General features: G+C 43.4%; 1 protein-coding gene across 1 annotated transcript; it reads right to left on the reverse strand.

Moving 5' to 3' along the window:
- Positions 1-6665: 6665 nt before the first annotated feature.
- On the reverse strand, positions 6666-52994 carry LOC101844715 (prolow-density lipoprotein receptor-related protein 1). Its single transcript, XM_013110699.3, has 33 exons — positions 52682-52994; positions 49465-49578; positions 47543-47662; positions 46671-46910; positions 45749-45862; positions 43565-43684; positions 41446-41571; positions 40803-41006; positions 40310-40478; positions 39842-40010; positions 38764-38989; positions 37551-37676; positions 36085-36309; positions 31076-31387; positions 29604-29816; positions 27529-27711; positions 26787-27002; positions 24581-24813; positions 22356-22485; positions 21998-22182; positions 21175-21361; positions 20072-20290; positions 19511-19691; positions 18102-18303; positions 17849-18013; positions 17332-17532; positions 15065-15614; positions 14087-14212; positions 12061-12171; positions 9544-9780; positions 8698-9175; positions 7132-7231; positions 6666-6744 (listed from the first exon to the last, which is right to left on the reverse strand). Exons 1-33 carry the CDS (start codon positions 52755-52757, stop codon positions 6715-6717), a joined length of 6288 nt encoding a protein of 2095 aa, XP_012966153.2. The 5' UTR covers positions 52758-52994; the 3' UTR covers positions 6666-6714.
- Positions 52995-60948: the final 7954 nt, after the last annotated feature.

The following is a 60948-nucleotide window of genomic DNA, read 5'->3' on the forward strand; positions in this document are numbered from 1 at the left end:
CGTCTTTGTCCGCCTAAGTCACTAAAAGGAGCCAAGGGGCCCCACTTAAATCCCAGATTGCTTTGTTTTCAGGCTCAGGTTGTTTTCAGCGTGAGCCAAGTCTGTTGTTGATCTAAAAAAAAAAACGAGAAGTGCCAGTTTCGGGATGAGGGTAGAAGTCCACCTCTCCTCTCGCCCAGGTACGTCATCTGCCAGGTAGGCAGCCATGTGCCACGAGGGAGCTCAGATCCCCAGAAGCTCTGGCTTGCTAAGCAATGGAGTTAAGAGTACCATCGACTGAACTGAATCTGTTATTTAAAGTTCATAAGCGGGAACCAAACATTCAGCTGGAAAGCAACAATCCAAGGAGCTGAAGCTTGCGGGGGACCAAGAAGGTAGGAATTCACAACCCCTGCCACTCAGTAGTGAAACCACCTTGTTGTTGCAGACCCCTAGGTTAACACGCAGGCATATCACTTTAGAGTCATTGCCAAATGCAGATTCCTGTGCTGCAGACCCCAGCTTTAGTCATAAGTAGATCCCAGAAGACCCCAGTGCAGTGACTCTCAACCTGCATGCCCTTTGGGAATCGCATCTCAGATAGCCTGAAATATCAGATACTTACAATTCATGACAGTGTCAAAATTATAGTTAAGAGGATACAATTTTATGGTTAGGGGTCACCACAACATGAAGAATTGTGTTAAAGGGTCCTGGCAATAGGGAGCCTGAGAACCCTGCTGCTTGGTATATGGTCCTGGAGGCTCTCCAAGAGGCAAAGCTCCATCTGGGATGTTGCCTCATTGAACTGCCCCTGGAGGCAGGATGCCACTCATCAACAGACCTCTGAGCACCTGCTACAGAGATGCTTCAGAAAAGGGAAGCTCACTGTGTGTGTTAGTTAGGGTCTCTGTTGCTATGGTGAAACACCATGACCAAAAGCAACTTGGGGAGGAAAAGGTCTACTTGGCTTACACTTCCACATCCAAGCCCATCAGTGAAGGAAGTCAGCACAGGAACTCAAACAGGGCAGGAATCTGGAGGCAGGGGCTGAGGCAGGAGCTGATCCAGAGGCTCCTGTGAAGGGGTGCAGCTTACTGGCTTGCTCCTCATGGCTTCTTCAGCCCGCTTTTTTTTTTTTTTTTTTGGTTTTTACGAAACAGGGTTTCTCTGTTTTGGAGGCTGTCGGTCCAGCCTGGGCTCGAACTCAGAGAGATCCACCTGCCTCTGCCTCCCGAGTTCTGGGATTAAAGGCGTGTGCCACCAACGCCCGGCTTCAGCCCGCTTTCTTATAGGATCCAGGACCACCAGCCCAGGGATGGCCCCACCCAGGATGGGCTGGGCCCTCTCCCATCAATCACTAATTAAGACAAAGCTCTACAGACAGATCTCATGGAGGCATTTCCTCAACTGAAGTTCCCTCCTTTCAGATAACTCTAGCTTCTGTCAAGTTGACATACAGCTAGCCAGCACACTGTGAGGGCAGAGCTAGAATAGAAAGTGTAGCCTGGATGTATTCAGCTTCACTTCAGCAGTTGGAGGCTTCAGAGTCCAGAGGTATCTAACAACCTGGAGGCCCTGGTTCCTTGAAAGTACTGAATTTTACCGGCATCTTGACATCCAAGTACTGCTGGTATGCCCTAATATTGAACAAAGGTGGTCTCGTCGGCCTTCTTCTTTTCCTCTCTCCTGTTATTCTTCCTGATCTATATATATATAGATCAGGCAGAAAAGGCAAAACACCTTTTCTGTGATGGTTAACATTTGATCACTGAAAGCTAAAACTATACCCCCAATCAGCAGAAACGGGTCCAAACTTCCCTTTCAAAAGCACTTTTTTTTGTCATCATAAAAATGTTCAGGACAGTATGAAAAGAGATTTCCTTCAGGGAGCTGGGATCTTTTCTTGTCCCAGTGGTCATTCTCTGCCACAGAAGCACACACTGAAACTGGGCTTTGAACAAAATGTTGGAGGAGCTGGTCTTTGGAGGCTGGCTGTGAATGAGCATGCTTCCTGACCAAGTGAGCTGATGCTGACCAATCAGACACTGCCCTGAAGTTAGCTCACTGGTGTAGGATGGCACTGCCACCTTGCACCAGACACCTATGATATGTCCTCTCTCGGTCAACACATAAAGTATGTGCCACAATTTAATGTCTACAGTCTTCCCATGCTGCTCAAGTTTGCCTAGAGGCCCCTGGAGCCTAGAAGAGATTATCTCACACAGCACTGGCTCTGTCTGTTCTCAGGTCAGGCTTTCCTTGGGATGCAAACCTCACAAGGAGAGAGAGGTGTGCATTTTTTTTTCAGAAGCTGTTTCTCTGCTCGGAGGCTGTGGGAAGGGCTGGCGGGCTGCTTCAGAAACCACCCCTTCTTTATTGCACAGTTCCTCCACCCGGCAAGTATTTGAAACACCTGACGTTTTGCAAGCACACTTGTGGACGCTGGAAAACAAAACAATCTGGCTCTGCTGCACTCTAGTGGGAGAGACCACAGAATAGGATGAAGAACAGGGAGTCGGGGTCAAGTGAAGGAGGCGGGGGCTGGGGGGGTGGGGTGGTATTTTAGAAACATCAAGAAGGAGGAAAGGTCACGTCTGAGCAGAAACGTGGAAAGAAGAGAGATGGGAGCATGCCAGGCAGGGGGAATGACGAGCCCACTCCCCATAACGCGGTTTCTTTCTTGAGCCCACTCCCATAACGCGGTTTCTTTCTTCTGTGTGTCTCTTCCCTTCCTTGTATAGCCTCACGGTAAGGGCCGGAAGCTGGCAATTAAGACTAGGTACGTCTTGATGTTTGCTCTTTACTGGGCAAATAATAGGACCATTAGTAGGACACGAAGTCTGAAACAAGTACAATCAGTGTTGTAGAATGCTTTTAGAACGAGCAATTTAACATAAAGAGCTCATGAGGAACATCTTATTCTGCCAATGTACAAATTACCCCATAAACCATCATGCAGGTAACACACTGGAGGCTCAGAGCCCTGGGTCCCCAGGGTGTGATGGTGCATGCCTGCAATCCCAGAATTTGGAAAGTAGAGGCAGGAGGATTAGAGTTCAAGGTCATGCAACACTATGTAGTCAGTTTGAAGCCATTGTGACATTAGTTCCCTGTGTGCACTTAGGACATACACACACACACACACACACACACACACACACACACACACATTCACAAAACAACAACAACAAAAAAACCCTTTTTCCTCTCCTTATACATAGCTTGTGTATATAGAAGATTATATGTACCTATGGCCACTGGTCCCAATTCCCGGGAGGGGGGATGTCACTAAAGATGAGCTCCTTCTCCCTGTGTGGGAAGAATGAAGGGGGCTCAATTATGTATCACTTAAAAAAAAAAAGAGGGTGTTTGTGTTTCTCACCCTATCTTCCCACCTGTGTTCCCCTGTGCCCTCATGGAGCTAAAAGCGGTGAATGAACTCTTTCCCTTGTCCTTCCATAAATAGGAAGGTCATGGAAACAAAGATGAACTCGTTCAAACCAAGGAAAGCACAGAGAAAGCTCAGGATAGGAGACAGTGCTGACTTGGTTCTTCAGTGGGGGATGGGAGGGTGCCTTCAGTGTGGGCTCAGAGCTGTAAGCCAGCACTTGGGAGGCTGACACGTGAGTATTGGGAATACAAGGCCAGTTTGGGGGGCAATGCAAGAACCTGTATCAGACGGTAGAACAAAGAATGAAACAAAATGCTCCATTTTAGCATTTTCCAGACCGTCCCATTTGGAAAGCAACGTGACTATTAGGTGGAGGGAGGGGCTGAGGGAGTAGGAATATTATTTCACAGGTATCAAGTACTTTTGTCATTTGCATGACCAGCATCCCTGCCAACTCCTTCCCCACGCCTCAACAGCCATTTATGCCATGGGGTCCCAAACGGCTTCCTCTTATCACCAGGGCAAGGAAGCTGATTGGCCTAAATAGTAGGTGATCTGAGAGCCACAAACTCAATATTCAGAGTTATCAGTTTCTCTGAATTCCTTAAGCTTTCCAGGAGTTAAAATAGTGTACCTTCCCAGAATCCCCCTTTTCCTGGTTGTTTTCTATAGGAAGTGTTAAGTGCCTAATTTAACTTCTAATTGCTAGCAGACACAAGGAGTCAAGTATGTGGTATGTCTTTGAGCCTAACGCATAGCATTTCTAAAGATCCTTATTTTTCCAGAAGAAAACCCAGAGATTTCACTTCTCTCCTAGGCTTATTGCTCTATCTCCTCATGTCATAAGAAACAGACTTCATAGCCTGTCATCTTAATTTCCATGTTTTAGAAGAGTTTAGGAAACAGACGTTAGTAAAGGAAATGGACGTATTCAGGTTAGGCAAACTATGCTCTTGTACTGGCTAAGTTTTTGTGTCAACTTGATACAAGCTAGAATAATCTGAGAGCAGGGAACTTCAATCTAAAAAATTGCCTCCATAAGATTGGGCTATATTCAGGCCTGTAGGACATTTTTTTAAGTTAGTGATTGATGTGGGAGGGCCCAGTCCATTGTGGGTGGGGCCTGTCCTGCACTGGTGGTTCTGAGTTCTACAAAAAAGCAGGCTGAGCAAGCCATGAAAACAAGCCAGTAAGCAGCACCCTTCATGGCCTCTGCATCAGCTCCTGTCTCCGAGTTTCAGCCCGTTTGAGTTCTTGCCTTGGCTTACTTAAATGGGATGTAATTCAGGATATGTCAAACAAATACTCTCCTTCCCAGGCTGTTTTAGTCATGGTGTTTCATCATAGCAACCCTCACTAAGAAGCTATAATCTTTGCGGTTCTGGTAGCATTAGGTGGAAAGAAACTGATAAATTAACACACAAGACAGGTATTGTCACACTAGGAGAATCTTGTATTTGAAATGAATCATTTCTACCAATAGGTAAGATTGTGAAATTGACAACCCAGTTCAGAAGGTAGGGATAGTCAGTAATTGTTATATACAGTCTTGAGACTCAATTCTACAATCATGTCCATCTGATGAAGTGGACATTAAGCATTAAGAGATACGTTAACATAGATTCAGATGGGGTATACCTAGGCGTACACTCATAGCAAACCATAGCTAGGTCAGTCACGTGATGAGAGGAGGAGGGGTGATACATAACACACTGGGAGCTGACTAAGTGTGGTCAGCAACCTTATTCCCCTGAAAGCAAAGGAAGTGGCAGGAATTTCTAGGGTTTGCATTGGAATCCGGGACTAAGGAGTGACTGACAATGATATTCAAGCCCTGAGCCTACAGAAGTTGATTGACCTAGCCAGAACACAAGTCCTGAGGGTCTGCAAGAAGGTTAAAGATTCGGAGGGGAACAAGGCAGCAACTCCAGTCTATCCAAAGTGATAACAATACAGATTCACATCATCCATACCTGCTTTGGAGCCTGATTTTTTTCATGTCATTTTCACATACGCATGGCCAAGTGAAGGCAGAGACTTAGCAAGGGCAAAATGATCAGTGATACTAGCTTTTAAGAGGTAGAAAAGGAAATTCCTTTTGTGGGTGAAGGGACACTGGGTACTGAAAGGTGGAGATGAGTTTTCTCATGCACAGCTGAACTCCTGCACAATTTAATGATGCCTGTCTTATCTTCCAGATAAAAAGACCCAGCACAGCCTAATCAGGAAGGGAAGCTCCCCTGGTATTTGTTCTTCTGGTCAAGTTGATTGCTACTTGTAAGATTTCGTATCTCGTTGAAGAGCACGGAACATTTTATGCATTTCCCACAGTAACAAGCCTAGGGCTTCTCATAAGGCTTAGTGGCCCACAAAACTCATTCTGTGAGACAAAACTTAAAGTCTGGAAAAGATCCAAACAAAGAAACACTTCTAGATGATGCTGGGTTTGTTACAGTTTAGACTCAGGTTACTGGAGTCGAGTACCATGCTAAGGCACACATAGGCAATAGACAGGACGAACTGATTTGTCCAAGGTTGCTCCTACCAAATTTTAGACCACAATACCATTGTGACCCTGTGTACATCACAGATTCAGTGCTTTTGATTCACCATGAAGCAGTAGTAACCGAGCAAGACCAGCAGATATATTGGCAGGCTAAGCACTTGTGTGGTCCTTGGCAGGCAATAGCTAGTTAAGATGAATCCTGGTGTAGCCTGTGTCCTGTGTTGATGACCATAATATCCACGGATGTTATTTTACATAGCATTAGACATACCAAGTGTATGAGATTCTATATCTACAAAGTATATTTACTTGTTCCATTCATTTCAGAATTGACTGAAGTTATCATAAAGGAAAAAGTTTTTATAAATGAGTACCAACCTACAAGTGAAATTTATCTAGGGTGGTGATGCTGGAGAACAAACACTTGGACATTTGCCACTCTGCAGGAACATGGCTTCTGGGAAGCAAGGAAGATGACTCTCTTTGGTAAACTAGGAAACTGGTTCAGAGGATTAACTACCTCAAAGTAGTGTCAGAGCCAAGATTTACATCTAGGACTTCTGACTGGCACTGGGTCAGGTGACTAGGGGTAGAGAGCACTTGTAGCTGAGTCGTGACCTAAGCTACATGGAAATCAAACTGAGTTCTCACCATGTCTAAGAATCTACAGTTTTTAGAAATCCACTAGCAAAACCAGATGACCATCTCTCATTTAAGAAGGAATCATTTGAAGTAATCAGAATTCACCACAAACTCTTCCAGAAGTTAAGACAGCATACAACGAAATGCATTGGCAATATTTATTGAAAGGTGTCAGCTCTTTTTGTTCATGAGGTCATTCAGCTTGTAAAGAGGTTAAGGATTCCTGTGGGAAATGAGTCGAAGTTAGAGAATGTACATTTATACAAAACAAGAAAATAGCATTGGTGGAACCTAGAAATACTAGTAGACATCACGGGGAAGGAGTACCTAAACTTTGGGGGTAACACTAATCCAATAGCAGCCTACCACACTCCCAATATAATAAGCCCCATCTGTGCTCTCAACTGAAATGTCTAGGTTATTATTTCATGCATGTTTCACTGTAATCTTCAAACCAGGGCTAAAGACCAAAGACTCAGTAAGCAGAAGTTTAGCATAAATAACAGCCGCATTCACCCAACCTGGACTTTTCACAATCACATGTGAAAAGCATGTCTCACCTCTCACCATCTCCTTCCCTTAAAGAGTCTTTCTAGACTCCCTGGCATACCTGCTCATCATAGACTTCATTGACAAAAGTCTCACTATTCATTAGATTTTCTTCCTCTTGGTTATTTTCTTTATCGTAATCCAAATTTCTTGACGGTGTTCTACAAAGAAACAGTATCAAAAGAATAATTTGCGTAGAAAGCAAGGGAGAGATGGCTCAGTGCTTAAGAGCATTTCCTGCTCTTGCAGAGGACCTGAATTTACTTTCCAGCATGCACACGGAGGCTCAAAGCTCTCTAGAACTCCAGTTCCAGGGATCCAACAGCCTCTACTGGCCTCGGAAGGCACTGCACATACAGTGGACATGCATACATTCAGACAAACACACACAATGTAAAAATAAATAGATCTAAAAAGTATATATCATCATTGATCTACTGTTACGGTTAATTACTGAGAAACTGTTTCATTTTAATCATCTCTTCAATAAAGCAAATGATCTAGAGTGGATAATACTTGAGTCAGTTATTATTTGTTACTAGGCAAACATAGGATTTCTTCTCCCCTGAAGGAAGGCCGGTGACCATCAATGAGAAGTAACTTCAAGGACAGACAAGGGGCAGTGGGACACAAGTCAAGCAGGAAAGCATAGCGAGAGGACCAAGAGTGAGCTAGTTATATATTAACCAGTGTTTGCTTACACATGTGCGTTCTCCTGCCTTTTCTTCCATTTGTGAATCGAAGACAGAACAGCGAGGCAGCTTCTAAAGCATTAGGCCCCGTTATAATTCTTCATCTGTAGACTGCTTAATGTTTTTTCTCCGTATGCTCAATCACTTTCTCCAAACACCCCTCCCCACTGTATCTTAAAATATCAGAAGCACGATTTGGTTACTGTGTGTTTCCTTAATGGCTTTCTTGCCCTTGGATGGAACTTGGTGTAAATTCTTTTCATTACTACTGAATTTCACCTCCAGGTATGGGCTAAGTTGTGCCCCATCTATGCTCCAAGTCCACGAAATGGAGATGGAGATGGTGGGCTCTTTCAAGAAACACCGAAGTTAAAGGAGGCTGTTAGAAGGAACCCCACCACATGACTGTGTCTCCCCGAGGAGAAGGGTGCAGACACCCACAGAGGGGGAAGACATCGTGAAGGGGAGAGGGAGACAGCCCACCATCTACCAGCCAAGGAGATAAACAACAAAATGAAGCTAATGCTAACACTTAGATCCTAGACTCCCAGCCTCCTTGAGAATATACATTCATGTTTGTGATCCCAGCCTGGTACACTAGCAAATTTCTAACCTCCTGACAAACACGCCTCTGATTGCTGGTGCTCACCCATTACTTCATAGACAGGGAAATCTCCTCACTTTCATTCCTGTAGCTTTGTCTACAACAGCTGTTAAATCAGAGTTTACCTTTGTAAATGTCTCAGACCTCACACTGAATCACGTACCTCAGGTCTCCCTCAAGGAGATTGACCCATTATTATTTTTCCACACCTTTTCACAGGTGCCTCATCGTCTCAACCCTTCCTCGGAAAATGAATTCCTAGAGTGGGTTTAAGTCTTATAAGCTACCTTTAAAATGTAATTCTCCCATGAAGGCCCTAATGGTCACTCACCTTTTGAATTTACGTTCTCTTCTGAAGTGTAGAAATAGCCCCAGAACTGCCGGAACGGCTGCTAAAGCAATGAGGACACCCAGCACTGCATAGCCAGTGGCAGGACCACGGGCCGCTTCTTGGCAGAACTCTCCACTGTATCCCACCAGGCAGCGGCATCTTCTCAGCGTCCCCTCCATGCTGCAGATCCCTCTCCCGTTGCAAAAGTCTTGGCTACAGGGCATATGCTTTGCCTCCTGTGAATCCTTTGATTGAACAATGTCCTCTCTCCCTTTGGTTTCGGGGATCTTACTCTCCGGTGAAGGCATACGAGTGGTTAGTGTTTTTCTGACAGGATGTCTCATTCCTTCTTGTCCTACATACACACCTATGGTAGACTCAGTAGCCTGGAGAAGTTGGGAAGCTTCTGCTACCAACGTTTTCCGAGCTTCTGGCGTCTTATGTATTGATGTTGAATGGATTTTACCTGGATTCATACCTATAAAGACCAAGACAGATGGAACTGAATGCCCAACCTCCTTCCCTTAGGTTATGGCTACTCAGTCATTCAATTGAAATTGGTGGAATTGAAGGCCTTTCAAACAATGCAAAACTGCCCAGCTTCTTACCCTTTACTCTAAAGCTTCCCATCCTAGCAACCAGAAGGCATGTTAGCTTTCCAGGGGAATCTATAATGATTTATATCCAGTTGTCCACAAACATAGATTTCATGTTGTCCAGTAACAAAAATCAGTGCTAACATGACAACGATATACTGGGTAAGTATTTACGGGGTGGTATTGAATTGGCTATTTCCAAAAGCCATGAGCACTAATGCACAACAGGTTCTGGGTAGGATGTACTCACAGTCCACTTCATCGGATCCATCCAGACAGTCCACATGACCGTTGCAAACTTGCTCCATGGAGATGCACTTCTGACCATCACTACAGCATTGTGATGGTGGGGAGCACTGGACAGCTTCCACACATGTGTGCCCATCAACCAAGCAGTACCCACTGGGACACCTGCAAGTCTTGCCCTCGGGATTCGGTAAACAGATATGACTGCATCCTCCATTGTCTTTTGAGCAGCTGTTGTTACCTGTACAGTCCCCCATTCCCAAACCAAAATTATATTAAGTGAGATTAGGCTCCGGGAGAGTTTTCCACAAGCTTCTTATAAATACATTATCCTCAAAAGACACAGACATTTCCAATAAATTAGATAGCTCTTCCAATTTAGCTCTTCAATTTAACTTTAAACATTTAACAAGGGACCATCTTAGGAAAAGTTGAGGGGACCTCTTCATTATTCAAGACTACATTGTAGACATGCTTCAGTCAAACACATCCAATGGTAGAACCAGAAAGACCTTGGAAACAAAACTATTGTTAGTTGAAAGCATGGAAGCTGGGAGGTTTATTGTCCCTCTTATAGTCTGATTAAGGGAGCCATTTGTCATTTAGGATTATTCTCAAGGCTCAGTCTTAAACTACTAATGAGGTCTTGGCATGTGGGACATTCCAGGCATGGTGGCCACAGAGCTGTATGGGATGCAGATAAACTTACACAAGGGTAGAAAGCTCTCTCCTTCCAGCTCTAAGAACTAAGCAACAGAAAATTTCAGTGACCATCTGTCACTTGGAGGAAGTCTAAACATTATCTCCTCGTTGAACCAAGACTGGCAGCCTCCACATGACTAGCACACTTCCATGGAGGTTTGACTTTCACAAAAAAAACAACGGGGTGGCATTCTCTTAAGACTAATGTGACCATCTTGTCTGACTGTTCCCAAGCTGATGCTTTGAGGCTCAGACATCAAATGTAGATATAACTACATTGTAAGTAGATTGTAAGTAGAATGAAGGCTAGTTCTGCTTCAGGGTATGTGTGTGTGTGTGTGTGTGTGTGTGTGTGTGTGTGTGTGTGTGTGTGTATTTGTGCTCATGTGCATGCATGCCTGCCTACGTGTGTGTGTGTGTGTTACTAAAGATTCAACCCAAAGTCTCGTGTGTAGTAGGCAAGAGCCAAGTTGATCCTCCAGCCCCCCTTTTCTTTAAAGACAGGCTCTCACTAAGTTCCACACATAGCCTTACTCTGTAAGCCAGACAGGCAGGCCTTGAGCTTAGATTGATCCCACCTCAGCCCCCACCAAGCTAGACCCATCTACCAGCACCAACACCAGGAATTTCTTAACTCTCAAGTGGTGTTTTGTTTATTATAATATTAGTAGTGTTTAGTCCACAAGAACAAAGTGATACATTCTGGTTTCTGATTTTTATGGGTTTTCTGTATATGTGAATGGTGTGTGTCTAGTGTCTGTATGTGTTTCTTGTGATTTTTCTTTGGCTATTTTCCTCCCTGTTTGTTTATTTTATCCTATTATGATTTGCTTTTGTTTTAACTTATTTTATTATCACCACTATTTTCTAGATGCCTTTTTATATTCTAACGTGAGAGAAAGAAAGAGTGTGGATTTGGGTGGGTGCAGAAGCAGGGAGGATCTAGGAGGCATTGAAGGAGGCGTAGCCAGTAATCAGGATGTACAGTATGAAAAACTCTACTTCAATTAAAAAATATGAGTGAAGGAGACTTGCTCATTGGTAACATTCAGGCCCTGTGTTCACAAGGTCTGGGTTAGATCCTAAGCACAGCAAATATACAAAGCAACAAAATGAAAAAGGAAATCAAACATAAACTGCTGGAAGCCAGAGTCTGGAAAGTACATGAAATAGCTAAAATAAAATTTAAAAGAATAAAAGTGAAAAGAGAACTCAGGTTTTATAATGTAGATCTTCAGTGTCCCCTATAAAGTCCAACCTTAGCATAACACTTTTTAAAGGTGCTGGAAATAGAAGAAATACGGCTTAGTGGGAGGTATTTAGACACTGGAGGCACACCTCTGAAGAGCATTCTAGGATTCTAGTTTCTTCTACTTCTGCTCAGACAGGAGAACAGATTTTCTCTGCCATCTACACGCTCCTGCTATAAAGCGTTGTTGTGTCATAGATCCCAAAACAAAAAGACAGTCATTAAAGACTAGAACCTGCAAACCACAAGTTAGAATAAAGCCCCCCCTTAGAAGTCAGCTATTTATAGTAATAGCCATTGGAAGTCAGCACACCAGATCTACCAATTCCCAGCCCACATTTGATGCACAATTCATAAGACAATGGGGTCAATGGTGTACCTGACCCAGACTATAGAGAACTGCATATACGCAAGAGCATTGTGCAGACTAGTAAGAATTTTAGAGAGAAATATTTTAACATAATGGGAAAAACAAAGACATTCCAAGGAGATGGTAGGGTGGAGTGTCCGTCCCCTCCGTGGGAGCTCAGTGGACTGCAATGTTGTCACAGTCATTGGAGGTATACTTACCCTGTTGACTAAGTGTACTATAAACTTTTAAGTCTACAATCTTCTGGTCTACTTGGAACCACTGGCTTTCTGAGACTTGAGCTTTGTTGTACCAAACTTTGGTGATCTGGGCTGAAACAAAAGCCAGTGAGTAACTGTTAGAAGAAATAAAATCCATGGCAGAACCATTCCCAGGCAAAGAAATCGGTTCAGTAGAAACACTTTAACTCGTCTGTGTGATACAAAGAAGCAAAAAGAATTTTTCAGAATTGGTGCATATTTTTCTGAGTTTCATTGTAAGAAAAAAATTCTTAGAGGACTTTTAATAATTACAAATTTCCAATTAAAAAAAGTCGCATGTTAGACATGTCCTCCATAGCAAAGTCACAAGTTAGGCATGTGTGGTGACAAACACTTGTAATCCCAGCACTTGGGAGGCTGAGGCAGGAAGACTGAATTTGGGGCCAACCTGGGCTATAGAGTGAGACACTGTTTCAAAAGGCAACACACAAAAATAAATGAACTCAAAGTTTCATGCCAATAAATTATAACTAGAGTATTAGTAAGTATTGAATTAGAAAGGACAAGTGACCCATGAGTGTAGTCTAAGCGATTAGTGAGGACTGTCTCAAAATACACTAGAATGCATCTCTGGAAATGGCTCGCTTGTAGGAGGAGCTATGAGGGATCCTTAAGTGGATGGGAAGCGGCTCATCACACACCTCAGATCCTCTGGGGCAGGATGTGAGAACTTGTTCTGCAGTGGCTGATTGTCATTTGGACATTTAAGGAGACAGGTTTATTTTAAATCTTTTCTCCAGTTTCATCAAGTCCAGATACTCATCAGAAGTTTAGTCACAGGCATCTAGCATAGACACTGTAAGATACTAGGACACTGATATTTTGACACCACTTAATATGCTAGAAATGGCCATATTTGAGTCCCAAATAAAGCTGCATGTGTGTCATGAGAGCAGAAGCAGGAGTAAGTGGGGGAAGGAGGGGGAACCAATGGGACAGGGAATGGGACTTTTAAAAGGTTCCAGGGGCTTGAATAAGAATAACATAACAATAAACATGTTTGAAAATGTGAACCAGAAAAAGTAATTAAAAATGAATATACAAAGAATATTGTAATCCACCTTGTACCTCCTGTGTACTTCATCAACAGAGACAGGTATTGTCATTTGATTGGTAAGATGGAATAGCTAGTGACTGAGAGCAGGCAGGCCACCTAGTTCCAACTCCTGCCCAGTTCTCTGTTGCACTAGGGTTGCCCAAGGGTCCATTTTTGAAGGGTTGGTCTCCTGCTTGTGACTAAGGGGAAGGAAGCTAGGTTATTAACAGGATGCTCTAGATGGAATTTTAGGTCCCTGGCCTTCCTTGTTTTCCCTCTTTGCTTTGCATTCATGGGGGAATTTGTTTATCTGCCACATGACCCATCATGACATACTTCCTCACCAAAGATCCAACAGTAACCGGGACAAGTGCACTGAATCATGGAACTGTGGATTCAAGTCCTTTCTCCTCATCAGTATGTTCTCAGATGTGTTTTTGTCACAGTGACAGATTGGTAACATAGCAGTAAGGAACATCAAATGAAATACAGAAATTTCAGGGCCTGAGCTTAGTCACATAGAGCAGCAGTTCTCAACCCGTAGGGTCACAACCCCTCTGGGGTCACATATTGAATATCCTATATATCAGATGTTTACTTCATGATTCATAACAGTAATAAAATTACAGTTTTGAAGAAGCAATGAACTAATTTTATAATTAGGGGTGATCACAACTTGAGGAACTGTATTAAAGGGTCTCAGTATTAGCATCAGTGGTTGAGAGCCACTGATGTAAAGACTAACCAAATAAAGTAAAGACCCTCCAAGTCATAGATGCACTGTTACACATCCTTCTCTAGGCTAGGGAAGTTGGTCATTCTTCTTAAAAAAAAATACACTGGTAGGGGCAGGTGCTAAGTAGAAGCAGAGACTCCTTGGATTCCAGGAGTAAATTCAGACCTCAGTTCAGTCTATACAAGAAGACATACCATCATCAACTGTTGTCCACAACATCATGTCATGACCACATGCAAAGAGGTGAAGACCCTTAACTCCTTGGTGGTCCACTCTGTATCTTGAACCGTCTAGTTGAATACTTTGTATAAGCCCCTGCCCTAGGAAGAGATGCTTTGTTAATTTCATTTAGTCCCAACAGTTCTACTAAATCCTGGAACTTGTTATGTCATGTCCCAGCTTCAGGATGACACTGTTTGTCATTCAGGCTCTGAATCAGTTCTTCTCATTAACCTCTGTGTAACAGTGATTTATAGTGATTTGTATCTATATAGTGCATACATATGCATATATGTATAGAATGTATATACTATATATAGTGTATGTGGTACATGCATGTGATTCACAGTGATTTGTATCTATATAGTGAATATGTACACTATATATATATATAGTGTGTGTGTGTGTGTTTGTATACATGATGAGTATGTAAGTCATGCGTATACATGTGAATGCAGGCTTGCTTGTGTCACAGCATATTTTTGAGGTCAGCTGACAAAGTCAGGTTTCTTGTTTGAGACAGAGTCTCTTTGTTGTTTGCTACTCCATATATCAGTCTAGATGGCCCATAAGCTCCTATCTCCCATATCACCATAGGACAATTGGGATTACCACCATGTGCTCTGGTGCTCAGCTTTACATGGGTTCTTGGGGTCTAATCACAGGTCCTCATGCTTGCAAGGCAGAAACTTTTCCCACTTAACCATCACCCCATTATTACTCATATTTTTTTGAGTACTCAGTCTTATCGTTCACAAAGGGGCAACTGCATGACTCTATGGGCTCTACTCTGCTACTTAGGAAAAGACTCTACTGTCTCTGCTGTCTTGGCAGCTGTAAATAAAGATATGAAATTTCATTGCTGTTATAGCAGAAGATCACTGACCAGAACTTCATTACCCAGTGCAGAGTCTGTCGGGTTCATATTTAGGGTGCAGTCATTAATTGCTTACCAGTATCAGCCCAGTACACTCGGGTCCCTGAATCGGAAAAGGCCAGGCCCACGGGTACCTGGGATTTCAGCCACAGTGTCCTTCTCCTGCTGCCATCCATAGAGGCACATTCAATGCTGGAGCCATGTCCCCCATCATCCTGTGATCCCAGGTCTGCCAAGCACATGACTGCCATCGGTGGATGGAGGACAATAGAGGTTGGGTGGTAAAGGTTTTCACTGAGCAAGACAATGGGATACTGGCCTTTTGAGGAAGCAACATTGATGTGGGGATTCTCACTGTCAATCCAATATATGTTTCCACTCAGCCAGTCCAGAGCAAAGTCAACCACTGTTCCCTTCCCAGATAGGATTCTCCGCCATGAGAGTATCCCTGGGTCTTTCAGCATCAGCAGCCTGATGTCACTGGTATTCAGCTCTGACAGGTAAAGGGCCTTTTCCTGCACAAGATAATCCACTGATGCCAGCTGGTTGACACTGGTAAAGGGAAGTGTCCTGTGTTCCGGTACAGTTGTTTGTTGTGGTGTAGTCTTAAGATTTTTCAGATAGATCTATGGGGAGAAATTAGGTGGATGACACTGGTGGAGTCTACTTTATTTTTTCTTATATCAGTACCACATTGGTGCTAGAATTCTTTTTTTTTTTGGTGCTAGAATTCTTAAATTAATATTTTCAGACATTTAATCTCCTGAAAACAGAAAGCAGTTAATTTGTTCCTTTCCCAGAGCCTCTAACACTGAGAATTCCTGAAATCCATGTGTCTTAGTTAGGTTACTATTGCTATAATGAATCACCAAGATCAAAAGCAAGCTGGGGAGAAAGGGGTTTACTTGGCTTATGCTTTTGCATCATAGTTCATCATCAAAAGACGTCATGACAGGATCCTGGAGGCAGGAGCTGATGCAGAGGTCATAGATGAGTGCTACTGACTGGCTTGCTCAGCCTGCTTTGTTATATAACCCAAGACCACCAGCTCAGGGATGACAACACCCACAATGGGCTGGAACCTCTCTCATTGATCACCAATTAAGAAAACGCCCTACAGTTGGATCTTATAAAGGCATCTTTCTCAATTGAGACTTCCTCTTTTCAGATAACTCTAGCTTTTGTCAAGTTGACATAAAACTAGCCAGCACATCACGTATTTTGAAGACATAATCACTGTTAAAGGGACTTCTCTTTAAATGGTACTCATTAATTAATGTCCCACTGATACTAAAGCTGTTCTTCAACCCCCAAATTTTTTTTTGTTTTACAATTCCCAAAGTTGACAGGTGCTCTGAGTGAGGACTTGTTTGTTTGTGCTTTTAGTCTCTATACATTTAAGACACTGTGGCAGCTTGAACATAATTTGCCCCCCATAATCTCATAGGAAGTGGCAATATTAGGAAATGTGGATTTGTTGAAGTGGGTGTGGCCTTTTTGGAGCACATGTGTCACTGTGGGGGTGGGCTTTGAGGTTTTCTACACTCAGGATATCTCCCAGTGTCTCAGTCAACTTCCTGTATAGGACTTTCAGCTACTCCTATAGCACCATATCTGCTCGTATGCAGCCATGTTCTCCACCATGTTAATGGACTGAATCTTTGAAACTGTAAAAAAGCCCAGATTAAATGTTTTCCTTAATAAGAGTTGCCGTGGTCATGGTGTCTCTTCACAGCAATAGAAACCTTAACTAAGATAAAAGTGATAAAAATGTGTTTCCTTCCCAGGAACCCAGGAAGTTGATTGGGTGAGAGCTAATCTGAATCCTTACAACTCTCTGGGTAACTAAACAGAGGCAATGTTCTCTCCACTTCCTATCCTCACTGTGTTCCAGTCTTAAAGTAGTGGTTCTCAACCTGAGTGTCCTAACCCCTTTGGATTCCTTTCACAGGGGTTACCTAAGACCATCAGAAAACACAGATACTTAAAATATGATTCATAACAGTAGGAAATTATAGCTATGAAGTAACAGCAAAAATAATTTTATGGTTGGGGTCACCACAACATGAGGAGCTGTATTAAAGGGTCACAGCATTAGGAAAGTTGAGAGTCAATGTCTTAAAGGAATTAAAATGTGCATGATTTTCATTTGTGCATTTCAAGAAACATTATGTTGGTTACCATAGCCCTTTTAAGATCACAGTGTTCTACATTATAGGACACCCAGAACATAGTGAATACTAAACATAAATTTAGTTTTAAGAATTTTAGTTTCTATTTTAAGAATTTTCCAAGGGAACACAGACCAAATGTGGGCACATCAGGCAAACTCTAGAACAGTACCTGAGTGAGAACAGTGGGCAATACTAGGAACACAAACTCAGACTCTTGGAGGGAGACACAGGTGGTTCCATCATCCGCCAGCAGGAGGCCAACTGGGCAATGACAACTTCCCTTGGCTCGTGGGCTCAGAAGGCACAAGTGAGAACATTCCATGTCCAGACAAGGACTAGAAGACCTGGGCTGGAGGACTTCATGCATTATCTGAAAGAAAAGAGCTGGATGCGGCTAAGTGCTAAATTCTCTCAAATAGAAAGCAAATCAATTATCTTCACCTGTCCTTTTCCTGCTCCCTTTTTTTCTCACCCTCTACCTTTTCTTCTGTCTTTCTTTATGTGCAAAGGTTGAACACAGGGCCTCATGTCTGCTTAGCAAGTACCACTCTGCCATGAAGCTATAGCCACAGCTCAGATAATGCTCTTAGTTACTATGGGTGGTGTCACTAACTTGGTGAATGGGTAGCTCATAGACATCTTCTTCCTGGAGCACCAGGGAGATATTTCAAGAGTAATCAACATACCTTGAGTCCAAAGGGCTGTCCAGAACGCTTGATGAGGACAGCCCTGTCCTTGCCTGTCATCTTCTCCATACGCTGTATCGTTCTTGTCTTCAGGTCAGACCAGAAGAGTCCATCTTCAAACACAGTGACTGAAAAGGGGCTCTTGATTTGGGTTAGCTGCATCATCTACAATGGTGAAGGTGAGCTTTCTAGGGTGAGTTTTACACAACACACATGATATTTCAACTGAGCCTAATGTCAAGAGGACACTTACACGAATGTCACTACCATCAAGGTTGGCAGAGCCAATGCAGTGGAATTTCTCATCAGACCAGAATATCTTCCAACTCAATTGGTCAAGGGCTATGCTAGTTGGCCAACCAAGGCCTTCATTGACAAGCGTCTTCCTGCTGCTACCATCCATTCCAGCTTGTTCTATTTGAGGTTCTTCTCCAATTTGGGACCAGTACATCAATCTGTGTGAATAAAAGCCAGTTTTAAGGCAGTATATTGCCTTGGAGAAAACATCTATCAATTCATTTCTTAAAATATTGAACAACTGAATATAAGAAACAGCATCTTAGAATTCAACAACATCATAGCAAAATGTTACATTACAACTTTTAATTAGTTAAGCTTCTTAGGTATAATTGTGAAATATTAGAAGGAAGTTTTTCTTGAAACTCTATGGTGATTATTTAGTTATCATTAATTACAACAAGAAACTAGGCAGTTCAATAATCCTTAGCCTGGAAAGGATGCAGGGATTTTGTCAATCTTTCCTTAACTAGAAGTTGGGCTTAAAAAATGGAAAATAAAAAGGGAAAAAATTAAAAATAGGTTAAAAATACACTACAATAATTCTAAAAATTATTGTGGGTAGATGTCTAGATGAGACCACATTATTGACTGTGGCTGTTAAATGCATCAGAAACTACTGTTAGTGTGGTGGAGTTCATGCTGACAATTCCTGAGGTGTGTTAAAAAGGTAAGAAAGAAGAAAGAGGATATCAAATGTGGGTTACCACTAACCCTAGCTTTCCTATATCTTTTTCTTATGTTTGCTACACATATAGTCATTCTAGTGACAGACTGAGAGCATTAATTTATGTGCCTTTGGGCTGGAGATATGGATCAATGCTAAAAATTCTTGCTTTGAAGTCTGACCACTTAAGTTCAATTCTTGGAAACAATATGATGGGAAGGGAGAACCAACTCCTACGTGTTGTCTTCTGACTTCCACATGTGTGCTGTAGCATCACAACACACACACACACATACCATTTTTGAAAGTACAAAATCACATGCCTTTTCAGAACGAAAGGACTGTAAGTTGAATCAACCAAGCTTAGCGCAAATCTAGATGATCATGAATTAACCATCTTTACTAGTTCCCTTCTCCCCTTATCCGACGTTTAAAAATCACAAGTGTGTTCCAGGAGTCCATTTGTTTGTCTTAGGAACTATTGGTAGACTGTGACTTGAGTTGCACTTGGAACTTTTCCCAAAATTTTGAGACGTTTAATAGCCATGCACCAGGTTGACACAAATCAGCACTAGATCTAAACCACACACATTTTCAATTCATTCATTCTAGATTGAGATAACACAAGCATCAAAGTAGAACTAGGCTGGGATAACCAGCTTAAGGTTCTTGACCAGGTGTTTTGACACCTGACTCACCCATTTAGGGGATCCAAAGCCAAAGAATGGGGTTGAATTACATCATCCAGGACAACTGTGAACTCGGACTTTCCTCTCTCAACAGCAGTTAACTGAATTGCCAAAATTTGGCCAGCTCCCCTATCAGTCCAGTAGAGATTCCTTCCAATCCAGTCAACCACTATACAGTCTGGCTTTATCCCTAAAGAGACCATTCAACAGGTATGCTTATGCTAAATCATAACCTCAGAAGGCTTAAACCAAGAGATTCTAGATCAGCATGCTATAGTCATTCATTTTTCCAAGTGCTCTATGCATATCCAACAGAGAAAACTATCAGTATGTTCCAAAATACTATTGTAGAGGAAGATGATCATTAAAAGCCATGGTTGATGGCTTTCAGCCTGGTAGAACCCATGTCCACTGAGATGACAATGGTGGTGCATTTCTGTTTCTTACTAACCAGCAAGCCTTGGTTCCTTACTATTGAGGAGATAAATCCCAACCCATGTTTACATTAATCGTCCTTCATTGTGGGTTTATACTCTGTACATTTAATAAGAGCTTTCCATGCACACATACCTCTTACCACCACCCCATCCTTCTTGGTGGCCACACTCATCCACCTTATACTTTCTGAATTGGGATCTGCCCAGAAGACCTTCTGATCCACTAAGTCATAGTCCACCGAGTAAATGGCCAGATTCTTGTCTGTAGTTGCCAGAATGTCTTCTTTTAAGCTTCTCAGTCCAAAAAGGAATAGGTTAAACTCAATTGCAGCAAGCAGGATTGGCTCAGCACCTGCCAAGAAGAAATGGCTTTCAATGTGACCATAAAGGAGTTTATACAGCGAAGATCAGCACGGGCTAAAGAGTAAAGGAATATGACTGGGTACAAGGCCTTTGGCTTCTTGTTGCAAAGGCTAGGATGCCAATTAGCTCAAATGGAAGGAGTGCTTCATAACACGATGATTACAATAAAAACCACGACTTAAGGGTATATAGAATACAGTAATTCTTAGCTTAAAGGCAACATCTCTTATTTTCCTATTTAGCAGAAAAATAATGAATTTCATTGTGGCATTTGGATTACACACATCATTGTACCTTGCTCATATCTATGCTTTCCATCCACTTCCATTCCCCCAAAGCTTGTCTACTTCCTTTCTTCAAACAGTCCCCATTCTGCTTTGATGTCACACAGGCACACGCACAGATTCCACATCCGAGAGAAAACGCCTGATATCTTATTTCTTCCCTCTCTTACTCGCTCTTATCCTACCCCCTTTAATCCTCTTTGTCCCCACCCATAGCCCCCCGTTTTCTTTTATGCTATGCATCTATTCATACTGAAATCTAGATTCCACACAGAAGAGGAAAATTGCAATATTTGTCTTCTTGAATTGGACTCAATTTCACTTAACATAATCTCCAGTTCTATTCATTTTCCTGCCAGTGACTTAATTTCATTTTTCTTTATGGCCAAATAAGTTCCCTTGTGTACATACATCACATTTTCTTTAACCACACATTTGTTAATAGGCATTAGGCTGGTTGTGAATGAAATACTGGGGCAGATGGGAAGGAAAGAAATATTGGATAAGTTAGGTTGACCCACAGTCACAGAGTTAAGAGATTCAACACTCATGATACAGGACGTAGAAGACATTCTTAGCTCCAAGTTACCTGTTGCCTTACAAGTGTGCCCATCAGGGCCCAGCAAGTAACCAGGGTGACAGGCACAGATATATGAGCCCTCTGTATTGATACAGGTCTGACTGCAAGGTCGACCAGCTGGCCGCTGGCACTCATTTACATCCTGACAGATTTGACCACTGCTTTGCAGCTCAAAGCCTGGCTCACAAGCACACACCTGGAAGAGATAAGAGGCCATCAACACAGTCTGAAGACAGAAGAGCATTGATAGAACTTTGATCTTCCTATGAAATTCGCATGGTGATACATTCCATTTTGACAACTGAAGCATCTTTGCTTTGAACAGTCACTTCTCTTTGCCTCATCAACCTCCCTGTAAACCCTTATAGCCATCATGGGACCAGAGTAACAATGGCTAGGTTCAGCTCAGGACACCAGAGCCTCTACTGTATTCATAAGAGAAGCACATGAAGCTAACTGAACTGGTCATCTGCCAGTAGCGAGCTGCCTTTCCTAAATATCAGAACGCTTTCTTTTACTAGACTGGGAGACTCGAGTTCATTGCATGCAGCTGAGTAATACTGCCTTAACATAGCCAGTTCTCAACTTAAGAGCATGGCAGATTCCAAATATCCACAGGGAAGCAGCTTTCAGGTTGTTACTTTCCTGACCTGCCCAGATGGTTGCATGTTAGCACCACCGAATATTTCTCCCACAGCTCAAGAAGAGACGGGAAGGGCCACAGGTCTTTGAGATCGAGGTGGCATCAGGAACAACCTGCATGAGTGCACTTCTGGCTTTGCTCAGCACAGATGTGACTGATAGAGAACAAACAGTAACTTCAGCGACTCACTGGCCCAGCCGGGGACTGGTAGCAGGCATGGTAACACCGCCCTGGGCTGCACGCTGGTGAAGAACACTTTCCACCCTCATCAGAACCATCGGCGCAGTCCTCTCGCCCGTCACACACCATGCTGAAGCTGAGGCAGGCGCCAGTGGCACACTGGAACTTGGAATCGGGGCACTTCCGTGGAGAACCTGTTGGGGAGGGGATTGCCTTCCACTAGCGTTTCACAATCCAGCCCTAAGCCTCACCCTGCTGCATGGCTCTTCCTTATACTGCCAAGCTCCAACGAAAAGAGGGTGGACTTCGTGTCCCATAAGGGCTTGAGAGCCCTTGGCTTGCCTCAGTGAGGATGGCCAGCACTTACAGTCAGCCTCGTCACTGCTGTCCCTGCAGTCGCTCAGTCCATCGCAGCGCCAGAAATCAGGCACGCACTCGTCTCCACTTTCACAGGCCCACTGCCTTGGGCCACATGGAAGCACCTTGGGGTCACAGTCCTGAGGAGACAGCGATAATCAGTGCCCCACCCCCCACCCCCAGCTAAGGAAGGGGGTTGCAGATTTAGACAAGACCCCAGCCATGGAGACTTCTCTCAAGTCTCTTCTGTAAGGATGCCGCATGAAACATAAGTGCCCAAAGGGGACACAAATAATGCAGTCTCCTGTAGTAGCCACACATGCAGCCTACCCTTAAGAGTGGCTTGTTTCTCCAGTGAGACTCCCTTCGGAGAAAACTAAATTTTCATTTGTAAGTGGCTATCAGTTGGAGATAGCTTCTAGGTTGCAGAGAGGGGCATGAGTCCACTTCTCCTCTCAGTTCTAGGACTCTGTCTGGTGCAGGCCCATCAGGCCCTGTGCATGATGCCTCAGTCTCTGGGAGTTCGCGTGTGCTTCTGTCCTGCTGTGTTTAGAAGGCCTTGTTTCATTGCTGTTTACAACCTCAACAAGGAGAAAAGCGACTACCTAGGTTTAATCTCATGGCTGGCATGTTCTCCTTGACTTGGGTAATGGTCCGTGGTGTCATCTGGCCTCTGGAGAAGAAACTTGCCATGCCTAGAGAGGACCGGAGTGAGGCTCAGCCTCAGCAGACCATGATCTTAGAGAAAGGATGGCATTTCACCTTTAGGAATGCCAATAAGACCATTGGCGCCGGCCTTGACGCTCAAACACCCACCCAGACTGAGGAAGACAAGAACCTCAAATGCAGTTAAGTCTGGACTTCTGCTCAAGTTCTTGAGCTTAGGCCTACCCTGGACAGCATTCCCTCCTGTGGATGCAGGCGGCATCCAAGCAGAATATAACTATAGGCAGCTTGTCTCACAAGGAGGGGGCCCGCCTGGAAGGTGAGGCAAGAAAATAAACTGTTCTGTGAATAATTGAAAAAATAAGTAAATAAAGGGGAATGACCAGTTTGGATGTCTTCATTTCATCTGGATAACAGAAGCAATGGAATCCAATCTATAAATGATTCTAGAGCTCTTTCTGCCACAGTGATACAGGCTTAGTGAATTAAAATTAACAGCGTTGTAGGGCAGTGGTAGAACTTACCTTCAGTCTCAGTACCCGGAGGCAGAGGCAGGCAGAATTCTGTAAGTCTAGCCTAGTCTACAGAGAGACCTCCAGGACAGCAATGGCTACACAAAGAAACCTGGTCTTGAAAAATGACAACAAAAATAAAAATAAAATTGACAGCATCTTTAGCATCTCCTCTGACTTGGGAGATGCCTTTTTTTGTTTTTAGTTCTTCAAGACAGAATTTCTCTGTATTGCTTTGGAGGCTGTCCTGGAGCTCGCTCTGTAGACCAGGCTGGCCTCGAGCTCACAGAGATCTGCCTGCCTCTGCCTCCCATGTGCTGGGATTAAAGGCATGCGCCACCAACACCCAGCTTGTGCCACCAACACCCAGGTAAGACGCCATCTTTGTACCCTGGAGCCTTTAGACACATTCACAGCTTCTGAGCACTAAGGTCATTTACAAGGAGGTGGTGTCTGGGACAGTCCTTGAACCTCAATAAGCTTCGTGGTGACAATTCAAAGGAGCTAGTGGACAAGCCTGTCCCATCTCAGGCTCACCTTTGGATTTGTTATTCAAGCCATGGTGATCATGTTCTTCTAACCCTTGCAGCCCTCCTACAACACAAGTTCCTCTTAAACGGTTGACTTTCTGCAGTCTCCTGGTCATACTCAGATGCAGCTATGAGTGACTAATCTGCCTCCGTGTTTTCCTGAATTTCCCAACCAAGAGCATGTGTCACTGTGTTTGAGAGCTACAGTCAGCAAGCCATTCTGAATAGAGAATCAAAAATATTTCTGAATAGTGAGTCTTTACCATACACAGAACAGATTGCTTCTTGTCACTGCTCCCTAAACAATCCCGCGTGGAATCTATCTACTCAGCAGAAACACGGCATTAGTTGTTATAAGTAACCTAAAGAGCATGTAATGTGTGGGAGCACATGGGTCCATTATAAGCAAACATTATGCCACACCCTATGAAAGACTTTGCATCCACAGATTCTGGCATCCTGGGAAGACCTTTGGCTACTCAGGGGCAATGGTGGCTCTGTGTATTTCTGAAGGAGGGGTACACTACCTTCTCATCAGTTCCATCTTTGCAGTCTACATCATGGTCACATATCCACTCTGCCAACACACATTCTCCACTCTTCAAGCACCTCATCTCCCCTTCTGGACACCGCAGGGCAACAGGGCAGCCTTCCTCATCTGAGTGGTCCAGGCAGTCTCGGTTCCCATCACAATGCAGAGAAGAAGCTATGCACTGGCCATTCTCACATTGAAATTCGGAGGAGGTGCATTTTTCACGAACTGAGAAAGGTAACACTGGGTAAGAGCTCAGGCAACTCTGAAGAAAGTCGTGACAAGGAAAACACTTTAGACACTCTCCCAAGTTCTCTTGTCATCCTGGGAACCAGCCCCATCAGGCAGGAAATCATCTCCAGGAAAGAGCTATACTAGGAAGGACCTACTATTAATCTAATGCCCCAGTCCTGTCTTGGTCCTAGAACATAAGGACTGAGGGACAGGGATGGCCCTACAGGCAGACCCTGGCATAGACAAGGTGAGGACCTTCTCTGCAAACTTTATTCATTAATAATAAAAGAAAGTCTTTCTTAACATCTAACATGTTCTATAATTCATGTTGTTGGACTCAGTGCCTACAGACAAAAACTGCTTGATTTAGCCCCAGAGAACATATCAGAGATACGTTTCATCTAGAGTTCAAGGATCTTCTAGTATCTCATTCTTTCTGATGGTTTCTTGATCCCAGGTGCAATCACAGCCCTGGACACATGGTCCATTCCATAGCAAACCTGCTGAGGCCCCACCCAGCTCTTCCCACTCCAATTCTAGACCCTGCCCACAAGATGATGCAAGTCCTTGAACTACATCATTAAAAAGAGAAATAAAGACTCTGAAGCCCATAAAAATGAAAGGAGAGTTACAAGAACTACAATATGGTCCAGCAAGTGAAAAGTTCAAATATAAAGTATTCAGGGAAGTAGATCTTTAACTTGACAAAAAACAATTTTGGAAATTAGACCTGTTTTCCCCTAATGGAAATACTCTTGTATTTCCAGTTTGTGTTCAGTGTGTGTGTGTGTGTCTGTATGTGTGTGTATGCATGTGCATGTATATGTGTGTATGCATGTGTGTGTGCATGTGTATGTGTGTATCTGTATGTGTGTGTGACTGTGCGTGTGCAAGTGTATGTGTGTGTGAGTGTGCATATGTCTGTATGCATATGTATGTGTGTGTATCTGTATGTGTGTGTATGCATGTGCATGTATATGTATGTATGCATGTGTGTGTATATGTGTGTATCTGTATGTATGTGTGTGCATGTGTATGTATGTGTGTGCATGTGTATGTGTGTGTGTTTCTATCTGGGATAAACAGGTAACACTATGCCCTTTGTGTCAACTCTCACACTGTTATGCAACAAGCCTAGTGCTATACTTAGAACTATACTTTTCACATTTTCACACTCTGGTGATTTTACTATTTCGATAACCTCAGAGCAATGAAAATTCTGTCATATGTTTCCAGCACAAGAAGAAGCTGTTGCAGGCTTGGTGGCACACACCTTTGATACTGGGCTTGGAGGCAGAAGCATAAGGATCTATGTGAGTGGAAGGCCATCCTGGTCTATACAGCAAGTTCCAGACGAGCCAGAACTACACATTGAGAATCTATCTCAAAAACAAACCATGTCCTCTGCCCCCACACACACACAAGAAAAAGGCTGTGGTGGGTCTAATGAACCACATGATTATATTAGATGTGGTTGTTAATAAATCAATAGCATGTTTAAATAGGGCTACAAAAACAAAGCAGTAATATATTGATTGGACGGTAAAGGTGCTGTGACCAGAGGTTTGAAGGAATCAAGCTTTAGATTTTTTCCCCCAGGAGCAATGGTACAATACTCTCCTGATGGGTATTGCCTAGGTTATCACTCAGAGCCACATTATAGAACATAATTTCCCAAGATAAATCAAATATAAGATGTTTGGAAATGTTCCTGGGGGCCATATATCCTGGGGACGGGGCAGGCATGGTAGCAATTCATTTAGTCCCAGAGCTCTGGAAGCAGAAGGAGGTGGACCTATGTGAATTCCAGGTCAGCCAGGGCTACACAGAAAGACTCGGCACTCCTCTTTACACACACACACACACACACACACACACACGCACACACGCACGCACGCACGCGCACACACACACAGACGCACACGTGCATGCACACATGCACGTCTTGGCAAGCTCATAGAACGTACTGCACCCATGTTCATCTCTTCTGTCCAAGCAGTCCAGCTTCCCATCACATCGCCAGCTCTTAGGGATACACCGGGTCTTGTTGTCACAACGCAGTGAACAGTCTTCAGCAGGCCTCCAGCAGCCCAGTTCATCAGAGCCGTCGGCGCACTGTTGAGCCCCATCACAGTGGTACTTCTCCTCTATGCACCTGCTTCCATCCAGACACTGGAAGACCCCTAGCATGGAAAAGGCCCAAGCCCAAGGCTCGCATTGGTCAGAAGGAAGGTTTAAAATGAGATGACCTCATTTTGTTCCAGTGTCTCTGGGGTCAAGAGAGGATATCTCAACTGATCTACATTCTGATGTCTAGTTGACACAGAAAGCAGCTCACTATAATGTGCTCAGGTCAATTATGTTACTAACCTGAACTAAGTCATTTAAATAAGACATCCCGTGTTTGGCTGCTTTGACGACTTGTTAAATGACTACCAACTCTTGTAAGTGGGCCATTTAGGCCATTCTGTAGACCAGCCTATAAAAGGCAAGTATTGAAACACTTAGCAAATTTAAGGAAGCAACCAGGCAACAAACACAGGTCGATGGATAAAGTGTGTCCTTGGGGAATCAGCATTCCAACAGGTGACAGCATGCAAACATGTCCACAGGAAGTTGGGATGTGGCAATTAAGGACATACTCTGGCAACTCCTATCGTGTGCCTGAAGATGACTCTGGCACAAAGCACCAAAGACAGCGTGACCAACCTGGTTGATGGCAGACCCGGGAGCAGTTCTCTTCATCTGAGCCATCCTGACAGTCAAGCTCACCATCGCAGAGGGACTCCCTGGGAATGCATCCCTTCCCATCCTGGCAGGGGACAGAGGACCGGGTGCAGAGAACAGGAGGAGGAGAAGAGACAGTAGGCACTGTCTCCATAAGCCCAGGGTCTGGAGTAAACCATGTCACTTTAGCAAATCAGTCCAGGAGGGCCCAGCAGTGGGGCAGGTTCCCACTGTCCCCTCCCTTGGAAAGCCACACAAGGACTGAGTATCCACGCAGCTCTAAATTATACTAGCCTGTGGGAGTACCGAATGTAAGTACACTTAGGTAAGTGAGCTACGTAGACCCTTATCTACCGGCTTTGAATTTGGGGAAGTTCATTTCTCCTCCCTGAGCTATCTGATGCTCTGTTTGCATCTGAGAGATGAAAAGCAGAGTGTAACTGTATCACTTCATGTTCTGTCAATCACAGACTGCACCTAGGGTGCTGCATAAGAGCATAACAAAGCCGAAACTTCTTGTTGCGGAGTTACTAAATCAACTGGTGTTAACAAATCTACTGCTTATGTTTGGAGTAGGTGTGCTGTCAGTCTACCTGGGTTTGGATAAGTACATTCAGTAATGGTGACACAATGATGCCACCTTGCAATATATTTCTCAAAATGTGTCCCTAGCCTTAAGTAATGCACGACAGTCCTTCTGGTTCCCTGGCCTGGGACGAGAGCCAGCATAAGCTAGGCACTCATTTGTTGGAAAGCAGAAGTGACAGTGGCACCAGTTACTATTTAGTATTTGTCAACAACTATTGCAGCAACAGACAGATGTGTCGGAGATGGGAACAGGATTAAAGCAGGAAGGTTAACTATGTCTGCACATGGCCACCTTAGGAATATATCCCTAGTTTTGATGCTTTGTAACTTCTAAGATCAGGGTAAAGCAACCAGTGAGTCAGAAAGTTGTATGGGTCACCAAGAAGAGAGAGATGGGACATTGTGCAATTGGATACGGGATGGAAATGGTTCCATCCCTTTGGTTTCTATCTTCCTTCTTATACCCAGTGTTTCTACCAAGGAAGACTCTGAAACCTGGGGTGGGAATTCCTCTTTTCCTGCTTCATAACCTAGGACTGGATGGTTTTTCTTCTGCCAAAGGACTATATACAAACATGATAAAGAAGCCTGCTTTGCTTTGTTTGACACAACTAAACACACCAACCCAAAAACTCAACATCCAAAAGACTCCAAAATTTAAAACTCTCTTAATCTAACATGATCTCTCTGTCTCTGTCTCTCTCTGTCTCTGTCTCTCTCTGTCTCTCTGTCTCTCTGTCTCTCTGTCTCTCTGTCTCTCTGTCTCTCTCTCTCTCTCTCTCTCTCTCTCTCTCTCTCACACACACACACAAAACACCTGACTTCACGTGGCAGGTCACATTCCAAAGGCAGGCACACTAAGACTCTAGTAGTGAATGGCCTCCAGTTTATGTGCATAAAGTATTCATGAATTACACATGAATTTCAGGCTTACACTTGGGTTTCATCTATGGCATATTTCATTATGCATGTGAAAAACACTCCAGGGTCAAAAACAGAGGTAGGTCCAAAACTGGAAATACTTTTGGTCCTAAATATTTTGGGTAGAGGATATTCAGCCTGTATCCACAGCCTTGGAGGTACATCAAAGAGGGTCCCCTGCAACAGTGTCACTGCTATGTGTCTCATAAAGGAATAGGTTGTTTGGTAAATCAGTTTGGGAACAGTTCACAGCTATGTTCATACCAGACTAAGAGTCTTGAATACACTAACATGAAAGATCTTTCCCTAAAGGGCCATAGCAAGTTGACCTCTCTAAGAACAGCTACAACTATTATGGTTTAGCTAACTAGCTAAATCTCTTAGCAACTTTGAAAAATGTGTTCAGTTCTTAAACTCCCTGGATATGAACAAGTTATGGAGGGAGACTGCTGGGATGAAGAGGAGACCAGTACGAATGTAAACAAAAGGATACCCAGGATTCTACCCTAAAAAAACATGGGGGATGGCCCCCACAAAGAAAGACTCGCCTGGCACTTCCTGGTTCTCTGCCAGGATGATCATTTTCTTTATGTGTGGCTCCTTCAGTGTGGAGAAGGGCTCCAGTGTCTTTCTGTTCCACAGTACAAGAGCTGCCTTGTCTGCTGTCACCAGATAAGGCTCGTGGGCTGCCATGACTACGTCACTCCAGGACGCGTTCAGTGAGCATGTTCGGTTTTTTAGTAGACTAAAACTGTGCAGTCCTAGGGAAGAATAAGAATCAAGATTGACCTGTGACCCAAGGCAAGATGGGAAGCATGTGTGCTATATGATATGTCCCAAAGCCAAAGCTTCAAGGAAGCACATTATCCTCCTTGCAAATTTCTGAGGTTGCAGTTTCATAGGTTAAAAGAAATCGATGAATAGCTTAAGTTCCAGGAAAGTGGGGATCTTAGGCCTGGCATGCAGGGCCACCAGCTGTGACCTCACTGTCTCCATGTGTCTTGTGTTGTTAGGTTGGCCCAAAGGCAAGCCTGTGGGGGTATTGTCTTGACTAATAACTAATGTGGCAGGTCCCAGATCACTGTGGGTGGTACCATCCCTGGGCAAGTGGTCCCAGTTACATAAGAAAACAAATTTAGAAAGCCAGGAGAAGCAAGCTAGTAAGCAGCACTCCTTCATGGCTTCTGATGCAGCTCCTGTCTCCTGGTTTCTGCCTTGACTTCCTGCCCTGACTTCCCTGCCTTCGTGATGTAAGCTGGAGGGTTGGGCAAACCTTTTCCTCTCCAAGTTGCTTTTGGTCATGAATTTTTATCATAGCAATAGAAAAGCAGCATGTACTAAAAACATGGCTATCGTCATGTTGCCACTGGGCTCAAAGGTAGCTGTTAGGTTAAGAAGATGAGCAATCACTGTGAAGTCACAGCTTACACCTTTTTTACCAAGCTGTAACCATAGCTCTCGTATGTCCTTCACAGAGGAAGTTTGTTCCTGCTATTTCTACTTGTGGAAGAGAAAACAAATTTGGAACAAACTTTTGGAAAAACTACATAAATGTTTTTGAAACTCTTAAGCCTATTATTTCTGGTGTTCTATTTTTTTTTAATTCCTAAACCAGACTGTTAGATAAGAGATGGATTTGCAGTAAGTGCCTTGCAATAACTGTCAAGTTTTGAGTTAAAGTCTTTGTGGAAGCAGTGCTCAGAATAAATAGGACATCTAGAAGAAAGGTTATGAATATTCTCTATACAAAGCAACAGCACATGCTTGAGGTGGTGAATATACTAATTGCTATAATTTGATCATTGCACATTGTATACAGGTGTCAAAATATCATACTTTACCCTATATATATGTACAGCTATTATGTGTCAGTTAAAAATTTAAAACAAAATTTCCCACCAAAGCCCCAAACACAAATATTGATTTAAGTTTAAAAGAAATGACTTGAAGCATTAAACTAAAAAGAGGCTTTGGTGTATGACCTCAGATCCTACCTATGGTACTGCTGTATAGTACTTACCCGACCCTTTGGTGGTCCAGAGGATACTAGCAGACCCAAGGTCCAAGGCCATCCGAGTGTCTGCTGCCCAGGAGCCTCTCCAGACTTCCTGTCTGTTTTTGCCATCGAGGGTCATGCTTTGCAGGGGCTTCCCGCTCTCCACCCAGTACAACGCCCGTCTGGGCCAATCAAGAAGCAGCTGGAGTATAATGTGGCTTGTAGTGTAGAGAGTGTACGAATCCGTGCTGGGAACTCTGGTCTTCTGAATGGTACCTCGGTCACATGGTAGCCAGAACAGGTTCCCGGTGGATATGTCCACATTTGCTGAGCAGACTGTAGATGGAAGAGAAGGGCTACTTTAGAAAGGGCTTCTCTGTATATTCATATACTGGCTCAGATGGGTCAAGGAGAGGAGGGAGACCAGCCCCTCCTACAGACACTCCTTTGCAACATGAGCCTCAAATACCCCACTCTAGACCCTGCAGCTTTGTCACTTGAGCTCCAGTGGTCCTCACAGTCACCTGGCAAGATCTGCTCCATCTTGAAGGAGATGTCCAAGTGGCCTGCATTTGAACACAGGCCTGTAACTTCAGAGGAACATTCCTTCTTCTCACAGGTCAATATATAAATCAATCATCACACATCAAGGGGCTAGAGCTGAAATTGCTTTAGGAAAATAGACTAGGACAGATGACATCACTTCAGATAGAATGCAAGTTCACCAAGAGAATACACAGTGAATAAAGTCTACAATGAGAAGGTGTAGGTATGATAAGGACCAAGTACATTAAAATCTTGGGTAATGGTGGTTTGAATAAAAAGGGCCCCATAGGTTCACAGGGAGTGGCACTATTAGGAGTTGTGCCCTTGTTGGGGTAAATGTGGTCTTGTTGGAGGAAGTGTGTTCCTGGGGGTGGACTTTGAGGTTTCAGATGCTCAGGCCAAGCCAAGTGTTGTTCTCTCTTCCTGTTACTTGCAGATCAGGATGTAGAACTCTCAGCTTCCTCTCCAGCACCATGTCTGCCTGCATGCCACCATGCTCTCCACCATGATGACAACGGACTAAACCTCCGAACTATAAGCCAGCCCCAATTAAATGCTTTCCTTTATAGGAGTTGCCATAGTCATGATGTCTCTTCACAGCTGATGGCAGAGCTAAACTAGGGATTCGTCTACTGTGGGATGCAGCCTATTATTAAGATTAAGAGCAGTCTCAAGCTAGAAGGTCAGAACGCCTTCCTCAAAACCCTGTTTCTCAGTTTCCTCAAATCCATGACAGGGATACTTCTCTCACGGGGTTGTTACAAGCAGAATTAAAACAGGACATCTCAGAATAGTGTCTGCTATTTTCTGGTTAAGTTACTAAAGAGGGCCACACAAACTCACAATAGCCAGGAAGCCTGCAAGATGGAGGTTCAAGGTAAGTAATTAAATCAATCATATTGATTTACTAACAGTAATACCCAACTAATATATTCTTATTACAATTTACTATTACTGGCTTGAACCTCCTTATTGTGGAACTGCATGTGGTTCTGGATTTGGAATTCTCTCTGGATTTTTTAGATTGGCTGAGAATGGGACATGAGTCTAAAAACAATATTGTTTTTGTTTCCTGTATACCTTATTCATAAAGCCTCAAAGTACTTCTTACAAAAACACTAAGTGCACATTACTAAATGAATACCATTGTGGAATTTTACACCTGCCTCATCATGTAGGTGTTAAGGACATTGAGTTTTTGTGGTAAATTGTTTCACACTTTTTTTTATATAGTCAATCCTTCCTGAATGGTGAAAATACTGTGTAAAGTTTGCTTTCACAAATACTTCTTAAATCCATTTTAACCATGTCATATGGTAGCTTGGAAGCTGGCATTTGTGGGAGTATTTACACCATAAAAACTGTTAGTGCAGCATATCTGAGTGTACTTGTTTTGGGGTTGCTGGTTGGTTGTGTTATGTTCTCTAGACTACAGACAAGTAAATAGTTGACCTTGAATCAAATTTGGTCCACTGCCTTTTTATATAGATAACTTTTCATGGAATATAGCTAGTGTTTCGTACATTGTATAATGCTGTTTCCATGATACGATGGCAACTATCCACCAAATGTGGTGGTTACTATTGGCACTTCATACAAAATTTGCGAACCCTTAATCTTTACTTAAGCAAAGCAAGATGAGTAGAGGTGCTTGCCACCAAGTCCGATAACCTGACTTTGATCCCTGGAACCCATGCAGCGGAAGGAGAGAACTGATTCCTGAAAGCTGTCCTCTGGTCTACTCACACACATATGCATGGACACATGTGTACACATGTGTACACACACACCACAAAATAAAAGAAATGTAAAGAAGCAGAAATGTTACCAGTACTGATTCCACTTACATGTGAAATTAATTAAACTCTAAATATCCAACAAATCCGAGAATGCAAAAATCATTCTAGAACTTACAATGTATTATTGAGGTCACTGAAACCATCCTTATGGCACTGATGAACTAATTCCATTGTATTTTCATTACTTTACCTTTGTTTCACTTGCTTATAGAAACAAAAGTATTAATGGCATTCAACTACACTTCCTCTACAATTTATCAGAGAAAATGTTCAATCTTCGTTTTTTTAAAAAATCATAGATTATGCCCTATTAATCAGTGAGCTTTATTACAAGCATATGTCAAGGAATATGCGTGCATAATTTTTCTCCTATTATGTTCTTGTTTCTGTTTTTTAGTCATCGCTACAAGGTGTCTGAGGTGGAATAAAGAGTGATGACAGGAAGTTTTATTCCTGCCCGGGACTTAGTCTACAGCCATTTGTCACCAGTGCTTCTGGGCCTCTCTGTGACAGGACAGGGCAAGGTGGCAGAGTGCACGCAGTGGGCAGAGTGGCTTACCTCACCATGGCCAGGAAGTTGGCAGGGAGAACACAAGCTGTACCTACCAAGGCTACTTCCCCCAGCCAGGTTCTGGCTTCTCACAGTCCATTCATTTCAGAACTCCTTGCTGGTTTGATCTATTGATGAAGTCAGTATCCTAATGATTAGATCTCAGTAATGCTACCTGGAAGCCAAGTCCTCATCCAACAGATGACTGGGCCGTGGGCAGGGTTCCTTTCTTATCCAAACTGTGATACCCAGAGAGCCAGCTGCTAAACATATCCACTTTGTAGCGCATCTGCAGGGCGTGGTAGTGAGGACTCAATGTTAACTTCCAAGGGGGTAGACGCACACAGGGTGAGGGGGTGGGGTGTCATGGGGAAGCCAGCACACAGGAGCCCTAGTGTGTGATTTATTGTCCTTCCTTTAGGTGGTGGCACTTCGTTACTACGTCACCACCTCTCACGGGAGGAACTTTTCTAAGATTAGATCAGAGTTCTCTTTGTATCCATGAAGTCATTCTGGTCCAAGCTCAGTGCTCTCTTTCCCTTGTCAAGCTCAGTCAATGTAGAGAGAGGACTCAATGTAGAAAGAGAATTTCATCTTTGCCCTTTGCAGATTCAAGGTTAAAACCCTACTTGCCAGGTTCACAGAATGTTCTTTGAACAGTGTCACATTGGTACTTAAAAACATATACTATGAAATCCTCTCATTTTGTCACCAAGAATTTTAACTGGATTTTTTGGGCCTCAGTTTTCAACTTTAGCATAAGAGTAACGTGCCTAAGAGAAAACACTGACCACAGGACACTTAAATGTCCCGATGGGTTTTAGGGAGGCCACGTAATCTATGAACATATCTGGCTAGCAGGAGTGATACTGTCGTCTTTGTTTTGATTTTTAGCCACTGCTGCAGTTTGTTTTGATCTTGAATACCCCACTAAGGTTCATCAAGTGCCTTGATGCCCACCTAACCTGAGGTGCTATTGGGATGCCGTGGAACTTTTACTGGATGAGGACCAATAGGAGATAATCAGGCAATTGGGAATATGTGCCCTTAAAATGTCTATGGGTATTCAGTCCCTTCCTTTTTCTTTCTTTTTCTCTTTGGTCTTGGGGTGAGCACTTTAGGTCCACAATTCACTTGCACCACTGGCATCCTGTATCACCAGAGGTCTAAAAACAATGCGTAAACCTAAACAAAGCTAAAACAAACTTTTTCTCTTAACTTACTTGTGTACCATTTGTTCAGTTAGGATTTTCTCTTTACAAATTGATCACCTTGGGCATTTATTATAGTTATGGAAAGCTATCACTGCTCCACAACAGAGCCATCTCAGACTAAACCAGCAGTCCTTGATATAACTACAACACAGAAGCCAATTAGTAAGACCAGCCTGCGGGGAGAAGGTAGCATTTCCATTAAGTGGGAAGATGCTTGAGATCGGGCATCTCACAGATAGCTCTTAGGTGCTCTCATGGTTAGTTTGTCCTGAATGTTTTCTGACTGGGGTATTAGAAGTTGCTATTCAACAGCCATTCTACTTACCCAGCCCTCTGGGTATCCTGTACATCCCCAAGGAAAGTGCCGGAAGCACTTCTCATTTTGAGCTATAACCTTAGTTCTTGGCAGAGCACACAGATATAGATGTTCAGAAAGCTAATGACTCGCCCTGCAGCTCAAGTCTCAGCCCTTCACAATGGAGATGTTTGCTGCTTTCAGGCAGAATGAGGGGAACTTGCGGGTGAGGTGCAGCATTTAGGAGTGTGGGAAGGAAAAGTATATATTGCCATATTAAGAAAATATCTTGCTTTTTCTCTATGAAATCTGCATTGCAAATGACTTTTAAATTAGAGTATGAAAAATCTGCAATGCAAAACTGAAGAATGAAAGCCCCCCTTTTTCCTATTCTTCACTGACTTAAAGCCAGGAAACAAAAATAAAAAGAAACCCTTATACCTCTGTTTAGCCTCATAGCTGTGGTCATGCCTAAGAACAATGGGTCAATAACAGATTCACATTCAATTGGTCACACATAGTCTTTGGCATGAAAATACATTCAGACTAGGGATGGATAGACTTTTTTGGTCCTGCACATTTTAGAACCAGAAAATAAAGGAAGAAAACAAGATGGCATCACAGTTCACCTGTGTGCTGAGTCCAAATCTCTTGCTTTTGTCCCGAATATCCCGCTGAATAAACGAGATGTCCCTGGGCATTTGACCAATAGATGAGGTTCCTCTTCCAGTCAATATCCAGTAAGTAAAGATGCCCAGCATGCTCCTCCACTAGAGTTCGCTCTACAGCGGTTCCCATAGCGCTGACTTTCAACAAGTACAGGCGCTTGCCAGAAGAAAACACAACTTTGAATTCTATAAAGGGAAAGGAGAGATTCACTATTTGACCATTTAACGGACGAGTCCTGGGGTCCCTTCTGAGAGCTGCCTCATCTCAAGCTCGGGCACCCATACAAACGTCTCACATCTCTGTCTTTGTAGCATACACACATGACCATATGACCACCATAGCCTCTAAAGACATGGGCTGTTTGTAAGATGTCAGCATTATGTGGCTTCCACAAGGCACTGCATATTTCTGGTTTTCAATGGAAGGGGAAGGCTGAATCACTGGAATGCTGTACTAACTGATTTAATAATGTCTTGCTACTGGGGATTTTTGTTTGTTTAATTTTGGTTTTTTTAATGTAGTTCAGACTGTTCTGGCACTCCCTCTGTAGAACAAGCTGGCCTCAAACTCAGAGATCCACCTATCTCTGATTCCAGAGAGCTGGGATTAAGGGTGCACACCACCATCCCCTGGCTACTCTTTTTATTGCTTTCTCTTATTTAAAGAAAAATTGAGTATGTGGGTTTAACTGCACACCATATATAATGCTCAAAACTAAATCTGAGCCGATTGCTTGGCAACTGCAGTTCATCCCACCACGGCTCCATTCAAAGCTGGCCCTGTGAACTCCATCTTTAAAAATAAGTTGGAGCATAAACATGATTTATTCTTCTTAAAACTTTCATGTTCCAGTTTTAAAAGCCACACAGGTTGAGTAGAAATACTCAATAGATTGTGTAGACTTTAATATGTTGGCGATTAAACAGCAACATGGGGGAATTTGTGTTAACAATACTGGAATTCACTTACAGACTAAGTCAAGATATGTAATATGGTTCATAGAAGACACTTCTATTGATTCACTTGTAAAATTTTCATGCAAACATGAATTATAGATGCCATTTTATGCTTTAAAGAAATCAAATCCAATCGTCTGGTAATAGATGAACTAGATACATAAAGTAGAATAGCACTTAGCCTTCGAGAGGAATAGAGAGTGAGTGAAAAGACTCAGCAGGTACAAGTGCCTGGCATGCAAGCCTGGGTTCCATATCTGGAGCTCACAGAAAGGTGGGAGGATGAACTCCACAAAACTGTCTTCTGACGGACACGTGCACACAGTGGTACACATGTGATCATTCTCACAATAATAATGAATAAAACTGAAAAATAAAGCAAAATGAAGTCAGGAGTTGTGGTGATCAGAAATGGAATCTGCCATATTTCCAGGCTAACCTGGAGTGAGCCATTTCACCAGGGAACTTACCATTGCATGTGCCAGAAGGTAAAAGAAACAGTCCCTCTGGACAGACACACTTGTAGCCCTTGGGATGGACGGGGGACAGGAGGCATAGGTGGCTGCAAGAACCTGGAGCACATGCCGAATGTCTGCCTGTTTACAAAGGAACATTAGACATAGATTCAGGTTCTCCGTCCAAGCCATTCAAAACTCAGTACTGAAGAAGAGATAAGATGGTCTGCCTTAAGAAGAATCCGAATATCCTTGTCAGCTTCCATGGGTGTGCTGACCTTTGAACCGTGCTGGTCTCCTGGCTAGCTATCAGACAAGTGTTCCAATGTCTTACGATAGGACCAACAAATTTCAACCAACTGCACCTTCTCCCTTGGAGTTAAGGCAGAATGAGTATCCCATTGGTTTAGTGAGAGACTCCCTTAAAGGCATCTGTATTCTCCACCACAGTTAGTTTCTAAGACACACTTAGCCTGGCATGGTGAAGAATGCCTTTGATCCCAGCACTCAGGTGGCAGAGGTGTGAATACAAGACCAGCCAGGACCACATAAAGAAACCCTGTCTCAAAAACTCAAAAATTAAAAATAAATAAAAAGACGCATTACATAGTATGATCTACAATTCATGTTAACAAATGCTTTTAATTCCTCCCTGGTGAACATTTGATTTCTGGCTAGAAGCAAGATACCAGGCTTCTAGCCAATGGGCATAATCCATACCCTCCCCTCCATAGACAGCTTAGGTTTCCTTTTTCTTAATTAGTTTTTAGATACATGTATTTTATTACTTTTGTGTATAAGTGTTTGCCTACCTGTGTGCATGTGTACCACATACATGCCTGGTGCCTGAGAAGAGGACATTGGACCCCCAGGGATTGTAGTTACAGACAGTTGTGAGCCACAAATCAGGTGATGAGGATTGAACCTGGGTCCTCTGGAAGAGCACCTAGTGCTCTTAACTGCTGAGCTAACTCTCCAGCCCAGAGCTTATATTTTCAATACCCCAGGCCTTAGAAATCCAACTGATGCTTTAGCCAGGCACAGGGCACAGGACTTAGAATGAGCTTCCCCATGACACTTTTGATCATATTTAGAAGTCCTGTGGACAGCCGGAAGGAGATGGACTAGGACACATCCTGGTCTCAAAGCAGCAAGTTTCTACCACACACTGAGGTCTCATCCTGGGCAGTTTCCATCTTAGCGATTCAGAAGCAAGTGGGTCACTTACTCCTGGGCTGCTGGGACTTGTGGAGAACTGAGAGAGCAGACACGGAGGCTCGGAGCAGCACCTCTCTCTCCTTCGGATTGCTGAGCGAGGTACGAATCAGTTGCGATTCATTTGCCCAGAAGAAAGCATTCTCAAACACAGCCAGGCCAACGGAGTCTTCATCTTCCAAAAATATCCCAGGAAAGGTGTACCTCCCATGGCCATCCACTTTCACTGTCTCTATGGACTGAAGGATGACAGTCTCGTGAGTTAGAGACAGCATCAGCAAGTGCTGCTGATGTCACTGTCACCAGAGCTTTCTGGGCCCTGATTAGATATCTGGGCACAGGGATTAAATATCCCTGTGACATCAAACCTATAGGGAGGAATTCATCTAAGATTGTGGAGTCTACTGTCAAAGTCAGCACATGGAGTGGTTCTTTGTTCAGATTTTAACTGCCATCCCATGTGTTCTACATCCAGACATGTCCCAACGCTGTCCACTCTATTCTGTGATTGCCACATAAGGTAGGTGTTTTATGTATTCTCAGAGAGAGCCAGGAATACCCACAGAAGCATCCTGAAAAGCCTAAATCACAACTAGGAAATGAGACTTGGAAATGTGACTCACCAAGCTGTGAGTTTCTGCTTTTAGTCACTATGTCATAGTGACCTTTTAGTTTGTCATTTCCCAAGTTGGGATATTAGAAACTACAACATTAGGCCTTGGGATTCTGAGTATAGCTCTAAAGTGCCTAAGTAACTATATGCTTCCATGGAAGTTCCCAGAAATCTTAAAAACATCTTGTAAAATGGGTACAACATAAATCATGACCTTTATAACTGCAAAAAATTTAGCACTGTTGGGCTATAGAGTATGTAAAAGAAAAAAAAAGCACACCGAGTCTCCCAAGCTGTTGGTACAGTCTGTTCTACTCGAAGATGTTGTGCAATTAAACCTTGCTTTTCTTGTTTTTGCAATGCAAATTACTGCATGGAGTTAACACTAGCCATCAGAGAAGCCGGTGTATACCTGTAGACACATTCCCAGCTCCTAGCAAAAGAGAGTTCCCATTTCCTCTGGGCCTATCTATAGTACCTCTTTATAGCCACTGATCCAGTAGAGTCTGCCAGTCACATGATCAAGTGTCAGTCCTAAAGGCTCCTCTGTGGTCACCACTGCCAGTGTCTTCCTGTCAGAGCCATCCATTCCTGCAGTCTCAACAGTCTTCACCCCGTTCTCACCTCGATTTACCCAGTACAAATATCTGCAAGCAGCAGGAGGACGTGGTTTTCAGAGACACCCTCACTTGCGTCCACACATTATTCTCTACAACTCCCTTAGCTCTCTCCTATGGGCTTTGTCTCTGTCCTGCTACCCCAAGCTGGACAGCTCAGCTCCCATATTCATCAGGCATGGAAAGGCTTGGCTCCCTGGAATTCAGTCTAAGATGTACAAATAACAATTTTGTGGAGCAAATGAAACTTTAGGGCTGGCATGCAATCTTCTTAAGTATGTAAAACGCCAAGAGATTTTGGGTTGTATCCCAAGAGAAACACTACTTACTTCTTTGCAGGAAACACCACCAGTTCCTCTGGCACAAGATCCTTTTCCAAGATTTTGACATAGCCTCTGCCGTCACTTAAGCCAGCACAGATGACCCTTGCAGAGCTACTAGCCCAGTACAACTGTCCCGTGAACCAGTCCAGAGAAATACTGCTCACAGGTGGAAGTTCTGCTGACACAGGAGACAGAGTTACACCTGCAGTTTTTCATGCCTATGTTTGCCTTGAAAATAGTATTTGACAAGTTTCTCCAATAACTGATCTGGATCTATACAATGAGGCAGATAGGACTCAAGGAATAATGGCCAGAGATGGGCAGCTTTTCCACCCCCCATATTTCTGCCATGATGTGTCGCTATTGATCACTCCAAAAGTCTGAAATCAAAAAAGACCTTCTTCTTGTTTAAGGTTGGCAGTCTCAGGAATTTTGTATCAGTAACATAAGAAGCCTTAAGAAGTTAAATTTTAGTGCCAAAAAAAAAAAAAAAACATACCTGGGTAGAGGGGAACAGAGTTTGGCTTCCCAAGGATGAACACATTCAAGACTTTATCTACCCAGAAGTACATGTTTCTGTTCAGGTCATAAGCAACAGAATTGGGCCTTGATTTTACAGGGATCAGCATCTCATAGATGCCTGTTCTTCGGTCCAGGATACCAAGCTCTTTATCTGCTGCTATAAGAATTTTAACATCATCATCTGCAGTAGAGGGAAGATAGTAACATATTATTCTGAAGCTTTCTTTTATGTCTTTCCCTTTAACTAAAGATGTTATTCCTTCTTCTAAACAAAGCACACTCTGAGATTTGTGGGTTGTCTTAGTCCCTCCTTCCCATGACTTTAAAGCTAATTGTTGGAACAGTGTTGCTTTATTTGATTTCAGATTCAGATGTTCCCACCTAGACAGAAATCCAATACGTGCTTGTCACATAGCAGTCAGATATGAGCAACCTGAGGCAAAGAAGCACATGCCAAATTAAAACTCAACTGGCTGTTTCTCTGGAGCTCCCAGTTCTATGGCCTACAGAATAACTGTGTCACCTTAAAGATACTCAATGCAATGGGCACTCTGATTGGGCAATGTCTGTCACCTTTGGACCAGAGCAGAAATTAGACTTGATTTGACTATAGAACTCACCTGTAACTCGACAGTCTGTACCATTGTAGAGCTGGTAACCTTGAATACAGCCACAGGAATAAGAGCCTGGTGTGTTATGACATAGTTGGCCACAAGGACCATATTCCAGAGAGCACTCGTCTACATCTGGTGACAGAGAGTTGTAAGTTAGAGATGAGTCAGGAATTATAGCTTCAGTATTTCAGTGCACAGAAGTTACGGGATCACCACAGAGTTCCCATTCATATGAATATAAATTAGCAGAAGCTTGCGGACAGGGAGCCTTGCTATGGTTAGCATGAAATACAATCTGTTGATCCGGCAACATTTTTAGGCTATACTTTTGACCGGTCACACCAGAATCTGTTTCAGAATGACAAGTGTTGGGGTCCAGAGTAGACTATTTGTGCCACAGAACACTTCTTCTAAGCAGATGCAAAAGGGCATGCTCACAAACATGACACCAAATTGAACTGAGGTACAGTTGGTTTTCAGAGCCTGTGGTCAGGAACTGGGCTTGGTGAAATGTACCCATTAACCTAGTACTGGGGAGATGGAAATAGGAAAATCAAGAGTTCAGTTCATCTTCAGCTACTTCTTAAGTTCAGTTCCACCCTGCACTATATGAGACCTTGTTTCGAGCAAACAACAATAAAAACCAAAGAGGACTCTCCCTCAGGTAAACAACAAAGCTATGTGAGATTTATTTATTTGTAATAGGAAAGAAAATAGTTCCTTGGGGACATTTTAAGAAAATGCTATTCATCCTAAACCACATGATCCTAGGGCATAACAATACTTTGCAGTCACAGGATAATCAATACATGACCACAGTCAAGTTTGTGGTCAACCAAGCTTTACCATGAGTCCAAACCCAAAAAGTGTGATACAGTCCTACCTAGATGCTTTTAAGGGTCATGACCAGCTACTAATGAAGAATTAATAATCTAATAACTTTAATTTAAACAAAATTAATTAAATTTCATTGCTAAGACTTATTACATTTTAATTATAAGTAATAAACTTCAAAGTTGGCTCATCACATCTCTTGATGAAGTCTTAATATAAAAGCCAATGTAAAATATGATTTTATAGCCTTCCCAGGTGGGTAGGCCTGCAAGTCCATCATGAAGAGAGGACTGAATACACAGATAAGGCCCAGAGCAGAACTCAACCTGTCCTTCCACTGAACACATTCAACCCAGCAGATCATTTTACCTGCATTATATTTCAACCTAAATTATCATCCTGTATTGTTAGAGATGGGTGCTGTAGGTTACTGGTCATATGTTTTCCCATTATTAAGAATAATGAAGATATATAAATTTTATTTTAGGGTACCACAATCCCATTTTACAAAGGAGAGAAATGAAATCCAAAGATTGAATGGCCTGGAGAAGACCATCTAAAGGGGACAAGCAGGAACAAAAGTACTTTAAGTCCACAATCTGTCCAGCATTGGTTGCTAAGACCTGGAGATTGGTTGTGAAGTAACAAGCATATTTGTTCAATAACAGAAATTCCTTAAGTTCCATAAGGTAGGACACTAAACTTAGTACTTTGTCTTTGGTCAATAACTGACTTGCAATTCAGAATTTTGTTCCTAGCAGAAATCCATGGAATACAAAATCAAGAATCAAAATGCATATTCCTACAGTAACAGCTATGCTAATATTTTTCACAATCACACACACACACACACACACACACACACACAGAGCAAAAACAACCCAAATATACCATCAATAGCTGAATAGGTAAAATGCAGTACAAGCAAAAAAACAGAATTGCATCCAGCCTTTAAAAAGAATAGAATACTGACACATGGATGAACCCTGGAGTTATGTGACACACAAAAGGACAAATACAGTGTGAATCCACTTATGTTGTGCTTTGTAGAATATACAAATTCACAGAAAGAGAAAGTCACAAGAGATTTCTATAAACTAAATGGTGTGGAGCCTAGAGAGTATTTGAAATGATGAGAAGAGCTAGAAATGCATGGTGGTGACACTAGGACATTATAAATGTAAATATCAATAACAGTACACTTAAAACGGCTAAAATGCTAAAAATTCATGTTGTGTACATGTCTCCACAATGAGAATGTTTCTAAGGGATGAGACAGGTGAGCTCTGACCTGCACAGCTCCATCCATCAGGCTGTAACTTCCACCCCGATATGCAGGAACATTGAACACCCCAGCGGGTATCACTGCATGACCCCTCACAGCCACCATTCAGCAGGGAACAGTTTTTACCTGTAGATACAAGGTAGAACTCAGTGGAGATTAATGCTTTACAAACCATGTTGTATTGTGCACCTTGTGTGCTGGGTGAGGAACAGATGACCACTTAGGGACAACCTTTGATCCTGCTCTCTCACCTGGGAGTATGGGGCTGGGGAAAGATATGATAGGAGCAGGACAGTGACATTTGTTTCCAAGCTATCATTCGGACAGTTTCACATGCTGGTGTATTTATTTCCCTTCTATAGAAAAGCCAAGACCCCCTTAGGTGTTTCCTGTGGGGTCCATGGGTAATGGGGACAGCCCTGTATGCTGCATTTATGAATGCAATGAGTTGTCTATGTCAGAACCCAAGCTGTTCTTGGTTTGCTTATATTTCCACTTGTGTTTTGATGATACAAAATTTCTTCAGAACCCTTAGGGGGAGTCTTCAGAGGCACGGGAGATAGGAGACAGGTGACAAAATGACTTAAGGTAAGATGCTCACTCTCTCTGCTTGTACTGGCTGGTTTTGTGTGTCGACGTCACACACAACACATCAGAAAGGAAGGAGCCTCTATTGGGAAAATGCCTCCATGAGATCCAGGTGTAAGGCATTTTTTCAATTAGTGACCAGAAGGGGAGATCTCACTGTGGTGCCATCCTGTGCTGGTGATTCAGGGTTCTATAAGAAAGCAAGCTGAGCAAACCAGGGGAAGTAAGCCAGTAAGCATCAGCTCCTGTCTCTAGGTTCCTATCTTGACTTCCTTTGGTGATGAACAGCAATGTGAAATTATAAGGTGAATAAACCCTTTCCTTGACAACCTGCTTTTTGGTCATGGTATTTCATCACAGCGATAGAAACACTGCAACACTTCTCTAGTGGATCCAACAGTGATTCTTCTAGTGAAAACCAGAAGGTTAAAAAACCCATTACAGCCTGGTGATGGTGGCACACGCCTTTAATCCCACCACTCCAGGAGGCAGAGGCAAGTCTACATACATATCAAGTTCTAGGACAGCCAGAGCTACACACAGAGAGAAACCTGTATCAAAAAAAAATTCAGAGTTACTTTACAACAACCTCTCTCCTCATCAGAAAAGATGCTTTCTGAGATTTTCTCAGTTAAATCCTTGAAGAATTCTATCCTATTTTTTCTTAAACAAATTGATTCATTCCTCCCCTAGACACTCGCCAAATGGTTTCTATTGCTTCCACTGGTTTTTAGGGTTTTCTTGTACTGAATCCACAAAGTTGTACTGGGTCCTGTAGAATTCCCAAACTGAAAGCTGAGCAAAAGCATTTGTATGCATCAGGCTTAGAGGGATCTCTAGATTGCTGAAAGGAGTATAGTGCTACAGATGGCTGAGACTCAGCCGAGTGTGGCCCTGGCGATTCGGGTGACACCAACGTTAGAGGCTACACTCCTGGCTTTATCTCAGACTTCCAAAGCAGTACAATATTTATTATGTTTTTTAGCTAACCCATATCCTTAAAGCTACAAAGTGAAAATAGCTCTTGAAGTTTTCCAAGTTAAGGGATTTTGCTCATATTCACAACACCAAAGATAGGAGCTTTAATGTAATAAATGAAATGCAAGGTAGTACAATGTAAGGGACAAAATTTATTGCCCAAGTATGCATTTCATGTTAGGCATTCTCCCAAGGAGTTGGCCCTGATGATAACTGTTAGGGTTGGAATCTGAAATGTCATCTACAGACTCCAGTTTTTGAACATGCGCTCCCCAGATAATGGTGCTATTTTAAGAAGCACGGGACCTTTGGAACATGGGAACTATCGAGCAAAAGTGGGCCATTGGGGGCAGGTCTTTTACAGTTACAGCCTCAGCCCCATCTCTCTGCATCCCGTTCTGCAGAGATGAGAAAAGCAGCAGCCACATACCCATGATGCCCTTGGACAACCCGTCTCACCCAGTCTGTGACTGCCAGCCAAAATAAATCCTTCCACCCTTAATTGCTTCTGTCAGCTATTTTGTGACAGTCAAGCGAATAATAATTAGTGCAGTAACTAAGGCAGTAAGCTAGCTCATCCCGTTTCCGCGCCTCCCGTCTGAAGCTGAGGAAGCGGTTTCTTACCGCACGCGATGGGTTCATCAGTACCATCTGCGCAGTCGCCTTCCCCATCACACATCCGAGACTCTGGGATGCATTTCCCTCCATCACAGCTCACAGTGCCTTCTGGACAGGAGACTGCGGAGGAAGTTGAACATTCCTTTTCACTACGACTTACAGGACAGGAATGTAGTCAGAGACTGTCGTTTCAACTCAAGCATGAAAAGTAATGCTTATCATTTTGAACTGATTTTTTTTTCTTCAGAGAATTAGGACTTTAGACTCAATCGTAAAAATAGCAAGACATCTGGACACTCGATGGAAAGTGTGCTAAACTTGACTGATCTAGCTTTATATAGCTGGGATTAAAATTGTACTAGAGTCAGTCACTTGACCTGAAATGAGTATTCCTTTAAAAGGCAACGTAATTGTACAAATGTTAGAAACCAAGCCTGTTACATTTTATAGCCTTAACTCCACAAAAGTTTGAGTGAGATTTTTGGTTCACTGGGAAACCAGAGGCACCACTATCCTGGGGTTGGGGATTGTCCAGGAGAGGAATGTGATGCTCGCCCTAGTTTGGGGTTGGGCTTTGCGCCTTTTAGTGGGCGTTTTTTCACCCTCAGTGTTCACTCTGTGAGAACAGGCATCATCTGTTTTTGGGCTCCCTGCATAGACTGGTGCTCAGGTGTGCTACAGATGGCTCATCAGCGCTGGGAACAAGCTGGGCAGTGCTTAGTTAGCATACACATTACAAGAGTTTTTATTTAAGCAGCCCTTTGTGTTTCCACAGATAACTCCGCATTGGCTATTGCTAGGGAGCAACCTGTTTTTAGATAAAGATGGCAGCCTCAGTGGCAGGGATTGAATGTAGCTGCACAGAGCAGCCCATGTGCTACATCCTGCCCTTGAAATTTAAGCGGGGATGCCAGAGGTAAGTACGCACCACAGTCCTCCTCATCCGAGGCATCACCACAGTGATCGATGCCATCACACCTCCAGCTGGCCATGACGCATGCCCCGTTCTGGCATTGCCACTGCCCAGCCAAGCAATGGCTGTGGGGACGGTGTGCTTTTGTGGACCCATCTTCACAGTCCTGATGGCCATCACAGTGCTCCCAAGCATCCAGACACTGAGCCTTTCCCGGACACTGGGTTTTGCAGTCTGGACAGGCTGTTGAGCTCTCTGAAAGGCAGGAATTAGGTGGGTGAGGCGGAGCTGCTGGAGTACGATGGACATGCCTATCCAGGTAAGTACTACAGCTATGTCGCTGACTTGATCTATGAAACTAACAACTAAGAGATGTTAGCTAGGTCTATCATTAGGGACATGGTTGTGACTTTTTGAACTGAAGTTTCTCCCCCAAAGAAGTCTTTAAAAAGTCAATAAAGCCAATAATTTTGTAAAAAACAAAGAAATGTGTATGAGAGTCTCTTATAACACTGAAGGCAATATACTACCTGGCTTAGCACCCACAGCCTAAGGCTATTCTGTGGCCTACTTTCAGTTAGCACTGTGGATGCTGCTACAAGCTATGAGTGAGCAGAGAGACGATGGACTGTTGCAAATAGCTTTGTGCAAGGCTGGTGAAACGGCCTGGTGAGTAACAGCCCTTGCCTGGGCCTTTTAACATGAGTTCTATCACTGGGACCCGAGTGGCGGAAATAGAGAACCAACTCCTCAAGTCATCTTCTCCCCAGGTCAGTCTCTGACCTCTACACACATGGGCTGGTGCATGGGGCACATGAGTGCATGTGCTACTGTACAAATACACACAAGTAATAAATGGGTACAATTCTAAAGTAAGTCATACCTACCACAGTTTACCTCATCGGAGCCATCCAAGCAGTCCCTGGCACCATCACAAAGCCAGCTAGTGGGAATACACTTCCCATCGTCACATTGCCAGGCTTGCAGATGTCCAAGACATCTTTCTTCTGCGGGCCAGAGTTGGATTTAAGAGCAGGCATGGAGGAAGATAAATTTGTCAGAGTTCACCAGTTTGCTGGATTTCATGTCATATGTTTCAAACAGCAAAGCAATAATTATTTCTAAGTTTGACACTAATCACAACCCTGGACTTGCTGGCTCTCTCCACACTCCTGGCAACAACCCTATGGTATTACTTACTTCTCCCATTACTGTGACAAAATATTCCACAGAAACAACTTGAGAGAAGAAAATTACTTTGGTTCACAGTTTAATAAGGGATATAGTCCATCATGGCATAGAAGGCATACTGACCAGAGCATGAGGTGGCTGGTCGCCACACATCCTCAGTCAGGAATCAGAGACAGACGAATACTCTCACTTGGCTTACTTCCCCCCCCCTTTTTTATTCATTTTGGGACACCAGTGTATGGGAAAGTACCACCTACATTCAGGACCAGTTAGTAGCATGGGTAGCATGCCTGAGGGCCACACAACAAAGCAAGTATACTCATGCTTTTGTTTGTTCTTTTGTTCCTTTGTTTTGGCTTATCATTTGATTCTGAGAGTTTAACCCAGGAGTTTTCATGTGTTCCAAATACCCTCAACCCTGGAGAAGTACCTTGAGTTCTGAGCATGTTTCGATACCAAATATTTCATGTGAAGTTAGAGATAGCAAGTGACTACCCAAGAAGAAGAAGGATGTAGGATAAAGAAAACAGGGCATACTCTCTCTCTATCTATCCATCTATCTCTCTCTCTCTCTCTCTCTCCTTCCCTCTCTCTCTTTCTTCATGAGGACTTTATTTCCTGTCTTATATGCATGATACAAGAATAGGACTCATTGCTTAAGAAGCATTCTGCCTATAGGAGTGTTTGGGTAGCCCACCTGGGGCTTTGAATACACTCAGCACTAACTAGGGCTTTATAGCAGCAAACTATTTGTCAAATATTTAACTTGGCTTCTAACCGTTTTATACTTTTTTGCTTAGTTTGCATGCCAAAGAGGTTTGAGTATTGTGGTCTATAAGGCTTTCCCAAAAAGGCTCTGGATTAGTTTACTTAAGCTAATATGTCTACCAATGCTTACGCCTACATTTAAGGTGCAAACTTGGTTCTTACAGTGGTGCCACTACTACTTGAAGATGTGTGGATTAGTCTTTGAGAACCTGTGACCACTCAAAACACTCCTCATGTTTGAATAGCCCCTCAGGCGACAAAAACATAAGTATGGACACTGTAACCAAATACACATCAAATATCCTGTATGTGAAATGCTAGGAACTTTCTCAAGTGTTTCAGATTAAGGATTTTTTCCATGTATTTTGCAAACACACACACACACACACACTAAAGTACCACAAGGATGGGCCCAAATCTAAATAATTCTGATTTTTTTTACAGCACTGGGGATCAGCCTATGGTCTTACACATTCTATATGCTATCCCCCCAACCTTCTCATTTTGAAACAGGGCCTTGATACTTCTTCCAGGCTGGTCTCAGACTCAAGCAATAGCCTAGGCTGGCCTTGGACTTATGATCCTCCTATGTCAGCCCAAGAAGTAGCTTGTGTTTCAAATATACTCCCCACATACAATCTGAAGGTAATTTTATATGGTATTTTTAGTGAACCTGTCTTTTTGGCTGAGATCCACCACATAAAGTCAGGTGTGGAATGTCCCACAGCGGTATCAGGTCTGTACGAAGCCATTTTGGATTTTGGAACATTTCAGATTTTCACATTAGGAGTGTTCATCCTGGACTTGGACACCAGGGCTGGTGCATGGTAGCATCTTGAGAAGTGCTTACCACACTGCTCATCTGTCCCATCTGGGCATTCTTGCTCCCCATTGCAGAGCCAGGCCACAGGAATGCACTTTTCACCACAAGCCACTTGCTGTGTCCTGTTGCACTCCATTTCACCTGCATTAGACAAGAAAGAAGCAGCCATGAGAATCTCTGGCCTCTACAGCACAAGGCAACATTTCTTCATGGTAAGAAGGCATGAAGGGTCACGTTGAAAGACCTTCTTTCCTCAAGGAAGATGAAGCACCCCTTCCCATTCCACTTGGGCTCACCAGGAAATTCCTTGGAAGCCACTTGTCTTGCTGGTACCACAGAGTTGCTTTGGGGAGGTTTACTGTGTGCCTGTTCTCCTATTAGATTGAAGGAGACCCATATTATGCACCAATAGACAAGGGCGCAGCACGTCCAGCTCTAGTTTGGTCACAAAGCTATGGAAGGTGAGCACTTACAAGTTTGAGGTCTAGGCTCTAAGACTTGGAGTCTAAGTACTTTCATTTAATCTTAGACATGTACAGACCCATGTTTAGTGAGAATCTAGTTTAGGGTCCAACACAACATCCTTTTAGTGATGCCTCCCTAACAACTCTGCTATAAATATTTGGAAGCTTTGAGTTATTTGCAACAGATTGAATCTATATTGTTTCATTCAAGTCATGAGTTTCCATTTATTAAGTTTGGTGTTCAATGGTTAACCAAAGCCTGATATGCTGTACTCCCAGAGGGATGCTATATTTACTATATTGAGCTAAATCTTACAGAGGAAAGAAAGTTTTTGGTTCCTAGAAAACATAAGCTATATGGCCTGTACCTGCTGGAATCTCTACACTGTGTGTAGGAGACTCAACAAGTTCTAATGGCAGCAGCAACCCGGGTAGCTAATTGATGGAAGTGGATATGAAAGCTGTTGTGACGTTGTGGGACCGCTACTCTCCAGAAACTGCTTCCCTTTCTTACTCGCTTTCTTCTAAGACTGTGTTATCAACTTAGTTGATTTTAAAGCAAATGCAGCTTACAAAAATCACTCATATTAAAGCCTCCAGGAGTACAGTTTATTCCTGGATTAGCTGACACCTTTAAGGTCTCCTCATATACCATCTAGGCTATCATATGAATAAAGCTGCAGAGACCATTTGATGTCTGGTAACTGCTTACTATGGGGACAGGCTCAGTCAACAGACCACCTGGGTTGGAGCATTTTGGTTGGACTACTTGCCGACCGACTGCTAGGTCTCAAGCTGTCTGAATACCCAAAAAACAAGCTTAACCTGGACTGTAGGGGGTTTCTGGTGGTTAGATAGAAGCAGGCATTTTCAGGAACTTGTGAAAGCAATTCCAACCTGTCAAAAGGAGTCATTTTCCTTACCTCTGGCAGAAGGGACGTATGGCTCCATCAACATACGCCTGTGTGCTTGTCAAAGCCTGCTGGCCTCCAGGCTCTATTTTCAAGTACTTGTTACACATTTATTTCAAAGCCCCCAGCCAGTCTCATGGCCTCCTCCTAGCTAAACACCATCTTTATAAATGGCTAGTCTCTACTCTCCCAGCACTTTCTCTTGTTCTCTCTCTCTCACTATGCTGCATTCTCTGTCTCCTGCTATGTTGCTAACTCCACTGTTCTCTCCCACTTTCCCAGCCCTGGCCATGTCCAGTCTGCTTCTGTCTCGCTCTGCTCTGGATTCTTCCAGATGCCTCTGGCTGTTCTCTCTCTCTCTCTCTCTCTCTCTCTCTCTCTCTCTCTCTCTCTCTCTCTCTCTCTCTCTTTCTCTCTCCCTCTCTCTCTCTCTGTCTCTCTCTCTCATCTATAATAAAAACCTTAGCCATATCATGGAGTTGTCAAGTCAGCCATTTCTTCGGTGCACCCTCTTGCACACTGATAATGTGACCTCACTTTTCTTGTCTTTAAGTGGTCCTCAAAAGGAGATTGAAACCTTAATGGAGCACAAAGCTGTTTGACACAGAAGCTGCTAAATCAATGCTCACAAACCAGTACAGCAGATCCTTCCAGAAGGATCTTGGGGTTGCAGTTCACTGTCAAAATCCCAGACCATTAGGTGAGTCACAATTGAAGACTATTTTGTCTCAGAGTTTATCTATCTAGGAACCAAAAATGTATATGAATTCTAGTCATTACCTGCAGACTGGTTTTCGATACTTTCATAATGTAAGTAGGGGCTTACCATAAAGGCATTTATATGGCACTTACTAACATCTATTGGTACTAAATTTGCAGTGACTTTCTCATAACCGTGATAAATGTTGTCCTAAAGCACATATAAAGATACCTTTATGTTAAAAGGTATGAAATCACTTCTTAGTTAAAAAAAAAAGTAACTTTAAAATCCTGTTTTGGAAGTGGTATGGAGAGATCAGTCACAGCCTAGATGCTGGAGCAGGTGATGCAAAAATCCTAAGGGTTGGAGCCTTGGAAGGTCCCCTCCAACGTGATTAAAGTTGGCTTGACCAAGGAACAAGATGCAGACATTAAAATGTGCCTTCTTTCCCTTGTGACTTGGGTCGGATCCGACACACCTGTGTGGAGGGGGGCAGTGGAGAAACACTAGGCAGGTGTTTCTCCAATGCTGGGGACTTCCAACCTCTGTCAACAGCCAACACCTTCATCCACTGGGAACTGTACCTGTCTCCACCGTCCTGGGGCATTTCGTCCTCCCTCCCCAGAATACATCTCTGGATCTGTCTATGAAGGCGGCATCGTCAGATGCCGCAGGAAGAGCTCCCCTCCATTCTTTCTCAGGAGCAGTTTTTTGGAGAGTGGCTATACTCAGTGCTTATAAACCACCCCCATGGCGACTTGTGGGAAACTGGAGCTAGGAAGCAAGTCCCACCGGGTCTGGACTTCGAGGAAGGAAGGATCTAAAAGGTAAGGTGTTCTAAGCACTCAGGGGTGGAGGGAACTCTGCTGGATGACTCCAAAAGAGAAAAGAGAACCTTTTTCCTTGACCTTACCTCTCCTCCTATCCACAGGTTTGCAAAGGGCCTGGCAGTCCTGGATGATCCAGGGCTGTCCCTTCAACACCCTACTTAAAGTGCCACTGCACAGCTGGGGACTTCAGGCTCAGCTCAGCAAGGCTGCCTGAAGTTTGCCTTCTGTCTCTGCAGCATGCTGCTAGTATGTTACTGCTTCCCTGCACCCTACATTCTGCACCCTGCAAACCAGAGCTACGACCCATCCAAGGACGCCCCTGCCCACCGGCCCACTCACCTGCCCCTGAGCGCCCGATGCTGCCCAGCGATACCTGCACCAAGGAAAAAAGAAGCAGGAGCATCCGGCACTGCATGCCTAGGAAGGACAGACGTGGGCTCTTGCTCTCTCCAGGCGCCTGAGTGAGGAAAGCCCTGGAGGGAGGAGCGAGAGGCAAGGGGCTCGGGATGCGGTGGAGGGCGGGTACAGTTCCCACGCCTCCTTGTAGGCTGCTGAATCCAAGCCTGGGGTTTGCGGGTGCGCATCTTGTGCGCACTATCCAGGCAAGACCTGCCGCTGTCCAGGAAGATCTCCTCTCACTGTGCCTGGGGATTTTGTGTCACCGATCCTCAGTGGGACTGGAAACAGCGCTGGGCTCACTGGGACATGGAAAGGGTTGGTCTGCACATAAGTCACCCGGAAATCTCACTCAGAGATTTTACCTTTACAGACCCGAAGCATGTCTGTCTCTCGGGTGATGTAGTATTGTGCCTCGTGCTCTAACCTCATTTTGCAAAGCATAGAATTCCCTGGCTCTCTCCCTGGCTCTCTCTTCCTCTCCTCATCTCTCCTTCTCTCCCTTCCTCCCCCTCCCCCCCGCCCCCTCTCCACCTCGACCCCAACTTGTTTGTGGTGCATCCTGACCCAGCCTCTCTTCCCAGTCCCTCTTCCTTTCCCCTCCCAGCGCCTTCTCTGTGTGCCCAGGCAGAATTAAACCTTTCTCCCACCCAGGTTCAGTGATGGCGATGAAGACGCTAAAGACACCGTTCTTTCACTGCTAAAGTTCGAAAGAACACTCTTGATTCAGTTCATGGGACTGACTGGGCAAGTCGAATTTGAACAGAGTTCAGCACGAACCCAAGACAGTTGGGAGAGCGTAGCTGGTGACATCCTGCTCACACACGGCTGTTCAGGAAGGGCGGATGGATTTTCACCTGCACTCCCCACCGTGTGCCTCCTCCCACTTCGCTCTCTCAGTGAAGTCAACATTCTTTCTCTCCAGCAAGCCATGGGAGGTGGATGTCAGCTTCTTGGAAAGAACAGAATGGAGTTAGAATTTATTATGCTAAACTGGCAAGGAGCATTTATAGTCTGTGGGAATGAGAGACAGCAATAAGGCACTAGAAAAAATAGACACAGAAAAATGAATTGCAAAGTGCCTCCTTAGGTCGTATTTGCAGCACGGTAACCACAGCTTCGTTTTAACTCATACCTCCTCTTCATGTTCACCGTGGCCCCATCACACGGAACCAAAGGCACCACAATGCCATATGCTAGGAAGTTTTCTTTGAATGTGTTGTATGCTTTGATTGCATAAGCCAACTTTTTTAAAACAAAAATTTCTGCTGAAACGTCTATGCTTTGAAATCAGATTATTTTAGATGCTTTAATAATAGCCAGTGGTGAAGAGAGCCAATCAGAGTCGAGAGAGAATATACACTTGCTCTCACAGGAAGCTAATGGGGTAGGTACCAGAAACCCATACACCTGGGATCATTTCTCGATTAAATGAGATTATATGTTGTCTCAACCAGTTTGGCCTGCTACAAAAAGATACCGTAGATATATGGCTTGGTCAACAGACGTTTATTTTCCTACAGTTCTAGAGGTTGGAAGTTCAAGATGAAGGTGCTTTGTGGATGGCTTTCTTCTTGTCAAATCGTCACATGAGGAAGAACATATAACAAGCCAAGCCCTGTCGTGTGTCCCCCAATGCCCATGATGGAGGCTCCACCCCCATTACCTAGTTACTAATCTGATGGTGGGGGCTTCACCCTCATGACTTAGTTAGCTCACAATGTTTTCAGCTCCTAATACTATCTCATTACTATCTATCATCATTAATTCCACCATGTGACCTGTAGAGTAATACAGACATATAATTAATAACATATATACACCAGAATGGCTGCTTCATTGTTTTTTATTATAAATAGCATTGGCTCTTAAAACACTCTTAGCAGCAGAGAAACTGCAGACATAGGTGATATAAATACATAACATTTAATTTGTCTTTAAAATCATTTTATTTTTGGACTTCACTCTCTTTACTTATATGTGTTGTCCTTTTTTTTTTTTTTTCCTCTTCCCACATGTGACATTTTGGCTCTTTTTGTAAGTCTGCAGTAGCCAGAATATTTTCCCACATGATAAAAATAGTCTATATCTTAATACTCAACGCCTGTGACTGTGGTAGTTTGAATGTAATTGGCCCCCATAAATTCATAGGAAGTGGCACTATTAGGAGGTGTGGCTTTGTTGCATAGGCATAGGTGTGGCCTTGTTAGTGTCACTGTAGGGGTGGGCTTTGAGTTCTCCTATGCTCAAGCCAGTTCACTTCCTGTTGCCTTCAGATTAAGGTGTAGAAGTCTCAGCTCCTTCTCCAGCACCATGTCTAACTGCATGTTGCTGTGTCCCGCCATGATAACCTGTTCTAAACCTCTGAACTGTAAGCCAGCCCAATTAAATGTTTTCCTTTATAAGAGCTGTCATGGTCATGCTGTCTCTTCACACCAATAGAAACCCTAACTAAGACAATGGCTAGAACACTTTCCATATATGTTCACATAAAGGATCCTAAAATGGGAGAATACCCTGGATTAGTTCAATATAATGACAAGAATCCTTATGAGAGTAGGACAGGACATGGGCAGGGAGGGAGCATTCTGATAGGAACTAGGGTTAGCATGATGAGCTAGCTGGCTGGACGTCATGAAGCAAAGAATGGGGGAGTTCTAGGAACTCAAAATGAAAAAAAAAAGGATTCTTCCTTGTGACCACCAGAAGGAATGTGACCCTGCTAACATCTTATAATCATAGTGACTTGAGAGCAGTGACTCCCAAGGCTGTAAGATATTCACAGAGGTCTGCTGAAGCAGTGACAAGCCAATGCAGATCCCCAGTGAGCTCACTCTTGTCTCTAACCTCACCCTTCTGTCACTGTGTCTATCACAGGCTGCTCTGCGTGTCTGTTCCCCAACCAAAAGAATGGCCCCGGAGTGATGGGGGGGGTTCAGAGATCAGGAAGGGTAGGTGCTTAGGGAGCATGGAAAGCATCTCAGATCATTTTTCCTGATCTTTTGTGGCTCCAAAGCCTCACATCCCTTTCAGGACATGCACCTCCTCCAAGCTCACCTCTTCAGCAGGGAATCCTGCATAGCATGGCTTGCCACTTGACTAGATTTGTCTTGAGAATGTTCAACTTAATCCGTTTTTGTGCCCGAATTTTTAACAAGTATTACATTTATTTTATTTATTCTTATAGGGAGGGATGGGCCATGCTCATGTGTGAAGGCCAAAGACAACTTAGAGAAGTTGGCCCTGTCCATCCCCCATATAGTTCCTGGAGACTGACCTTAAGTAGTCAGTCTTGGTGGCAGTGCCTTTTCCTGCTGGGCCATCTCACTGGCTCTTAGCTGACTTTTTGAGTTCAGAAACTATGTTGAACTGTATTTCCTTTTGTTTGTTTTTATGTTCTCTTTTCTCAGTGTTCAGACCTCCAGGTACCACCAGCCTTAAATCCATTAAGTATTTCTGTTTCACTGTGACTACCCCTGAGAGAAACAACTCTTGGAAGAAAGTTTTATTTTGACTCACAGTTTCGAGGCTTTCAGCCCATCACGGTGGTAATGGCATGGTAGAGCTCATGGCAGTAGGAGAGCATGAAACTTGGGCTCCTGGCAATATGTCAGACCCGAGAGCAGAAAGAACAGCCAGAGCAGGGCCTAGGCATCACTTTCCAAGTCACCCAATGACCTATGTCTGCCAACTAGGCCACAGCCACTAAATGTTCCACAGCCTTCCAGAGAGCCATCACTAACTGGGAGCAAAAATTCAAAACATGTGCATTAGGGGAACATTTCATCTTAAAGTGTAACATTACAGAATATCATTCATCATAGTATCGATTAATATTCCAAGCACTGTTCTAGGCCCAGGGGTTGCACTGATAAATAACACACAGTATCTACCAACAAAGCTTTCATTCTAGTAAATTTGACTGGCAACAAGGGGTAGAGGAAAAGACAGGCAATAAATAAGATCAATTAACATGTTATGGTTTATATAAAAGTGATAATTCCTGCAGAGAAAATAAAGTAAGAGGAACATAGGGTGAAAGAGGGTAGTGTTTCAATACTCAGGCACATTGCCATAGGACACTCATGGAGAATGTGCCACCTGTGCAAAAGGAAGACATCGGAAATCTTCTCTTGAGGAGAATGTAGAACTGGGAAACACCATCACACTCCACAAGGAAACAGGATGGTATATAGGAAACAGCAGGCAGTTTAGAATGGTGACTACTGAGAACAAACAATTGGCCTACCATTCCCCTAGGGGTAACTTCCCAGTTAGATCCCATAAAAAAAGAAGAGCACACAGATCAACCTTGTTAAGAGCGTAGGGGGTGAAAGTTCTGAGAGGCTGAGAAGCTAGAATCACAGGACAGAGCTGCAAAGAGACGGGATCCACACAAAGAATGTAGAAATCTGCAAGTGGTATCCTTTAAGAGGATGCTGGACCAGTTTGTGTATGCATCGTGTAAAACACCATGTGAAAGACCCCAAATTTATAGAAATAAAATATAAGCTTAAACAGGGAGGGCACCCCACTAGAGAACTTGGGAAGTGAACAAAGGACCCCATCCCAGGAACCGGCCATACCACAGAATGGAATGTATGGTTTAGCAACCTTAATTGCAGAAGGGCTATAAATCCACAAAAGGCCAATTACGGGCTGCCGATCATCTGTGAAGAACTGACCAGGGCATCAGAGATGGGCAAACAAGACTAGTGGGAAACAAGGAGATAACACTATTTACTTAGGGAGAGATAATTAACTCATGCCAAGGTTTGAGGAATTTACAACATGAAGGTCAGGAAGACATCTGCTTCCCCGGGACAGGAGTCACGTACCCCCTTCCCCCATCACGAGATAGGGACCCCTCCCAAAAGCTTGTGGTTTTTGTCTTTAAAAGCTGATTGTAACTGAACCTCGGGGCCAATCGGTCTAAAAGCTGACCGAGAGGCCCATCTGCAGATGCCTAATTAAAGCCTCTTGCGTGTTGCATCAATTGGCTCGTGGACTCTTGATTCTTGGGGTGACGAATCCAGCTTGGGGACCCCTCCTCAATTCGGGGTACCCCAACACATGGAGCTGGGCAAGGGCAGGAGGAAGGAAGAAAATTTACTGCAGGGGCTGAGGAAATGGCTTGGTGTTCAATAGTATTTACTGCCCTTGCAAAGGACCTGGGTTCAATCCAGGAGATCCTGTGCTTTCTTCTGAACCTCATGTCCCCTGTTCACACATGGTGCACTTATACCCACACAGGCTCACACACATACACATAAGTTAAATATTGAATAAATGAAAGAACATCTTATCATAGACAATTGCAAAATTGTCTAGAAGGAAATGAAGTGACAATACTTCAATAAGCATTAAAGTATTTGATAGAGACTTCAGAGGTCCAAGACTTTAAAGTGAGCAACAAATATTCCTAACTGGGCATAGTAGTAACACATGACTTTAATCCAAGCCCTGGAGAAGCAAATGTAGGCAGATTTCTGTGAGTTAAAGGAAGGCTAGCCTGGTCTACACAACGTGTTCCTGATGAAAAATAAATAAACAAATAAATAAATATGAAAAGTCTCACAGAATAAATAATACTCTATTGCCTGTGTCCAACTTGTATGCAAGGACAACTATGAATGTTACCTAACACAAAATTGTAAACTTAAAGCATTAAAAATATTCATGTGATTAAAAAAACCTACTGCATAGTTATGCAGTCTGAGTTTTGTAGGTGACAACACCATGTCACCATGTCAGAAGGTTGGAAACACACACACCCAAATAAATCTCTTTTGAAAAATAAAAAGCAAGTGATGAGGAGAAAATACCAAAAGCCACAGAGCAAAATGATACATGTGTAGTGAAACAGAGACAAAAACAACAGCAGAATCCTTGGGAGAAGCTCTAACAGCCAGAAAACTGCAAAGCAACACCTTTAAAGTGCTAACAGAAAAAAGAAAGGAACAAATGTAATGTCAACCTAAAATTTTGTATACAAAAGAAAACCCAAAAAAACAAAAACCACTGAGCAGGAAAAGCAGAGTCAACTGCAGACCTGATTTATTTTTAAAAACATTTAAAGGATGGGCATGGGGATGGGGTTGGAGACATGGCTCCATGGTTAAGAACATTAAATGCTCTTTGGGAGAAACTGAGTTTGGTTCCTATCACCTATATGGCAGCTCACACCTGTCTGTAACTCCCATTTCTGGGAAGGTGGAGTCTGATGCCTTCTCCTGGCCTCCTGAGCACCAGACACACACATGATGCAGGTACATGCATGTAAGCCAAATACTCACACACATAAAATAAAAATAAATAAAATCTATTTTTTAAAGAAGTAAGAACTGTTTAAGGAATTTGTTCCGTGGAAGAGAAATGACACCAGATCAAGAACAAAAATTTGAATCTACCCAGGGAAAAAAGGACAACAAAAAACATTGAACATTTCAATGTTTTAATTTTCTCAGAAAAGTAGTTAACTATTTAAAGCAAAAATAACCATGGCAAATTTTAGTGTTCATAACATATACAGGAGAAAACTAGGTGACAACAGTGGCTCAGAGGCCAAGAAGAAGAATGTACATTCATTGTGACAATGAGAAGGTGACCGTGCCGCAGGGTGTACAGTGATGGAATGTTATCTGCAGCTAGAATGTGGTCAATTATAGACCCCAAACAACCACCGAGAACACAAAACAAGGAGGCCAGTGAGCCATCGGAGATACAAGGTTATCAAGGGGGGGTGTTAACACGTTCTGAGAGGGGAAAAGCAGAAGGAAATAGGGGCAGAAAGAGAAGCAAGAGACAGATGGTACAAACATAAAACAAACAGTACATGGGCGGTGTCGATGCATAGATTTCAATCAATAAGCACACAAAATGTAGATGTTCTAAACTCAGCAATTAAAGCAAGCGAGGACCCGAGCCATGAAGATATTTAAAGAAAGAACACTGAAAGCAGGGAATACAAGGAGCATGTGGGAGCAGCAAAGTCCAGCAAGGAGCCCATGCTGCTGATCCAGACAGTGAGGGACCAGGAGACGCGAGGCCGGAAGTGGGAGAGGTCAGCTGCCTATTGGTGTGATAAAGACCATGACCAAAAGCAGCTCGGGGAAAGGGGTTTATTCAGCTAATGGTTTGTAACCCATCATCCAGGGAAGTCAGGGCAGGAAATCAAGGCGGGAACCTGTACATAGGCAGGAAGTGAAGCAGGCTAGGATGGAATGCTACTTACTGGCTGGCTCATCATGTCTTGTTCATCTTGTTTTCTTTTACCACCCATGGTGGGAAGGCCTGGACCACTGTGGGTCCCACATCATCTATTAATCAAGAAAATGCTCCGCAGACCTGCCTACAGGCCAGTCTGATGGAGGAATTTTCTCAAATGAAATTCTTTCTCCCCAGATGACCCTGACGTGGGGCAAACTGGGCAAAACTCAGAGGTGGTGACAGACACTGCGAAGACTGCTTTTACTAGTGCTCCGGGAGGTCACTAGGAATGTGCCACTCAGTATGTCAGGCCGAACCCAGTGTGCTCAGGGGCCACACTGCTGGGCAGCTGATGGCTGTGAAGTGGCTCATACTGCCCGGGAATGTGTTTACCATTGCAGAAAGTTCTTCTGGACTTCATCCGGAGGGAATTTTGAAAACTACAGCAGGCAAGGACAAAGGAGAAACAACATAGCTATACGTAACCTAGACATAAAGAAGAAGAAGACACCAATACAAATGCTGATGTATAGGGAAAGAATGTTTTTGTCATTAAAAGTAAATAATGTTTTAAGCTTTAAAAGTTATGTGACATCAAAGTGGTTGACAGAAGTCTTTCCAATTCAAGTAGTCAGATGGCATGGGTGACACACAGCTTTCCTCCTCTGCATCCTCTTCCTCCTCTTCCTCTTCCATTTCTTCTTCATTCTCTTCCTCTTCTTTTACTCATCTACATTTTGCTTTAATGCCTATGACACTTTTTACATTGACATTATTACTAACTTTTACATTGACATTATTACTAACTTGAAGTTCATATGTTTATAGGGAGACAAAATTTTAATTCTGTTTTTTTTTACTATTTGTGTGTGTGTGTGTGTGTGTGTGTGTGTGTGTGTGTGTGTGTGTGTGTAACCTTGGGTCCATTTAGCTTTCTTGTTAGCAACTGCTGGCTGTTTCTTAATGAAAGTGTAATACCACCCTCAACAGAATCACTGTCG

The sequence above is a fragment of the Mesocricetus auratus genome, unplaced genomic scaffold, assembly GCF_017639785.1.
Source record: "Mesocricetus auratus isolate SY011 unplaced genomic scaffold, BCM_Maur_2.0 Super-Scaffold_100026, whole genome shotgun sequence".
Taxonomy (NCBI): Eukaryota; Metazoa; Chordata; class Mammalia; order Rodentia; family Cricetidae; genus Mesocricetus; species Mesocricetus auratus.

What these genes read in the sequence shown, in the direction of transcription:
- LOC101844715 (XM_013110699.3), bottom strand. Translation starts at nt 52,757, where the DNA reads ATGCAGTGCCGGATGCTCCTGCTTCTTTTTTCCTTGGTGCAGGTATCG. An exon ending in CCGGGTCTGCCATCAACCAG is followed by an intron (nt 27,003 to 27,528) that starts GTTGGTCACGCT and finishes TTTCCATGCTAG; the next exon opens with GGGTCTTCCAGTGTCTGGAT. An exon ending in ATGAAGTCTATGATGAGCAG is followed by an intron (nt 6,745 to 7,131) that starts GTATGCCAGGGA and finishes CATTTCCCACAG; the next exon opens with GAATCCTTAACCTCTTTACA.